This window comes from Pristiophorus japonicus, chromosome 6, assembly GCF_044704955.1.
Source record: "Pristiophorus japonicus isolate sPriJap1 chromosome 6, sPriJap1.hap1, whole genome shotgun sequence".
In the NCBI taxonomy this organism is placed as follows: Eukaryota; Metazoa; Chordata; class Chondrichthyes; family Pristiophoridae; genus Pristiophorus; species Pristiophorus japonicus.
Window position 1 is genome coordinate 253761251 of NC_091982.1, and position 60948 is coordinate 253822198.

General features: G+C 48.8%; 1 protein-coding gene across 1 annotated transcript; it reads left to right on the top strand.

Annotated features, from left to right (window-relative positions):
• The first annotated feature begins 10071 nt into the window (after positions 1–10071).
• LOC139266300 (leucine-rich repeat and IQ domain-containing protein 4-like) lies at positions 10072–55976 on the top strand. Its single transcript, XM_070884123.1, has 5 exons — positions 10072–11160; positions 25315–25488; positions 48045–48183; positions 53079–53275; positions 55415–55976. Exons 1-5 carry the CDS (start codon positions 10072–10074, stop codon positions 55523–55525), a joined length of 1710 nt encoding a protein of 569 aa, XP_070740224.1. The 3' UTR covers positions 55526–55976.
• Positions 55977–60948: the final 4972 nt, after the last annotated feature.

A 60948-nucleotide genomic window follows, 5' to 3' on the forward strand; every position in this document is an offset into this window, starting at 1 on the left:
GTTGGCATGCAGGTACAGCAGGCGGTTGTAAAGTCCTTACTCCACAGCATGAAACCACACGAGGCAAATTCTGGGAACAAGGTCACTCTCTGTGACCTTAACTCTTTATTCACAGGACTCCTAATGATGACCCTGCGTGGGACCTCCCTTTTTATACCTGTGTGTTCAGGTAAGGAGTGTCTCCCACAAGTTCACCCCTTGTGGTCAAGGTGTGCATCTAAGTTGAGTGTATACAGTAATACAGTGGTGTTACATTGAGGTTACATACATAACAGCGGTGAAGGCGGCAAACGGTATGTTGGCCTTCATAGTTTGGGGATTTGAGTATAGGAGCAAGGAGGTCTTACTGCAGTTGTAAAGGGCCTTAGTAAGGCCTCACCTGGAATATTGTTTTGGTCTCCTAATCTGAGGAAGGACGTTCTTGCTATTGAGGGAGTGCAGTGAAGGTTCATCAGACTGATTCCCGGGATGGCAGGACTGACATATGAGGAGAGACTGGATCGACTGGGCCTGTATTCACTGGAGTTTAGAAGGATGAGAGGGAATCTCATAGAAACATATAAAATTCTGACAGGAGTGGACAGGTTAGATGCAGGAAGAATGTTCCCGATGTTGGGGAAGTCCAGAACCAGGGGACATAGTCTAAGGAAAAGGGGTAAGCCATTTAGGACTGAGATGAGGAGAAACTTCTTCACTCAGAGAGTTGTTAACCTGTGGAATTCCCTGCTGCAGAGAGTTGTTGATGCCAGTTCACTGGATATATTCAAGGGGGAGTTAGATATGACCCTTACGGCTAAAGGGATCAAGGGGTATCGAGAGAAAACAGGAAAGGGGTACTGAAGTGAATGATCAGCCATGAACTCATTGAATGGTGGTGCATGCTCGAAGGGCCGAATGGCCTACTCCTGTACCTATTTTCTATGTTTCTCTCAATGCATCACCTGACATTATGTACCTTGTCTACTGACCTGTCCTTGTCTTCCTGATGTCGCTTAAAGTCCATTTCAGTTAACCACGTTTTTCGTATTTTATGCCATCTGTACATGTTAATTTGTGCCCTTGTTTATACTCGAGTCTCGATAATTTATATGTATTCAGAGCAATGGCCCCAACTCTGACCCCTGGGAGTCACCGTTGTTAACATTCCCCCACTTTGATAAACGCCCATTAACCAAGACTCTCTGGGTAACCAGCTCCTTACCCATGCTGTCACATTACCTTTAATACCATTAGCCTTCATTTTATCACCCAGCCTCCCATATGGTACTTTATCAACCACCTTTTGAAAATCCATATACACAACATCCACTGCATTTCCTTTATTAACAGTATTACTTCCTCGCAAAACTCTAATAAAGTTGTTAACATGGATTTGGAAAAAGCAAGTCATGTCTAACGGTCATTAATTAACCCAAATGTTCTAAGTTTTAGTGCTGCATCAGCTCATCTGCTGCTGAAGCCCTCATCCATGCCGAAACCCTCTTCCATACCTTTGTTACCTCTAGACTGGACTATTCCAATGCTCTCCTGGCTGGCCTCTCAACTTCCCTCTGTCAACTTGAGCTCATCCAAAACTCTGCTGCCCATATCATAACTCGTACCAAGTCCCACTCACCCATCACCCCTGTGCTCACTGACATAAGGAATAAGAACATAAGAAATAGGAGCAGGAGTCGGCCATTTACCACCTCGAATCTGCTCCGCTATTCAATAAGATCATGGCTGATCTGATCAAGGACTCAGCTCCACTTCCCTGCCTGCTCCCCATAACCCCTGACTCCCCTGTAGTTCAAAAATCTGTCTATCTCCACCTAGAATATATTCAACGACCCAGCCTCCACAGCTCTCTGGGTTAGAGAATTCCAAAGATTCATGGCCTTCTGAGAGACGAAATTCCTCCTTATCTCCATGTTAAATGGGCGACCTCCTTTTCTGAAACTATGTCCCCTAGTTCTAGATTACCCCACAAGGGCAATCCATCATTATAGGCAGTCCAACCGGAAAATGACCCATTTATCCCGACTTTCTGTTTTCTGTTAGTTGGCCAATCATCTATCTGTGCTAATCATCATCATAGGCAGTCCCTCAAAATCATGGAAGACTTGCTTCCACTCAAAGTGAGTTCTCAGGTGGCTGTACAGTCCAATATGGGAATTACAGTCTCTGTCACAGGTGGGACAGACAGTGATTGAAGGAAAGGGTGGGTGGGGAGTTTGGTTTGCCGCATGCTCCTTCCGCTGCCTGCGTTTGATTTCTGCATGCTCTCAGCGACGACTTGGGGTGCTCAGCGTCCTCCCGGATGCTCTTCCTCCACTTAGGGCGGTCTTTGGCCAGGGACTCGCAGGTATCAGTGGGGCTGTTGCACTTTATCAAGGAGGCTTTGAGAGTATCCTTGAAACGTTTCCTCTGCCCACCTGGGGATCACCTGCCATGTAGGAGTTCCGAGTACAGCGCTTGCTTTGGGAGTCTTAGAAACATAGAAACATAGAAAATAGGTGCAGGAGCAGGCCATTCAGCCCTTCTAGCCTGCACCGCCATTCAATGAGTTCATGGCTGAACATGAAACTTCAGTACCCCCTTCCTGCTTTCTCGCCATAACCCTTGATCCCCCCGAGTAGTAAGGACTTCATCTAACTCCCTTTTGAATATATTTAGTGAATTGGCCTCAACTACTTTCTGTGGTAGAGAATTCCACAGGTTCACCACTCTTTGGGTGAAGAAGTTTCTCCTCATCTCGGTCCTAAATGGCTTACCCCTTATCCTCAGACTGTGACCCCTGGTTCTGGACTTCCCCAACATTGGGAACATTCTTCCTGCATTTAACCTGTCTAAACCCGTCAGAATTTTAAACGTTTCTATGAGGTCCCCTCTCATTCTTCTGAACTCCAGTGAATACAAGCCCAGTTGATCCAGTCTTTCTTGATAGGTCAGTCCCGCCATCCCGGGAATCAGTCTGGTGAATCTTCGCTGCACTCTCTCAATAGCAAGAATGTCCTTCCTCAAGTTAGGAGACCAAAACTGTACACAATACTCCAGGTGTGGCCTCACCAAGGCCCTGTACAACTGTAGCAACACCTCCCTGCCCCTGTATTCAAATCCCCTCGCTATGAAGGCCAACATGCCATTTGCTTTCTTAACCGCCTGCTGTACCTGCATGCCAACCTTCAATGACTGATGTACCATGACACCCAGGTCTCGTTGCACCTTCCCTTTTCCTAATCTGTCACCATTCAGATAATAGTCTGTCTCTCTGTTTTTACCACCAAAGTGGATAACCTCACATTTATCCACATTATACTTCATCTGCCATGCATTTGCCCACTCACCTAACCTATCCAAGTCACTCTGCAGCCTAATAGCATCCTCCTCGCAGCTCACACTGCTACCCAACTTAGTGTCATCCGCAAATTTGGAGATACTGCATTTAATCCCCTCGTCTAAATCATTAATCTACAATGTAAACAGCTGGGGCCCCAGCACAGAACCTTGCGGCACCCCACTAGTCACTGCCTGCCATTCTGAAAAGTACCCGTTTACTCCTACTCTTTGCTTCCTGTCTGACAACCAGTTCTCAATCCACGTCAGCACACTACCCCCAATCCCATGTGCTTTTACTTTGCACATTAATCTCTTGTGTGGGACCTTGTCGAAAGCCTTCTGAAAGTCCAAATATACCACATCAACTGGTTCTCCTTTGTCCACTTTACTGGAAACATCCTCAAAAAATTCCAGAAGATTTGTCAAGCATGATTTCCCTTTCACAAATCCATGCTGACTTGGACCCATCATGTCACCATTTTCCAGATGCACTGCTATGACATCCTTAATAATTGATTCCATCATTTTACCCACTACTGAGGTCAGGCTGACCGGTCTATAATTCCCTGTTTTCTCTCTCCCTCCTTTTTTAAAAAGTGGGGTTACATTGGCTACCCTCCACTCCATAGGAACTGATCCAGAGTCAATGGAATGTTGGAAAATGACTGTCAATGCATCCGCTATTTCCAAGGCCACCTCCTTAAGTACTCTGGGATGCAGTCCATCAGGCCCTGGGGATTTATCGGCCTTCAATCCCATCAATTTCCCCAACACAATTTCCCGACTAATAAAGATTTCCCTCAGTTCCCCCTCCTTACTAGACCCTCTGACCCCTTTTATATCCGGAAGGTTGTTTGTATCCTCCTTAGTGAATACCGAACCAAAGTACTTGTTCAATTGGTCTGCCATTTCTTTGTTCCCCGTTATGACTTCCCCTGATTCTGACTGCAGGGGACCTATGTTTGTCTTTACTAACCTTTTTCTCTTTACATACCTATAGAAACTTTTGCAATCCACCTTAATGTTCCCTGCAAGCTTCTTCTCGTATTCCATTTTCCCTGCCCTAATCAAACCCTTTGTCCTCCTCTGCTGAGTTCTAAATTTCTCCCAGTCCCCAGGTTCACTGCTATTTCTGGCCAATTTGTATGCCACTTCCTTGGCTTTAATACTATCCCTGATTTCCCTAGATAGCCACGGTTGAGCCACCTTCCCTTTTTTATTTTTACGCCAGACAGGAATGTACAATTGTTGTAATTCATCCATGCGGTCTCTAAATGTCTTGTGTCAGGCATGTGGACAATGTGGCCCGCCCAACGGAGCTGGTCAAGTGCGGTCAGTATTTCAATACTGGGGATGTTGGCCTGATCGAGAACACTGACGTCGGTGTGTCTATCCTCCCAGGGGATTTGCAGGATCTTGCGGAAACATCGTTGGTGGTATTTCTCCAGTGATCATCCTCCAGGAAACATCCTCTCAGCATCAACCCTGTCAAGCCCCCTCAGAATCTTACATGTTTCAATATGATCACCTCTTATTCTTCTAAACTCCAATGAGTATCGGCCCAACCTACTCAACCTATCTTCATAAGACAACATCTTCATAAGACAACCCCTTCATCTCAGGAATCAACCTAGTGAACCTTCTCTGAACTGCCTCCAATGCAAGTATATCCCTCCTTAAATACGGACACCAAAACTGTACGCAGTACTCCAGGTATGGCCTCACCAATACCCTGTATAGTTGTCGCAAGACTTCCCTACATTTATACTCCATCCCCCTTGTAATAAAGGCCAACATTCCATTTGCATTCCTAATTACTTGCTGTGCCTGCATGCTAACTTTTTGTGTTTCATGCACAAGGATCCCCGATCCCTCCGTACCGCAGCATTTTGTAATTTCTCTCCATTTAAATAATAATTTGTTTTATTATTTTTCCTGCCAATGTGATAACCTCACATTTTCCCACATTATACTCCATCTGCCAAATGTTTGCCCACTCAAGTAACATATCAATATCCCTTTGCAGATTCTTTGTGTCCTCCTCACAACTTGCTTTCCCACCTATCTTTGTATCGTCAGCATATTTGGCTACAATATACTCTGTCCTTTCATCCAAGTCCTTAATATAGATTGTAAATAGTTGTGGCACCCCACTAGTTACAGTTTGCCAACCTGAAAATGACCCATTTATCCCAACTGTATGTTTTCTGTTAGTTAGCCAATCCTCTATCCATGCTAATATATTACCCCCAACACCATGAGCTCTTAACTTGTGCAGTAACCTTTAATGTGGCACCTTGTCAAATGCCTTCTGGAAATCCAACTACGCTACATCTACTGGTTCCCCTTTATCCACCCTGCTCGTTACATCCTCAAAGAACTCTAATACATTTGTCAAACACGATTTCCCTTTCATAAAACCGTGTTGACTCAGCTTGATTGAATTATACTTTTCTAAATGTCCTGCTACTGCTTCCTTAATAATGGACTCCAGCATTTTCCCAATGACAGATGTTAGGCTAACTGGTCTATAGTTTCCTGCTTTCTTTCTCCCTCCTTTCTTGAATAGGGACATTACATTTGCGGTGTTCCAATCCGCTGGGACCGCCCCAGAATCCAGGGAATTTTTGTAGATTGCAACCAATGCATCTACTATCTCTGCAGCCACTTCTTTTAAGACCCTAGGATGTAAGGCATCAGGTCCAGGGGACTTGTCCACCTTTAGTCCCATTAGTTTGCCTAGTACTTTTTCTTGAGTGATAGTGATTGTTTTAAATTCATCCCACCCTTTTGCCCCTTGATTATCGACTATTATTGGAATGCTTTTAGTGTCTTCTACCGTAAAGGCAGAAGCAAAATATTTGTTGAAAGTCTCTGCCATTTCCTTATTTCTCATTATTATTCCTCCTGTCACATCCTCTAAAGGACCAATGTGTACTTTAGCTACTCTCTTCCTTTTTATACAACTGTAGAAAATCTTACTGTCTGTTTTACATTTCTTGCTAGTTTATTCTCAATCTATTTTTCCCTCTTTACATTGTTTTACGGTCCGTCAATGCCTCGAATTTTAAAATTTCCATTCTGGTTTTCAAATCCCTGCATGGTCTCGCCCCTCCCCATCTCTGTAACATCCTGCAGCCCTACACCCCTCCGAGATCTTTGCACGCCTCCAATTCTGGCCTCCTGCACATCCCCAATTTTAATCGTCCACCATTGGTGGCCGTGCCTACAGCTGCCTGGGCCCTAAGCTCTTGAATTCCCTTCCTATACCTGTCCGCCTCTCTCTACTCCTTATAGACGCATCTTAAAACCTACCTCTTTGACCAAGTCTGTCCTAATATCTCCTTATGTGGCTCGGTGTCAAATGTTGTTTGCTAACACTCCTGTGAAGCCCCTTGGGATGTTTTACTACGTTAAAGGTGCTATATAAATGCAAGTTGTTGTCTTCGATATTTGGTCAGGTGCAGAAGTGCTGCTCCCTGCAGATTATGTTACATAAGAAATAGGAGCAGGAGTAGGCCATACGGCCCCTCGAGCCTGCTCCGCCATTCAATAAGATCATGGCTGATCTGATCATGGACTCAGCTCCACTTCCCCGCCCGCTCCCCATAACCCTTTATTCCCTTATCGCTCAAAAATCTGTCTATCTCCGCCTTAAATATATTCAATGACCCAGCCTCCCCAGCTCTCTGGGGCAGAGAATTCCACAGATTTACAACCCTCTGAGAGAAGAAATTCCTCCTCATCTCAGTTTTGAATGGGCGGCCCCTTATTCTGAGACTATGCCCCCTAGTTCTAGATTCCCTCACGAGGGGAAACCTCCTCTCTGCACCTACCCTGTCAAGTCCCCTCAGAATCTTATACATTTCAATAAGATCACCTCTCATTCTTCTAAACTCCAAATGATTATAGGTCCAACCTGCTGAACCTTTTTTCATAGGACAACCCCTTCATCTGAAGTGAACCTTCTCTGAAATTACTGTTGAGTTTCCTGGACTGTCCAATATCCAAATTAACAATAGTGTAAGTGGGGCCTGTAACCATATTGCAGTCTGAACTGGGTTTGCTGCGTTTCACACACACAAGCTGCAGTTGGTGGACTGAAGGCAGTCCAGGGAGAGGAGGCACAGGAAAGGCTCGGGGTTTGATTTAACAGCCATCAGTGAATGTGCAGAGTGACAGAGACGGAGTGCATCGACTTAAACTTCAAAACCCACTTGGTGAGTCAGAAGGAAGAAATGTATTGCCCCAAACATCCCCGGAACAGGGGGGGGGGGAAGCTTCCGGAGTGTCCCGGCGAGTGCTGACCCCCATCCAGGGGAGCGGAACGCCTCAATGAGACCCAGCTCCCGGTCCCTGAGACCGGCCCGGCCCCCCGCTGCTCACTCTGGTCCCGAACAGCAGCTTGGGGGAAGTTGTGGACAATGTGAAGGTGCCTTGGGTGGGGGGGGGGGGGGGAGAGGGACGGGTCAGCTGGGGTAGGGCGACCGGTCGGGGGGAGGGGGTTATTTAATCCCGGGAGGGGGAGGAAGAGGAAGGAGGTATTTATTCCCCGGGAGGGGATATTTACTCCCAAGGGGCGAATATTTAATCTGGAGGAGGGAGGGGGGGAAAGGAGGGGGGGGGGGGGAAGGAGGGAAAGGAGGGGGGGGAGGGAAAGGAGGGGGGGAGGGAAAGGAGGGGGGGGAGGGAAAGGAGGGAAAGGAGGGGGGGAGGGAAAGGAGGGAGGGGGGGGGAAAGGAGGGAGAGGGGGGGAAAGGAGGGAAAGGAGGGGGGGGAAAGGAGGGAGAGGGGGGGGAAAGGGGGGAAAGGAGGGAGGAGGAGGGGAAAGGAGGGAGGAGGGGGGGAAAGGAGGGAGGATGGGGGGGAAAGGAGGGAGGGGGGGGAGGGAAAGGAGGGGGGGAGGGAAAGGAGGGGGGGAGGGAAAGGAGGGAAAGGAGGGGGGGAGGGAAAGGAGGGAGGGGGGGGAAAGGAGGGAGAGGGGGGGGAAAGGAGGGAGAGGGGGGGGAAAGGAGGGAAAGGAGGGGGGGAAAGGAGGGAGAGGGGGGGGAAAGGAGGGAGGAGGAGGGGGGAAAGGAGGGAGGAGGGGGGGAAAGGAGGGAGGATGGGGGGAAAGGAGGGAGGAGGGGGGGGGAAAGGAGGGAGGAGGGGGGGGAAAGGAGGGAGGAGGGGGGGGGGAAAGGAGGGAGGAGGGGGGGGGGGAAAGGAGGGAGGGAGGGAGGGGGGGGGGGAAAGGAGGTTATTTAATCCGGGAGGGGGAGGAAGAGGAAGGAGGTATTTATTCCCCGGGAGGGGATATTTACTCCCAAGGGGCGAATATTTAATCTGGAGGAGGGAGGGGGGGAAAGGAGGGAAAGGAGGGGGGGGAGGGAAAGGAGGGGGGGGAAAGGAGGGAAAGGAGGGGGGGAAAGGAGGGAGAGGGGGGGGAAAGGAGGGAGAGGGGGGGGAAAGGAGGGAAAAGGGGAGGGGGGGGGAAAGGAGGGGGGGGAAAGGAGGGAGGGAGGGGGGGGAAAGGAGGGAGGGAGGGGGGGGGAAAGGAGGGAGGGAGGGGGGGGGAAAGGAGGGAGGAGGGGGGGGGAAAGGAGGGAGGGAGGGGGGGGGAGAAAGGAGGGAGGGAGGGGGGGGGGAAAGGAGGGAGGGAGGGGGGGAAAGGAGGGAGGGAGGGGGGGGGGAAAGGAGGGAGGGAGGGGGGGGGGAAAGGAAGGAGGGAGGGGGGGGGGGGAAAGGAAGGAGGGAGGGGGGGGGGGGAAAGGAGGGAGGGAGGGGGGGGGGGGGGAAAGGAGGGAGGGAGGGGGGGGAAAGGAGGGAGGGAGGGGGGGGGAAAGGAGGGAGGGAGGGGGGGGAAAGGAGGGAGGGAGGGGGGGGGAAAGGAGGGAGGGAGGGGGGGGAAAGGAGGGAGGGAGGGGGGGGGAGGGAGGGAGGGGGGGAAAGGAGGAGGGAGGGGGGGGGGAAAGGAGGGAGGGAGGGGGGGGAAAGGAGGGAGGGAGGGGGGGGGGAAAGGAGGGAGGGAGGGGGGGGGGAAAGGAGGGAGGGAGGGGGGGGGGAAAGGAGGGAGGGAGGGGGGGGGGAAAGGAGGGAGGGAGGGGGGGGAAAGGAGGGAGGGAGGGGGGGGGAAAGGAGGGAGGAGGGGGGGGAAAGGAGGAGGGAGGGGGGGGGAAAGGAGGGAGGGAGGGGGGGGGAAAGGAGGGAGGGAGGGGGGGGAAAGGAGGGAGGGAGGGGGGGGAAAGGAGGGGGGAAAGGAGGGGGGGAAGGAGGGGGGAAAGGAGGAAAGGAGGGAGGGAGGGGGGGGGAAAGGAGGGAGGGAGGGGGGGGGAAAGGAGGGAGGGAGGGGGGGGGAAAGGAGGGAGGGAAAGGAGGGAGGGAGGGAGGGAGGGGGGGAAAGGAGGGAGGGAGGGAGGGGGGGAAAGGAGGGAGGGAGGGAGGGGGGGAAAGGAGGTTATTTAATCCCGGGAGGGGGAGGAAGAGGAAGGAGGTATTTATTCCCCGGGAGGGGATATTTACTCCCAAGGGGCGGATATTTAATCTGGAGGAGGGGGGGGGAAAGGAGGTTATTTAATCCCAGGGCGTGGAGGGGGTTATTTAATCCTATGAGGGGTTTTTTAACCTCGGGAGGGGAGGTATTTAATCCCGGGGGGGTTTGTGCCGAGTCACCGCGTCTCGGGTCTCCATGGTGACCGGTCCCGGACAACGCACAATGCGGGGCGGGTCCCGGCCTCTCCCGCTGTTTGCACGTCTCTCCGCCCGCTGCTGCGGATGTTGGCGGCCGGATTGGTGCCGCCGGTTCCCGATACGGGGCCGGGGCCGCCGCCACCCCCCGCTGTCGGGGCCGCTGTGTGCGGCGCCGAGCCCGGCCCGCCGCCGCCGCTGCCGCTGCTGGTGCGGGGCCGGGTGTTGTTCAGAGACCTGGGCCGGGCGGAGCTGCGCCACTTGCCGCCCGCGATCTTCGAGCTGCGGCACCTGGAGGAGTTGCACTTGGAGCGAAACCAGCTGCGGACCATCCCGCCCGCCATCCGCTCGCTGCAGCAGCTGCGGGTCTTGTACCTGAACCGCAACCGGCTGCGGAGCGTGTGCGCCGAGCTCGGGGACCTGGCGCTCCTGCACAGCCTGGACCTGAGCGACAACCCGCTGGGCGGCGGCGGCGGCGGCCTGCCCACCCACACCCTGGGCCGCCTCCGGGCGCTGCGGGAACTCCGCCTGGCCAACACCGAGCTGGCCGAGCTGCCGGCCCAGCTCTGCAACAAGCTGCACCACCTGCGGCTGCTGTCTCTGTCCGGGAACGGCCTCACCTCCTTGCCCTGGGAGGTGAGCAGCCTCACCGAGCTGCGCCAACTCTACCTGCAAAACAACCGCTTGCGCACCTTACCGCCGCAATTCTGGCAACTGCGCCGGCTGGAGATTTTGGACCTGAGGCGGAATCTATTGGATTGCCTCCCGGATGGTATCAGCTCGCTGCAGGAGCTGAAACATCTCTACCTGACCGGGAACAACCTGACGGATATGCCCGAGTCCCTCGGCCGCTGCAGTGACCTGCGTGTGTTGGACATCAGCTCAAACCAGCTGGACCCGAGTCGTCTCCGCTCACTGCCACCGAGCCTGGCCGAACTTGCCCTCTCCGAGAATCCGCTGCAGACAGTCCCGCCTGCAGTGTGCCAGCTCGGGGCGGTCTTGCAGCTGCTCTATCTGAAAAACACACAGTTGAAGCACCTGGGCTGCTGCTTCTCCGGCTTAGCAGCGATTCGCCTGTTGGACCTCAGTCAAAACCGGCTTCGGCACTTCCCCAGGCAAATCTGCGGGCTGGGCGAGCTGGAGACACTGTCGCTGGACGACAGTAAACTGAAAGAGGTACACGTCTTTCCAGCAGAGAATGGGGATTGGGTACTGCAGACAGCCTGAAGCAGAGAGAGGAGCAGGAGGACACTCTGTGGGGGAGGAAAGTACAGTGAAAGGAAGTCTATCCCAAGCACGAACGGGGAGAAATTGGCCTGGTTTGCACCCCCCGTTAGCTCCTGCAGGAGGCGGTAACGGGGCGCTAAGGGGCTACTGACCGGATATGGCGAAATCACCGACATCTGCGAACTTCCCGAGCGCTGGCGCTAACACTTATCGCCTCGCTCTCTTGCTCCCCGAAAATCGTGACATCATCCGATGCGCAGCACCCCATTACCGCCCCGGATGTGATATTCGCTCCCGCCCCTTGGAATATCGCCGGGCATCAACAACGGCAGCTGCAGGAGGCGTGGTCGCCTCAGCCGGCCGCGCGAGGAGCGATAGTTACAGGCAGTGGCAGTGGCAGTGGCAGTGGCAGTGGCAGTGGCAGTGGCAGTGGTGGTCAGGTAGGGCAAAATGTATTTAGCTCCCATTCTGGGGCCTCCTGATTTGTTTTGCCCCTGTGATTGCTCAGCCTGCGTGCTCCGAGTGCTCGGGGCTGCTGCACGCATAGCACAGGTCCCGTGCCCACACAGACACAGCCTGAAGATTCATTCAACCCAACATTGGCCCTTCTCTTTAAATGCCTGTAAAGATGGCAGCGCTGCACGGACCATTGCTGAGCGCCCTGCCAATACCCCGCCTCACTCACTTTAGTGCGACCATTGCTCAGCGCGCTGCCAATAGCCGCTCCCCCCCCCCCCCCCCCCCACTCATTTTAGTGCTGTAAAGGAAGTGGTAGCGCTTCCTAAAAAGTTAACGCCTGGGGTGCTATGCAATTTCTAGTTCCAAAAATTTTAATGGGGGATAGAAGGAACCCAGGCTACAGATGCAAAGATCTTTAATGGTAGGAAGACAGATAGGAACGGCCATAAAGGGAGAGATGAGAAGCTGGCTTTTATACACAGGCCTCTGAATATAAAATCAAGGCATTGTGGAAAATGTGTACAAGGCATTGACTACACACAAATGGATATTGTGTGCAATTCTGGGCACTCAATTGTGGAAGGATATTAGGGTCATGGAAAAGGGGCAATGAGGATCCACCACAGGGATATCGGGGGGAAAAAAAAGACGCATTTATATAGCGCCTTTCATGACCCCCGGACGTCTCGAAGCGCTTTACAGCCAATTAAGTACTTTTGGAGTATAGACACTTTTATAATGTGGGAAACGTGGCAGCCAACTTGCACACAGCAAGCTCCCACCAACCGCAATGTGATAATGACCAGATAATGTGTTTTTGTTATGCTGATCGGGAATGAAAGGTTATAGAAGCGGAGAACGAGCAGGGAGAGTGGGGCTAATTTGATAGCTCAAAGAGCTGGCACGGGCACAATGGACAATTAGGGATGGGCAATAAATGCTGGCCTTGACAGCGATGCCCACATCCCACAAACTAATACAGCACAGGAGGAGGCAATTTTTAAAATGTATCAGTCTAGGATTGTTTTATGAAGAAAGGCTGAAATGATTGGGCTTTCACTGGAAGTAGGGAATCGAATGGAGGTTTTCAAAATGATCAATATTAACTGAAAGATTGTTTCCATAGTTTGGCAAATCTGTACTGAGGTGTATCGACTCTGGATTACCACCACAGGAATGAAGGAGACAGTTCCAAGTAATGTTTTACAGAGCATTATTAGAATATGGAATGCTTTACTAACCTTTCTCCTTAGAATAGGTCGAAAGGGGGATGAGGTTCAGCAGCCAGATTTTCGGGAGCGAGGAGAGATTAAAAAGCAAGACACCAAAGGTAGTAATCTCCAGATTACTCCCGGTGCCACGTGCTAGTGAGTACAGATGTAGGAGGATAGAGCAGATGAATGAGTGGCTGACGAGATGGTGCAGGAGGGAGGGCTTTAGTTTCCTGAGGCATTGGGACTGCTTCTGGGGAAGGTGGGACCTGTACAAGCTGGACGGGTAGCACCACAACAGGGCTGGGACCAATATCCTCGCGGGGGGGGGGGGTTGCTAGTGCTGTTGGGGAGGATTTAAGGTAGCTTGGCAGGGGGATGGGAACCAGAGAATAGATTCAGAAGGGAGAGAAGCCAAGCTGATAATTGGAAAGTAAAAAGTGAATTTGGAAGACAGAAGAAACAAGGGCTGGAAAATAGACAACAGGGGAGTTTGGCACCACTAAATGGTATATACTTCAATGCAAGGAGTATAGTGAGTAAGGCAGATGAGCTGAGAGCACAGATAGACACTTGGGAGTACGATACTATAGCTATTACTGAGACGGCTGAAAGAAGGGCAGGTTTGGCAGCTCGACATTCCTGGTTACAGGGTTTTCAGATGGGATAGAGAGGGGGGTAAAAAAGGAGGGGGGGTCGCAGTATTGACTAAAGAAATCATTACAGCTGTGAGGAGAGATGATATGTTAGAGGGCTCATCAAATGAGGCCAAATGGGTTGAATTGAAAAACAAAAAGGGGCGATCGCACTGCTGGGAGTGTTACTATAGACCCCCAAACAGTGAGAGGGAGATAGAAGAGCAAATATGTCCATCATCATCATCATCATAGGCAGTCTCTCGAAATCGAGGAAGACTTGCTTCCACTCTAAAAATGAATTCTCGTGGCTGTACAGTCCAATGTGGAATTACAGTCTCTGTCACAGGTGGGACAGACAATGGTAGAAGGAAAGGGTGGGTGGGTGGAGAGTCTGGTTTGGCACCCGCTCCTTCCGCTGCCTGCGCTTGATTTCTGCATGCTCTCGGCGACGAGACTCGAGGTGCTCAGCGCCCTCCCGGATGCTCTTCCTCCATTTTGGCCGGTCTTGGGCCAGGAACTCCCAGGTGTCGGTGGGGATATTGCACTTTATCAAGGAGGCTTTGAGGTGTCCTTGGAACGTTTCCTTTGCCCACTTGGGGCTCAATTGCCATGTAGGAGTTCCAAGTAGAGCGCTTGCTTTGGGAATCTTTTGTCAGGCATGCGGACGAAATGGCCCACCCAACGGAGCTGATCGAGTGTGGACAGTGCTTCGATGCTGGGGATGCTGGCCTGATCGAGAACATTGACGTTGGTGCGTCTGTCCTCCCAGAGGATTTGCAGGATCTTGCGGAGACATCATTGGTGGTATTTCTCCAGCAATTTGAAGAGCCTGCTGTATATAGTCCACGTCTGTGAGCCATACAGGAGGGCGGGTGTCACTACTGCCCTGTAGACCATAAGCTTGGTGCCAGATTTGAGGTCCAGGTCTTCAAACACTCTCTTCCTCAGGCGATCGAAGGCTGCGCTGGTACACTGGAGGCTCGTTGTCGATATCTGCCCTTGCTGATAGTCGGCTCCCTAGGTATGGAAAATGGTCCACGTTGTCTAAGGTCGCGCTGTGGATTTTGATGACCGGGAGGCAGTGCTATGTGGCGAGGTCAGGTTGGTGGAGGACCTTTGTCTCATGGATGTTTAGTGTAAGGTGCATGCATTCGTACACCTCGGTGAAGGTGTTGACGATGACTTGGAGTTCAGTCTCTGAGTGTGTGCAGACACAAGCATCGTCCGCGTACTGTAGTTCGACGACAGAGGATGGGATGACCTTGGATTTGGCCTGGAGGCGACGAAGGTTGAGCAGGTTTCTATTGGTTCTATAGTTTAGTTCCACTCCAGCAGGGTGCTTGTTGATAGTGAGACGGAGCATTGCAGCGAGGAAGATCGAGAAGAAGCAAATATGTAGGCACATTTCTGAAAAGTGCAAAAGACAGTAAAAGTAGGGGGTTACAGCTACCCTAATATTAACTGGGATAAAATTCATGTGAAAGGTATAGATAGTGCGGTATTCCTAAAATGCATTCATTTTTTAGGCAGTATGTAACAAGCCCAAAAAGTGTGGGGGCGGTTCTGGATTTAGTTTTCAGCAATGAAGCCGGAGAGGTGGAAGGGGTATCAGTGGGAGAGCATTTTGGTGCTAGTGACCATAATTAAGTTAGATTTATGGTAGTCATGGAAAAGGACAAAGATAGACCAGGATTAAAAGTTCTCAATTGGGGAAAAGCCAATTTTGCTGAGCTGAAAGGTGATTTAGCCATAGTGGACTGGAAACAGCTACTTGAAGGTAAATCTGTCAGAGCAGTGGGAGACATTCAAGGAGGAGATCCGGAGGGTTCAGAGCAAGTATGTTCTCTTAAAGAAAAAGGGAGGGAATAACAAATCTAGAGCCCCCTGGATGTCAAGGGACATACAGGGTAGAATAAAGAAAAAAAGGGAGGATTATGACCGATAGCGAGGGCTCAATTCTGCAGAAACTATAGATGAGTATAGAAAGTGCAGGGGTGAAATTAAAAAGGAAATTAGGAAAGCAAAGGGAGAGCATGAAAACATTTTGGCAAGTAGCAAGTAAAATCAAGGAAAACTTGAGATGTTTTATAAATACATTACGAGCAAGAAGATAACTAAAGAAAGAGTAGGGCCAATTAGAGACCATAAAGGTAATGTGTCCGGAGGCGGAAAAGGTGGTTACGGTTCTTAACAAAAGAGAGGGCGCGCAGACAGGAGGAATGTGAAATATTAGATGAAATAAACATAGTGAGAGAGCAAGTATTAAGGGGCTTAGCAGCTTTGAAAGTGGATAAAGCCCCAGGCCCGGATAAAATGCTGAGAATGACGTGAGTATCACGTGTAGCGAGTTGGTCTTACCGCAGGGAAAGGGTCCACAGCCAGATAGGGAATGGAAGACCAACAGGAAGAGCAGTGCAAGGAAGGTAGTGCAGGAGTCCCCTGTGGTCATCCCCCTGCAAAACACTGCTTTGGGTACTGTTGAGGGGGATGACTCATCAGGGGAGGGCAGCAGCAGCCAAGTTCATGGCACCATGGCTGGCTCTGCTGCACAGGAGGGCAGGAAAAAGAGTGGGAGAGCAATAGTGATTGGGGATTCAATGGTGAGGGGAATAGATAGGCGTTTCTGCGGCCGCAACCGAGACTCCAGGATGGTATGTTGCCTCCCTGGTGCAAGGGTCAAGGATGTCTCGGAGCGGGTGCAGGATATTCTAAAAAGGGAGGGAGAACAGCCAGTTGTCGTGGTGCACATTGGTACCAACGACATAGATAAAAAGAGGGATGAGGTCCTACGAAACGAATTTAAGGAGCTAGGAGCTAAATTAAAAAGTAGGACCTCAAAAGTAGTAATCTCGGGATTGCTACCAGTGCCACGTGATAGTCAGAGTAGGAATCGCAGGATAGCGCAGATGAATACGTGGCTTGAGCAGTGGTGCAACAGGGAGGGATTCAAATTCCTGGGGCATTGGAACCGGTTCTGGGGGAGGTGGGACCAGTACAAACCGGACAGTCTGCACCTGGGCAGGACCGGAACCAATGTCCTAGGGGGAGTGTTTGCTAGTGCTGTTGGGGAGGATTTAAACTGATATGGCAGGGGGATGGGAACCAATGCAGGGAGACAGAGGGAAACAAAAAGGAGGCAAAAGCAAAAGACAGAAAGGAGATGAGTAAAAGTGGAGGGCAGAGAAACCCAAGGCAAAGAACAAAAAGGGCCATTGTACAGCAAAATTCTAAAAGGACAAAGGGTGTTAAAAGAACAAGCCTGAAGGCTTTGTGTCTTAATGCAAGGAGTATCCGCAATAAAGTGGATGAATTAACTGTGCAAATAGATGTTAACAAATATGATGTGATTGGGATTACGGAGACGTGGCTCCAGGATGATCAGGGCTTGGAACTCAACATCCAGGGGTATTCAACATTCAGGAAAGATAGAATAAAAGGAAAAGGAGGTGGGGTAGCATTGCTGGTTAAGGAGCAAATTAAGGCAATAGTTCGGAAGGACATTAGCTTGGATGATGTGGAATCTATATGGGTAGAGCTGCAGAATACCAAAGGGCAAAAAACGTTAGTGGGAGTTGTGTACAGACCTCCAAACAGTAGTAGTGATGTTGGGGAGGGCATCAAACATGAAATTAGGGGTGCGTGCAATAAAGCTGCAGCAGTTATAATGGGTGACTTTAATATGCACATAGATTGGGTTAACCAAACTGGAAGCAATACGGTAGAGGAGGATTTCGTGGAGTGCATAAGGGATGGTTTTTTAGACCAATATGTCGAGGAACCAACTTGGGGGGAGGCCATCTTAGACTGGGTGTTGTGTAATGAGAGAGGATTAATTAGCAATCTCATTGTGCGAGGCCCCTTGGGGAAGAGTGACCATAATATGGTGGAATTCTGCATTAGGATGGAGAATGAAATAGTTAATTCAGAGACCATGGTCCAGAACTTAAAGAAGGGTAACTTTGAAGGTATGAGGCGTGAATTGGCTAGGATAGATTGGCGAATGATACTGAAGGGGTTGACTGTGGATGGGCAATGGCAGACATTTAGAGACCGCATGGATGAACTACAACAATTGTACATTCCTGTCTGTCGTAAAAATAAAAAAGGGAAGGTGGCTCAACCGTGGCTATCAAGGGAAATCAGGGATAGCATTAAAGCCAAGGAAGTGGCATACAAATTGGCCAGAAATAGCAGCGAACCCGGGGACTGGGAGAAATTTAGAACTCAGCAGAGGAGGACAAAGGGTTTGATTAGGGCAGGGAAAATGGAGTACGAGAAGAAACTTGCAGGGAACATTAAGACGGATTGCAAAAGTTTCTATAGATATGTAAAGAGAAAAAGGTTAGTAAAGACAAACGTAGGTCCCCTGCAGTCAGAATCAGGGGAAGTCATAACGGGGAACAAAGAAATGGCGGACCAATTGAACAAGTACTTTGGTTCGGTATTCACTGAGGAGGACACAAACAACCTTCCGGGTATAAAAGGGGTCGGAGGGTCTAGTAAGGAGGAGGAACTGAGGGAAATCCTTATTAGTCGGGAAATTGTGTTGGGGAAATTGATGGGATTGAAGGCCGATAAATCCCCAGGGCCTGATGGACTGCATTCCAGAGTACTTAAGGAGGTGGCCTTGGAAATAGTGGATGCATTGACAGTCATTTTCCAACATTCCATTGACTCTGGATCAGTTCCTATGGAGTGGAGGGTAGCCAATGTAACCCCACTTTTTAAAAAAGGACGGAGAGAGAAAACAGGGAATTACAGACCGGTCAGCCTGACATCGGTAGTGGGTAAAATGATGGAATCAATTATTAAGGATGTCATAGCAGTGCATTTGGAAAGAGGTAATATGATAGGTCCAAGTCAGCATGGATTTGTGAAAGGGAAATCATGCTTGACAAATCTTCTGGAATTTTTTGAGGATGTTTCCAGTAGAGTGGACAAGGGAGAACCAGTTGATGTGGTATATTTGGACTTTCAGAAGGCTTTCGACAAGGTCCCACACAAGAGATTAATGTGCAAAGTTAAAGCACATGGGATTGGGGGTAGTGTGCTGACATGGATTGAGAACTGGTTGTCCGACAGGAAGCAAAGAGTAGGAGTAAATGGGGACTTTTCAGAATGGCAGGCAGTGACTAGTGGGGTACCGCAAGGTTCTGTGCTGGGGCCCCAGCTGTTTACACTGTACATTAATGATTTAGACGAGGGGATTAAATGTAGTATCTCCAAATTTGCGGATGACACTAAGTTGGGTGGCAGTGTGAGCTGCAAGGAGGATTCTATGAGGCTGCAGAGCGACTTGGATAGGTTAGGTGAGTGGGCAAATGCATGGCAGATGAAGTATAATGTGGATAAATGTGAGGTTATCCACTTTGGTGGTAAAAACAGAGAGACAGACTATTATCTGAATGGTGACAGATTAGGAAAAGGGAAGGTGCAACGAGACCTGGGTGTCATGGTACATCAATCATTGAAGGTTGGCATGCAGGTACAGCAGGCGGTTAAGAAAGCAAATGGCATGTTGGCCTTCATAGCGAGGGGATTTGAGTACAGGGGCAGGGAGGTGTTGCTACAGTTGTACAGGGCCTTGGTGAGGCCACACCTGGAGTATTGTGTACAGTTTTGGTCTCCTAACCTGAGGAAGGACATTCTTGCTATTGAGGGAGTGCAGCGAAGGTTCACCAGACTGATTCCCGGGATGGCGGGACTGACCTATCAAGAAAGACTTGATCAACTGGGCTTGTATTCACTGGAGTTCAGAAGAATGAGAGGGGACCTCATAGAAACGTTTAAAATTCTGACGGGGTTAGACAGGTTAGATGCAGGAAGAATGTTCCCAATGTTGGGGAAGTCCAGAACCAGGGAACACAGTCTAAGGATAAGGGGGAAGCCATTTAGGACCGAGATGAGGAATTTCTTCACCCAGAGAGTGGTGAACCTGTGGAATTCTCTACCACAGAAAGTTGTTGAGGCCAATTCACTAAATATATTCAAAAAGGAGTTAGATGAAGTCCTTACTACTAGGGGAATCAAGGGGTATGGTGAGAAAGCAGGAATGGGGTACTGAAGTTGCATGTTCAGCCATGAACTCATTGAATGGCGGTGCAGGCTAGAAGGGCCGAATGGCCTACTCCTGCACCTATTTTCTATGTTTCTATTTATCCCAGGCTGTTAAGAGAAGCAAAAGAGGAAACGAGCACAAAATATAAAAAAAGCTAGTAAGAATTTCTACAGGTACAATGAGAAGGAAAAGAGTAGTTAAAGTAAATGTTGCTTCCCTGGAGGCTGAGACTGGTGAATTAATAATGGGGAACAGAGAAATGACAGAGACGTTGAACAAATATTTTGTATCTGTCTTCACGGTAGAAGGCACCAAAAACATCGCAATAGTGGATAATCAAGGGGCTATAGGGAGGGAGGAACTTAATACAATCACTATCATTAAAGAAGTAGTACTAGGTGAAATAATGGGACTAAAGACAGATAAATCCCCTGAACCTGATGCCTTACATCCTAGGGTCTTAAAAGAAGTGGCTGCAGAGATAGTGGATGTATTGGTTGTAATCTAACAAAATTCTCTGGATTCTGGGGCGGTCCCAGCAGATTGGAAAACTGCGAATGTAATGCCCATATTTGAAAAAGGAGGCAGAAAAAAAGCAGGAAACTATAGACCAGTTAGCCTAACATCTGTCATTGGGAAAATGCTGGAGTCCATTATTAAGGAAGCAGTAGCGGGACATTTGGAAAAGCATAATTCAATTAAGCAGCATCAGCATGGTTTTATGAAAGGGAAATCATGTTTGTCAAATTTTCTGGAGCTCTTTGAGGATGCAGGGTCGATAAGGGGGAACAAGTGGATGTGGTGTATTTGGATTTCCAGAAGCCATTCGATAAGTTGCCACATAAGAGGTTACTGTACAAGATAAAAGTTCACGGGGTTAGGGGTAATATTTTAGCAGAAAACAGAGTTGGGATAAATGGGGTTTTTCTGGTTGGCAAACAGTGACGAGTGGGTTGCCGCAGGGATCGGTGCTGGGTCCTCAACTATTTACAATCTATTATCATCATCATAGGCAGTCCTGCAAATCCACTCTTAGAATGAGTCCTTAGGTGGCTGAACAGTCCAATACGAGAACCACAGTCCCTGTCACAGGTGGGACAGATAGTTGTTGAGGGAAGGGGAGGGTGGGACTGGTTTGCCGCACGCTCTTTCTGCTGCCTGCGCTTGATTTCTGCATGCTCTCAGCGATGAGACCGAGGTGCTCAGCGCCCTTCCAGATGCACTTCCTCCACTTAGGGCGATCTTTGGCAGGGATTCCCAGGTGCCGGTGGGGATGTTGCACTGTATTAGGGAGGCTTTGAGGGTGTCCTTGTAACGGTCCCTCTGTCCACCTTTGGCTTGTTTGCCACGAAGGAGTTCCGAGTAGAGCGCTTGCTTTGGGAGTCTCGTATCTGGCATGCGGACAATGTGGTCTGCCCAGCGGAGCTGATCAAGTGGGTCAGTGCTTCAATGCTAGGCATGTTGGCCTTGGTGAGGACACTAATGTTGGTGCGTCTGTCCTCCCAGGGGATTTGTAGGATCTTGCGGAGGCATCATTGGTGGTATTTCTCCAGCGACTTGAGGTGTCTACTGTACATGTCTCTGAGCCATACAGGAGGGCAGGTATTACTACAGCCCTGTGGACCATAAGCTTGGTGGTAGTTTTGAGTACAATCTATATTAATGACCGAATGTAATGTAGCCAAGTTTGATGATGATACATTGATGGGTGGGAAAGCAAATTGTGAGGAGGACACACAAAAATCTGCAAAGGGCTATAGACAGACTAAGTGGGCAAAAATTTGGCAGATGGAGTATAATGTGGGAAAATATGAGATTATCCACTTCAACAGAAATAATAGAAAAGCAAATTATAATTTTAAATGGAGAAAAATTGCAAAGTGCTGCAGTACAGAGAGAGCAGGTGGTCCTTGTGCATGAAATAAAAACCGTTAGTATGCAGGTACAGCAAGTAATCAGGAAGGCAAATGGAATGTTGGCCTTTATTGCAAGGGGGATAGAATATAAAAGCAGAGAAGTCCTGCTCCAACTGTACGGGGTATTGGTGAGGCCACACCTGGAGTACTGCATGCAGTTTTGGTCTCCGTATTTAAAGAAGGTTATACTTCAATTGGAGACTGTTCAGAGAAAGGTCACTAGGTTGATTCTGGAGATGAGGGGGTTGACTTTTTATAGGTTGAGTAGGTTGGGCCTATAAACATTGGAGTTTAGAAGAATGAGGTGTAATCTTATTGAAACATATAAGATAATGAGGGGGCTCGATAAGGTGTATGCAGAGAGGATATTTCCAGTCATAGAGGAAACTAAAACTAGGGCTTAGAATAAGGGGCCGCCCATTTAAAAATGATATGAGGAGAAATTTCTTCTCTGAGAGGGTTGTGGATCTATGGAATTGTCTGCCCCAGAGAGCTGTGGAGGCTGGGTCATTGAATATATTTAAGGTGGAGATAGACAGATTTTTGAGCGATAAGGTAGTAAAGGGTTATGGGGAGCGGGCAGGGAAGTGGAGCTGAGTCCATGATCAGTTCAGCCATGATCTTCTTGATTGGCGGAGCAGGCTCGAGGTGCTAAATGGCCGGCTCCTGCTCCTATTTCTTATGTTATTTATGTTCTTTTGAAATAGCAGAGGCTCTGACCATCATTTTCCAATCCTCTCTGGCTATAGGTGTGGTGCCAGAGGACTGGGGGACTGCTAACGTGATACTTCTGTTTAAAAAGAGTGAAGGGGATAGACCAAATAATTACAGGCCAGTCAGTCTAACCTCAGTGGTGGGAAAATTATTGGAAAAAATTCTGAGACAGCATAAATCTTCATTTAGAAAGACACAGATTAATCAAGGACAGTCAGCATGGATTTGTTAAGGGAAGATTGTGTCTGACTAACTTAGTTAAATTTTTTAGGAGGTAACCAGGAGGATTGATGAGTGTAGTGCATTTGATGTAATGTATATGGATTTCAGCAAGGCTTTTGATAAGGTCCCACATGGCAGACTGGTCATGAAAGTAAAAGCCCATGGAATCCAGGGCAAAATTGCAAGTTGGATCCAAAATTGGCTCGGAGGCAGGCAGCAAAGGGTAATGGTTGATGGGTGTTTTTGTGACTGGAAGGCTGTTTCCAGTGGGGTTCCGCAAAGCTCAGTACTAGGTCCCTTGTTCTTTGTGGTATATATCAATGATTTAGACTTGAATGTAGAGGGTATGATAAGTTTGCAGATGATACTAAAATAGGCAGTATGGTTGATAATGAAGACAAAAGCTGCGGACTGCAGGAAGCTATCAATAAACTGGTCAGGTGGGCAGGAAATTGGCAAATGGAATTCAATCCGGATAAGTGTGAGGTAATGCATTTGGGGAGGGCTAACAAGGCAAGGGAATACACATTAAATGGTAGGACACTGAAGTGTAGAGGAACAAAGGGACCTTGAAGAGTACTTAAGGAAGTGGCCCTAGAAATAGTGGATGCATTGGTGATCATTTTCCAACAGTCTATCGACTCTGGATCAGTTCCTATGGACTGGAGGATAGCGAATGTAACACCACTTTTTAAATCGGGTAATTATAGACCGGTTAGCCTGACATCAGTAGTGGGGAAAATGTTGTAATCAATTATTAAGGATGAAATAGCAGCGCATTTGGAAAGCAGTGACTGGATCGGTCCAAGTCAGCATGGATTTATGAAAGGGAAATCATGCTTGACGAATCTTCTGGAATTTTTTGAGGATGTAACTAGTAGAGTGGACAAGGGAGAACCAGTGGATGTGGTGTATTTGGACTTTCAAAAGGCTTTTGACAAGGTCCCGCACAAGAGATTGGTGTGCAAAATCAAAGCGCATGGTATTGGGGGTAATGTATTGACATGGATAGAGAACTGGTTGGCAGACAGGAAGCAGAGAGTCTGGATAAACGGGTCCTTTTCAGAATGGCAGGCAGTGACTAGTGGAGTGCCGCAGGGCTCGGTGCTGGGACCCCAGCTCTTTACAATATACATTAACGATTTAGATGAAGGAATTGTGTAATATCTCCAAGTTTGCAAACGACACTAAGCTGGGTGGTGGTGTGAGCTGTGAGGAGGGTGCTAAGAGGCTGCAGGGTGACTTGGACAGGTTAGTTGAGTGGGCAAATGCATGGCAGATGCAGTATAATGCGGATAAATGTGAGGTTATCCATTTTGGGGGCAAAAATACGAAGGCAGAATATTATCTGAATGGCGGTAGATTAAGAAAAGGGGAGGTGCAACGAGACCTGGGTGTCATGGTTCATCAGTCATTGAAAGTTGGCATGCAGGTACAGCAGGCGGTGAAGAAGGCAAATTGTATGTTGGCCTTCATAGCTAGGGGATTTGAGTATAGGAGCAGGGAGGTCTTACTGCAGTTGTACAGGGCCTTAGTGAGGCCCCACCTGGAATATTGTGTTCAGTTTTGGTCTCCTAATCTGAGGAAAGAGGTTCTTGCTATTGAGGGAGTGCAGCGAAGGTTCACCAGACTGATTCCAGGGATGGCTGGACTGTCATATATGAGGAGAAACTGGATCAACTGGGCCTTTATTCACTGGAGTTTAGAAGGATGAGAGGGGATCTCATAGAAATGTATAAGATTCTGACGGGACTGGACAGGTTAGATGCGGGAAAAATGTTCCCGATGTTGGGGAAGTCCAGAACCAGGGGACATAGTCTTAGGATAAGGGGTAGGCCATTTAGGACTGAGATGAGGAGAAACTTCTTCACTCAGAGAGTTGTTAACCTGTGGAATTCCCTGCTGCAGAGAGTTGTTGATGCCAGTTCATTGGATATATTCAAGAGGGAGTTAGATATGGCCCTTGTGGCTAAGGAAACGAGGGGTATGGAGAGAAGGCAGGAAAGGGGTACTGAGGGAATGATCAGCCATGATCTTATTGAATGGCGGTGCAGGCTCGAAGGGCCAAATGTCCTACTCCTGCACCTATTTTCTACGTTTGAAGTGCATGTCCACAGATCCCTGAAGGGAGCAGGTCAGGTAGATAAGGTCTTAAGAAGGCATATGGAATACATGCTTTATTAGCCGAGGCATAGAATACAAGAGCAGGGAGGTTATGCTTGAACTGTATAAAACACTAGTTGGGCCACAGCTAGAGTACTGCTTGCAGTTCTGGTCACCATATTACAGGAAAGATATGATTGCACTGGAGAGGGTACCGAGGAGATTTACGAGGATGTTGCCTGGAATGGAGAATTTTTGTTATGAGGATAGATTGGATAGGCTGGGTTTATTTTCTTTGGAACAGATCAGGCTGAGGGGAGACCTGATTAAGGTGTATACAATTATGAGAGGACCAGATAGGGTGGACCTATTTCTCTCAACAGAGGGGTCAACAACCAGTGGGCATAGATTTAAAATAATTAGGGGGAGGTTTGGAAGAGATATGAGGGGAGATTTTTTCACCCAGAGGGTGGTGGGGGTCTGGAAGTCACTGCCTGAAAGGGTGGTGGAGGCAGAAATCCTCATCCCATTTAAAGAGTACTTGGATGTGCAATTAAAGGGCCGTAACTGACAGGGCAACGGCCAAGAACTGGAAGATGGGATTAGTCTGGATCGATCTTGGTCGGCCAGCGCGGACACGATGTGCCGAAATGGTCACCTTCCGTGCTGTAAATTTCTATGATTTACCACAAGAGGCTATTGAGGCAGGGACTAACATCATGTAAAAGCGAACTGAATAAACTCTCCCCAAGAAAACAACTCAAATCTAATTTTATTTCCAGGTCCCTCCAGAAATAAAGAACTTGACAAAGCTGAAGATTCTCGGTTTGACTGGGAACAGGTTTGGGGCTTTTCCCCAGGAGATTTGCTCCATCGAATCCCTGGAAAAACTGTACCTGGGACAAGATCATGGGAAAAAATTCATCCACATACCCGAGGAGATCTCCCAACTTGTGGTAAGAGAAAGAAAACAGTGAAGTGTGTATTGTCACTGACCCTGACAGGACGGGCTTTGGGTGGTCTGGGGTAGTGGACACAGCTGTTCCCTAAGGGCACTGACCAATGTCCCTGTGGGAACGGATGGGCTTTGGAATTGCAGCTGAGGCTAACTATAAGTTCATACATTTCTTGTAAGTTTCAATCTGTTGGTCTGATGGTTGAAGCTAGAATGAAATAACTCTCTATATTCCTTTACAAGTTGTTTTCCATCAATAATAGTCCGTGTCCTGTAATCTGGGCCTAGTAACAGCCAGTTTTTTTTTTAATCAGACTCTGGCGTCGCTGGGAGCACCGTTTTATTGCCCGTCCCTAATTGCCCCAAGAGAAGGTGGTGGTGTGCGGTTAGGGAGGGAGTTCCAGGACTTTGACCCAGCGACGATGAAGGAACGGCGATATGTTTCCATGTCAGGATGGTGTGTGTGACTTGGAGGGAAACTTGGAGGTGATGGTGTTCCCATGTGCCTGCTGCCCTTGTCCTTCTAGGTAGTAGAGGTCATGGGGTTTGGGAGGTGCTGCCGAAGAAGCCTTGGTGAGTTGCGGCTGTGCATCTTGTAGATGGTACACACTGCAGCCATGGTGCGCCAGTGGTGGAGGGAGTGAATGTTGAAGGTGGTGGATGGGGTGCCAATCAAGGGAGCTGCTTTGTCCTAGATGGTGTCGAGCTTCTTGAGTGTTGTTGGAGCTGCACTCATCCAGGCAAGTGGAGAGTCTTCCATCACACTCCTGACTTGTGCCTTGAAGATGGTGGAAAGATTTTGGGGAGTCAGCAGGTGAGACACTCGCACAGAATACCCAGCCTCTGACCTGCTCTTGTAGCCACAGTATTTATGTGGCTGGTCCAGTTAAGTTTCTGGTCAATGCTGACACCCAGGATGTTGATGGAGGGGGATTCGGCGATGGTAATGCCACTGAATGTCAAGGGGCAGTGGTTAGACTCTCACTTGTTGGAGATAGTCATTGCCTGGCACGAGTGTGCAAATGTTACTTGCCACTTATGAGCCCAAGCCTGAAGGTCGTCCAGATCTTGCTGCATGCGGGCATGGACTGCTTCATTATCTGAGGAGTTGTGAATGGCACTGAACACTGCAATCATCAGCGAACATCCCCACTTCTGACCATATGATGGAGGGAAGGTCATTGATGAAGCAGCTGAGGATGGTTGGGCCGAGGACACTGCCCTGAGGAACTCCTGCAGTGATGTCCTGGGGCTGCGATGATTGACCTCCAACCACCGCAACCATCTTGTGGCATTAATTAAGACCTGGCTCAACAAAGGGCAGAATTGGGTACTAAATATTTCTGGTTATAAGGTGTTCAGGAAAGATAAGGAAGGAAAGATAGGAGGTGGTGTGGCAGTATTGAGTAAAGAGAATGTCCCAGTGCTGGAAAGCGAGGATGTCCTGGAGGGGTCAAGGACAGAATCTATATGGTTAGAGTTAAGAAATAGTAGAGGTGCCATTAGATTACTAGGTGTATTCTATAGACCCCAAATAGTGGGAAGGATATGGAGGAGTAAATTTCCAGAGAAATTACACAGATGTGCAAGAACTATAGAATAGTAATAATGGGGGACTTCAAGTATCCTGGGACAGTAATAGTGTAAAGGGCAGAGAGGGGGAAGAAATTTTGAAGTATGTTCAGGCCGACTTTCTTGATCAGTGTGTTTCCGGCACGACGAGGGAGGAGGCATTGCTGGATCTGGTTCTGGGGAATGAGGTCGGGCAAGTCTCAGTTGGGGAACATTTAGGGAACAGTGATCATAGTATCATAAGGTTTAGATTAGCTAAGGAAAAGGACAGGGCGCAATCTAGAGTAAAAATGTTTAACAGGCTTGATGGTAATGGTAGCGTGAGGGATATGCCGGGCCATGAGGTTACAGATTGTGGTGGAAAATAATTCTGCTGCTGTTGATGGCTCACAGCGCCTCATGGATGCCCAGTTTTGAGCTGCTAGATGTGTTCTGAATCTGTCCCATTTATCACGGTGATAGGGTCACACAACACAATGGCGGGTCTCCTCAGTGTGAAAACGGGACTTTGTCTCCACAATGACTGTGCGGTGGTCACTGCTACCAATGCTGTCGTGGACAGGTGCATCTGCGGCAGGTAGATTGGTGAGGACGAGGTCAAGTAGGTTTTTCCCCTCGTGTTGGTTCTCTCACCACCGGCTGCAGGCCCAGTCTGGCAGCTTTGTCCTTCAGGGCTCGGTCAGTAGTGGTGCTACAGAGCCACTCTTGGTGATGGACATTGAAGCCCTCCACCTAGAGTATATTCTGTGCCCTTGCTACCCTCAGTGCCTCTTCCAAGTGGTGTTCAACATGGAGGACACTGGTTCATGAGCTGAGAGAGGGCGGTGTAAATCAGCAGGGGGTTTCCTTGCCCAAGTTTGACCTGAAGCCATGCGACTTCATGAGGTCTGGAGTCAATGTTGGGGACTCCCAGGGCCACTCCCTCCTGACTGTATACCACTGTACCCCAGCTGTGGAGGGATTTGAACCCCTGTCTCTGGGTCACGACCTTCTGACCCAGAGGCGAAAGCGCTACCCACTGAGCCACAGCTGACGCTTTAGCATGACTTCCTTGTATTTGTATTCAATGTCCCCGTTTATAAAGCGTTTTCTTAGCCAACTTATCAACTTGCCCTGCCACCTTCAAAGATTTGTGAATCTGCAGCCCAGGTCCCTCTGTTCTTGCACCTCAAAATAATACCTGTATCCAAAGGGACCACTCCCTCCGCAACACCCTGGTCCACTCCTCAATCACCCCCAGCACCCCCTCCCCTTCCCACGGCACCTGTCCGTGCAAGTGCAGGAGATGCAACACCTGCCCTTTTACCTCCTCCCTCCCCACTGTCCAGGGCCCCAAATACTCCTTCCAGATGAAACAGTGATTTACTTGTACTTCTTTCAATTTAGTATACTGTATTTGCTGTTCACGATGTGGTCTCCTCTACATTGGGGGAGACCATGTGTAGATTGGGTGACCGCTTTGCAGAACACCTCCACCTCCATTCAGTCCGCAAGTGTGACCCTAAGCTTGTGGTCACCCGTCACTTTAATTCCCCGCTCCGATCCCACTCTGACCTCTCCGTCCTCGGCCTCCTGCACTGTTCCGATGAAGCTCAATGCAAGCTCGAGGAACAGTTAACTCGTCTTTTGTTTAGGCATTTTACAACCCTCTGGACTTAACATCGAGTTCAACAATTTCAGACCATAACCTCTGCTGTTTTTTCACATTGATGATTCTGCCATTCCCATTTACATCTGTTCTAGACTCATCTTTTGCTTCTTTACTTGTTCCATTATCGTCACCATTTACCTTGCACCATCATCCCTTTTGTCATTTAATCTCTCCTGTCTTCCACCCTATCACAGACCTTCCCTTTTGTTCTTTCCTGTCCCTGGACTTGCTTAAAATCTGCTGCATCTCTAAATTTTTCTAGTTGTGACGAAAAGGCATCGACCTGAAATGTTAACTCTGTTTTCCTCTCCACAGATGCTGCCTGACCTGCTGAGTATTTTCAGCATTTTCCGTTTTTATTTCAGATTTCTAGAATCCGCAGTACTTTCCTTTTTGTATTAGCATTGAGATTAAACTGCCTCTCCATTTTGTTCCTCCCAAATTACTTCACACTTATCCACATTAAATTGCATCTGCGATGTGTCTGTTTATGTCCGCCTGACGTCTGCTACTATTCTGCTCACTATTTACTTCGTTGCCAAGTTTTGTATTACCCGCAAACTTCAAAACTATCCTCCCCATACCCAAGTCCAGGTCATTTATATATACCAAGCAAAGCAATGGTCCCAATACCGACCCCTGGGGACCTCACCTCATACTTCTCTCCAGTCAGAAAAACAGTCGTTCACCACTGCTCTCTGCCTCCTACCCCTTAGCCAATTACGTACCCACGTTATCACTGTCCCTTTAATACCATGTGCTTCTAATTTCCAAATAAGTCTGTTATGTGGTACTTTATCAAATGCCCTTTGAAAGTCTATATATCAATGCTTTCTGTTACTTCTGCAAACAAATAAATCAGACAAAAGTTGCCTTTAACAAATCCGTGCTGGCTCCCCCTTATTAACCAAGTGAGAATTAATTTATCTGTGACCATGGTCTCTAGCAGTTTTCCCACCACTGACATTAGACTGATTGGCCTGGAGTTACTCTGTTCATCCCTCTCCCTTTTTTTGAACAGGGGTGTAACATTTGCAATCCTCCAGTCCTCTGGTACCACTCTCATAGCCAAGGAGGATTGGAAGATTGTGGTCAGAGCTTCTACTATCTACACCCTAGCTTTGCTCAACAACACAGGATGCATCCCACCTCGACTGGGTGATGGTTAACTCCTGGGTGATGCCAACCTGTTTTGCGCCTCCTTTCAATAATATTTTCATCCTATGCAATATCTCTACTCCCTCCTCCTCTACTGCAACATTAACTTCATCCTCTTCTTTTGTGAAGTACCTCAGCCAGGCCCTATGCCTCAAGATTTATTTTTTTGTCCCAAATCCGCCCCCACCATTCTTTTAACTATCCTTTTAATTTTTATTTTTTTATAAAAGATTTTGGGTTCCCTTTTATGTTGCCTGCTAATCTTTTCCCATACTCTCTTTGCCCTTCTTCTATCCATTGATAATTCCCCCCCTGCACTCTCTCTATTCTGCCTGCTTTTCCATTGTATTCTGCACTTGATATTTGTCATAAAACACCTTTCTCTTATTTAAACCTCTGTTTCCTATATCATCCAGGGAGCTCCAGCTTTGGACGCCCCATCTTTCCTCCTTATGGGAATGTGCTTGATTTGTACCCGAACTATCTCTGCCTTGAAGGCCGGCCATTGACCATTGACTGGTACCCTGGCCAATGTGTGATCCCAGTCCACATGTGCTAAATCCCTTCTCTCATCAGCCAAATTGACTCTCTTCCAGTTGGATATTTTCAACTTTGATTTTTAGTTGCTCCTTTCCATAACTCCTTTAAACCTAATTATATTATGATCACTATTACCCAGATGCTCTCCCACTGAAACACACTTCACCTGCTCGACTTCATTCACCAGAACTAGATCCTACACGTTGAGCTAGAAAGATGCCGATTAACATAAGAACATAAGAAATAGGAGCAGGAGTAGGCCACATGGCTTTTTGAGTCGCTGCGCCATTCAATAAGATCATGGCTGATCTTCGACCTCAACTCCACTTTCCCGCCTAATCCCCATATCCCTTGGTTTCCCTGGACTGCAAAATTCTATCTATCTCTTTCTTGAATATACTCATCAACTGAGCATGCACAGCTCTCAGGGGCAGATAATTCCACAGATCCACAACCCTGAGTGGAAACAAATTCTCCTCATCTCAGTCCTAAATGGCCAACCCTTTATTCTGAGAGTGTGCTGCCTAGTTCTAGACTCTCCAGCCAGGGGTAGCAACCTCTCAGCATCACTCATTCTTCCAAACTCCAGTGATTTGTGCACATTTAAAAATTCTTCACCCTCCTTGTCCTTTTACTCTTTTTTTTTTTCCCCCCAGTCTATTATTCAGGTAATTAAAGTCTCCTACTATTACTGCTCTATTAGTTTTACATTACCCTGAAATTTGCCGACATATTTGCTCCTTGATCTCCCTCTCACTATTTGGAGTCTATAATAAACATCCAGCAAGGTAACAGGTGAGCGGAAATTTAAAAAGTCAAAGAATAAGGAGAAGGCAATAGAGCAGGGTAGCAGTGGGGGAAATGAAAACCAGAACATGACGGGAAGGACAGAAAGTATAAATATAAAAGTGTTTCAGAAAATGGGGTCAAAGAGGAAAAAATGGTAAAAAAGACGAACTTAAAAGGTCTGAATGCACGTAGCATTTGTAACAAAATAGATGAGTTGAAGGCACAAGTATATACAAATGGGTATGATCTGATAGCCATTACAGAAACGTGATTGCAAGGTGACCAAGTCTGGGAACCAAATATTCAGGGGTATTTGACAATTCGGAAGGACAGACGGAAAGGAAAAGGAGGTGGGATAGCTCTGTTAATAAAGGATGAGATCAGTGCGTTAGTGAGAAATCATATTGGCTCAGAAGATCAAGATGTTGAATCAGTTTGGATGGAGATAGGGATAATGGGAAAAAGTCACTGGTGGCGTAGTCTATATGCCCCCTAACAGTAGCTACACTGTTGGACAGAGTATAAATCAAGAAATAATGGAGGCTTGTAATAAAGGAATGGCAATAATCATGGGTGATTTTAACCTTCATATTGATTGGACAAATCAAATTGGCCAGGGTAGCCTTGAAGAGTTCATAGTGTAATCTGGAATAGTTGCCTTGAAAACTACGTTGCGGAACCAACCAGGGAGCAGACTATCTTAGATCTGGTACTGTGTAATGAGACAGGATTAATAAACAATCTCCTAGTAAAGGATCCTTTGTGAATGAGTTACCATAGCATGGTTGAATTTCAAATTCATTTGGATGGTGAGAAAGTTGGATCTCAAACCAGTGCCCTAAGCGTAAACAAAGGAGACTACAAAGGTATGTGGGCAGAGTTGGACTAAAGTGGACTGGGAAAATAGATTAAAGTATGGGACAGTTGATGAGCAGTGGCAGACATTTAATGAGATATTTCATAACCCTCAACAAAAATATATCCCAATGAGTAAGAGAAGGGATAACCATCCGTGGCTAACTAAGGAAATAAGGGATGGTATCAAATTGAAAACAAGGGCATACAAAGTGGCAAAGACTAGTGGAAGGCCAGGGGATTGGGCAACTTTTAAAAGCCAACAAAGAACGACTTAAAAAATAATAAAGAGGAGGAAGATAGATTATGAAAGCAAACTAGCACGAAATATAAAAACAGTAAGAGTTTCTACAGGTACATAAAAAGGAAAAAAATGGCAAAAGTAAATGTTGGTCCCTTAGAGGATGAGACTGGGGAATTAATAATGCAGAACAGGGACTTTGAACAAATATTTTGTATCGGTCTTCATGGTAGAAGACACTAAAAACATCCCAATAGTGGATAAACAAGGGGCTATAGGGAGGGAGGGACTTAATACAATCACTATCACTAAAGAGGTAGTACTTGGTAAAATAATGAGACTAAAGTCAGACAAGTTTCCTGGACCTGATAGCTTGCATCCTAGGGTCTTAAAAGAAGTGGCTGCAGAGATAGTGGATGCATTGGTTTAATCTACCGAAATTCCCTGGATTCTGGGGAGGTCCCAGCGGATTGGAAAACTGCAAATGTAACGCCCTTTTTTAAAAAAGGAGGCAGACAGAAAGCGGGAAACTATAGACCAGTTAGCCTGACATCTGTCGTTGGGAAAATGCTGGAGTCCATTATTAAGGAAGTAGTAGCGGGACATTTGGAAAAGCATAATTCAATCAAGCAGAGTCAGCATGGTTTTATGAAAATGAAATCATGTTTGACAAATTTGCTGGAGTTCTTTGAGGAAGTAACGAGCAGGGTTAACCAGTGGATGTGGTGCATTTGGATTTCCAGATGGCATTTGATAAGGTGCCACATAAAAGGTTACTGCACAAGATAAAAGTTCACTGGATTGGGGGTAGTATATTTGCATGGATAGAGGATTGGCTAAATAACAGAAAACAAAGAGTCAGGATAAATGGATCATTTTCCAGTTGGCAAACAGTGACTAGAGGGGTGCTGCAGGGATCAGTGCTGGGGCCGCAACTATTTACAATCTATATTAATGACTTGGATGAAGGAACCGAGTGTAATGTAGCCAAGTTTGCTGATGATACAAAAATGGGTGGGAAAGCATGTTGTAAGGAGGACACAAGAAATCTGCAAAGGGATATAGACTAGCTAAGTGAATGGACAAAAAATTGGCAGATGGAGTATAATATGGAAAAATGTGAAGTTATCCACTTTGACAGAAAAAATAGAGAAGCAAATTATAATTTAAAGTCAGAAAAATTGCAGAGTTCTGCAGTACAGAGAGTCCTGGGAGTCCTTGTACATGAAACACAAAAAGTTAGTACGCAGGTACAGCAGGTAATCAGGAAGGCAAATGGAATGTTGGCCTTTATTGCAAGGGGAATGGAGTATAAAAGCAGAGAAGTCCTGCTACAACTGTACAGAATATTGGTGAGGCCACACCTAGAGTACTGCATACAGTTTTGGTCTCCATATTTAAGAAGGATATACTTGCATTGGAGGCTGTTCAGAGAAGGTTCACTAGGTTGATTTCGGAGATGAAGAGGTTGATTTGTGAAGATAGTTTGAGCAGGTTGGGCCTATACACATTGGAGTTCAGAAGAATGAGAGGTGATCTTATCGAAACATATAAGATAATGAGGGGGTCGACAAGGTGGATGCAGAGAGGATATTTCCACTCATAGGGGAAACTAAAACTAGGGGGCATAGTCTCAGAATAAGGGGCTAGCCATTTAAAACTGAGATGAGGAGGAATTTCTTCTCTCAGAAGGTTGTAAATCTATGGAATTCTCTACCCCAGAGAGCTGTGGAGGCTGGATCATTGAATATATTTAGGTGGAGATAGACAGATTTTTGAGCGATAATGGAATACAGGGTTATGGGGAGTGGGCAGGGAAGTGGAGCTGAGTCCATGATCAGATCAGCCATGATCTTATTGAATGGTGGAACAGGCTCAAGGGGTCAAATAGCCTACTCCTGCTCCTATTTCTTATGTTCTTGTGTTAAGTTCCTTTTCTGTTCCTTCATCATCATAGGCTGTCCCTTGAAATCGAGGAATGCTTCCACTCTAAAAGTGAGTTTGCAGGTGACTGAACAGTCCAATACGGGAATTACAGTCTCTGTCACAGGCGGGGCAGACAGTCGTTGAAGGAAAGGGTGGGTGGGGAGTCTGGTTTGCCGGACGCTCCTTCCGCTGCCTGCGCTTGTTTTCTGCATACTCTCGGCGACGAGACTCGAGGTGCTCAGTGTCCTCCCGGAGGCTCTGCTCTAAGGAGAACAACCCCAGCTTCTCCAGTCCACGTAACTGAAGTCCCTCATCCCTGGAACCATTCTTGTAAACCTTTTCTGCACCCCCTCTCGAAGGCCTTCACATTCTTCCTAAAGTGTGGTGCCCAGAACTGGACACAATACTCCAGTTGGGGACGTACCGTGTTCATTACTCTTTTGTATTTTTATAAACGACCTAGTCTCCGGTGTAGGGAGCAGAAATATAAATTTTGCAGATGATACGAAACTTGCCAACGTAGTCAATAGTGATGAGGATAATTACAGGCTTCAGGATGGCGGACAGGACGATGAAATGGGCAGAAGTGTGGCAGATGCAGTTTACTGTGGAGAAGTGTGAAGTATGAACTTTGGGAGGATTAATATGGAAAGTCAGGATACTGGAAATGACACAATTGTAAAGTGTAGATGAGCAGAGAGACCTTGGTGTCCTTAAAGGTGGCCGGGCAAGTTGATAAGGTGCTTAAAGCAGCTTATGGGTTACTTGTGTTTATAAATAGAGGAATAGAATATAAAAGCAAAGAGATCATGCTGGAACGTTATAAATTACAGGTCAAATGGCCGCCTTCAGTGCTGGGATTTTCTATCATTCTATGATTATTAAACTTTTCTAGTCACTGACCAAGAATATCGTTAAAACATCCAACTGGTGGCTGGCTGGGAATCGAAAGTACGAACAATGACAGACAGGTAAAGATCACCTGGTCCATCCAGCCTGTCCCACACAATTGCGATACCCCCATGTATCACAACATACACACTCCACCCCTCCCGAAACCGTGTGATCTTCTGGGAGAGGTAAAAAAAACAGATAGAAAAGCCAAACCAATTTGGGGAAAAAAAATCTGGGAAATTCCTCTCTGACCCATCTACGAGAATTACAGTCTCTGTCACAGGTGGGCCAGACAGTGGTTGAAGAAAAAGGTGGGTGGGGAGTCTGGTTTCCTTATGTTGATTGAGGGATAAATATTGGCCCAGGACACCGGAGATAACTCCCCTGCTCTTCTTCGAAATAGAGCTATGGGATCTTTTACGTCCACCTGAGAGGGCAGACGAGGCCTCGGTTTAACGTCTCATCCGAAAGACGGCACCTCTGACAGTGCAGCGCTCCCTCAGCACTGCACTGGAGTGTCAGCCTAGATTTATGTGCTCAAGTCCCTGGAGTGGGACATGAACCCACAACCTTCTGACTCAGAGGTGAGTGTGCTGCCCACAGACACAGCTGAAACAGGTCTCGCCACCACCGAGGAAGGTTAGCCAATTTACCTGTTCCAAGTCATCTGCTATTTTGGAGAAGTTTGCCCTTCTGAAATCCGGTACGAGTTGCAGGTTGTCAGTACCTTTAGTTCTATGAGCCAATTGGAACCGTATCATGTTGCGATCACTGTTGCCCAGATGTTCCTAAATGGAGGCCTGATACGAGGTCAGGCTCGTGACTAAACACCAGATCCAATATATGATTATCCCTAGTTACTTCATTAACATGTTGCATCAGGAAACAGTCTTTCAGTCAATCAATTTTCCAGATGCATTTCCCACCACAACAGCAGGTAAACCATCGTGCCGCTGAATGCCAGGAAAATTAACTTCCATTTAGCTCAGAATGGATAGCTAGCTGGTTTCAAGACAGAAAGCAGAGAGTAGGGGTAAAGGGTAATAATTCACAGTGGCAGAAGGTGGGTAGTGGTGTTCCACAAGGATCAGTGCTGGGACCACTGTTGTTCACAATTTACATTAACAATTTAGACTTTGGAATCAAAACCACAATATCTAAATTTGTGGATGACACGAAATTTGGGCGGGCGGGGGGGACGGGGGGGTGGTGGTGGGGTGGTGGTGGGATAGTCAATGCTGAGGAGGACGGCAACAAATTCACTAGGGATGAGGAGGAATTTCTTCTGAGGGTTGTAAATCTGTGGAACTCTCTGCCCCAGAGAGCTGTGGAGGCTGGGTCATTGAATATATTTAAGGCGGAGAAAGACAGATTTTTGAGCGATAAGGGAGTAAAGGGTTATGGGGAGTGGGCGGTGAAGTGGAGCTGAGTCCATGATCAGATCAGCCATGATCGTGTTGAATGGGGGAGGAGGCTTGAGGGGCCAAATGGCCGACTCCTGCTTTTATTTCTTATGTTCTTAAATTACAAGAAGACCTCAATAAACTTGCATATAATTGGCAAATGAAATTCAACATCGATAAATATGAGGTACTACATTTTGGTTAGAAAAATGGAGAGGTCACTTATTACTTTTCGAATCATAGAAATTTACAGCACCGAAGGAGGCCATTTCGGCCCGTCATGTCCGTGCCGGCCAACCAAGAGCTCTCCAGCCTAATCCCACTTTTGGTCCGTAGCCCTGTAGGTTACGGCACTTCAGGTGCACATCCAAGTATTTTTAAAATGTGGTGAGGGTTTCTGCCTCTACCACCCTTTCAGGCAGTGAGTTCCAGACCCCCACCACCCTCTGGGTGAAAAGTTTTCCCCTCAAATCCCCTCTAAACCTCCAACAAATTACTTTAAATCTACGCCTCTAATTGTTGACCCCTTTGCTAAGGGAAATAGGTCCCTCTTATCCACTCTATCTAGGCTGCTCATAATTTATACACCTCAATAAGATCTCCCCTCAGCCTCCTCTGTTACAAAGAAAACAAACACAGCATCTCCAATCTTTCCTCATAGCTAAAATTCTCCAGTCCAGGCAACATTCTCGTAAATCTCCTCTGTACTTTCTCCAGTGAAATCACGTCCTTCCTGTAATGTGGTGATCAGAACTGTACGCAGTACTCTAGCTGTGGCCTAACCAGTGTTTTATTCAGTTCAAGCATAATCTCCCCGCTCTTGCCTTTATTAGCTGAGGCATAGAATACAAGTATTCCTTATGCCTTCTTAACCACCTTAACCACCTGGCCTGCTACCTTCAGGGACCTGCAGACCTGCATCTCAAGATCTCGTCCCTCTACACTTCTCAGCGACCTACCATTTAATGTGTATTCCCTTGCCTTGTTAGCCCTCCCCAAATGCATTACCTCACACTTATAAAATAGAAAATAGGTGCAGGAGTAGGCCATTCGGCCCTTCGAGCCTGCACCACCATTCAGTAAGATCATGGCTGATCATTCATCTCAGTACCCCTTTCCTGCTTTCTCTCCATACCCCTTGACCCCTTTAGCCGTAAGGGCCATATCTAACTCCCTCTTGAATATATCCAATGAACTGGCCTCAACACTCTGCGGTAGGGAATTCCACAGGTTAACAACTCTGAGTGAAGAAGTTTCTCCTCATCTCAGTCCTAAATGGCTCACCTCTTAAACTTAGACTGTGTCCACTGGTTCTGGACTTCAACATCGGGAACATTCTTCCTGCATCTAACCTGTCCAGTCCTGTCAGAATTTTACATGTTTCTATGAGATCCCCTCTCTTCCTTTTAAACTCCAGTGAATACAGGCCCAGTCGATCCAGTCTCTCCTCATATGTCAGTCCTGCCATCCCGGGAATCAGTCTGGTGAACCTTCACTGTACTCCCTCAATAGCAAGAATGACCTCCTTCAGATTACGAGACCAAAACTGAACACAATATTCCAGGTGAGGCCTCACCAAGGCCCTGTACAACTGCAGTAAGACCTCCCTGCTCTTATACTCAAATCTCCTAGCTATAAAGGCCAATATACCATTTTCCACCTTCACCGCTTGCTGCACCTGCATGCCAGCTTTCAATGACTGATGAACCATGACACCCAGGTCTCGTTGCACCTCCCCTTTTCCTAATCTGCCGCCATTCAGATAATATTCTGCCTTCGTGTTTTTGCCCCTAAAGTGGATAACCTCACATTTATCCACATTATACTGCATCTGCCATGCATTTGCCCACTCACCTAACCTGTCCAAGTCACCCTGAAGCCTCTTAGCATCCTCCTCACAGCTCACACCGCCACCCAGCTTAGTGTCATCTGCAAACTTGGAGATATTAGACTCAATTCCTTCATCTACATCATTAATGTATATTGTAAATAGCTGGGGTCCCAGCACTGAGCCCTGCGGCACCCCACTAGTCACTGCCTGCCATTCTGAAAAGGACCCGTTTATCCTGACTCTCTGCCTCCTGTCTGCCAACCAATTCTCTATCCACATCAGTACATTACCCTCAATACCATGTGCTTTAATTTTGCACACAAATCTCTTGTGTGGGACCTTGTCAAAAGCCCTTTGAAAGTCCAAATACACCATATCCACTGGTTCTCCCTTGTCCACTCTACTAGTTACATCCTCAAAAAATTCTAGAAGATTTGTCAAGCATGATTTCCCTTTCATAAATCCATGCTGACTTGGACCGATCCTGTCACTGCTTTCCAAATGTGCTGCTATTTCACCTTTTAATAATTGATTACAACATTTTCCCCACTACGGATGTCAGGCTAACCGGTCTATAATTCCATGTTTTCTCTCTTCCTCCTTATTTAAAAAGTGGTGTTACATTAGCCACCCTCCAGTCCATAGGAACTGATGCATAGTCGATAGACTGTTGGAAAATGATCACCAATGCATCCACTATTTCTAGGGTCACTTCCTTAAATACTCTGGGATGCAGACTATTGGGCCCCTGGGATTTATCGGCCTTCAATCCCATCAATCTCCCTAACACAATTTCCCGTCTAATAAGGATTCCCTTCAATTCCTCCTTCTCACTAGACCCTCAGTCCCCTAGTATTTCCGGAAGGTTATTTGTGTCTTCCTTTGTGAAGACAGAACCAAAGTATTTGTTCAACTGGTCTGCCATTTCTTTGTTCCCCACTATAAATTCACCTGAATCTGACTGCAAGGGACCTACTTTTGTCTTCACTAATCTTTTTAATTTTCACATATCTATAGAAGCTTTTGCAGTCAGTTGTTATATTCCCAGCAAGCTTCCTCTCATACTCAATTTCCCCCCTCCTAATTAAACCCTTTGTCCTCCTCTGCTGAATTCTAAATTTCTCCCAGTTCTCAGGTTTGATGCTTTTTCTGGCCAATTTATATGCCTCTTCCTTGGACTTAACACGATCCTTAATTTTCCTTGTTGGCCATTGTTGAGCCACCTTCCCCGTTTTATTTTTTTTCTAGACAGGGATGTACAATTGTTGAAGTTCATCCATGTGATCTTTAAATGTTTGCCTATCCACCGTCAACCCTTTAAGTATCATTTGCCAGTCTATGCTAGCCAATTCACATCTCATACCATCAAAGTTACCTTTCCTTAAGTTCAGGACCCTAGTTTCTGAATTAACTGTGTCACTCTCTATATTAATAAAGAATTCTATCATATTATGGTCACTCTTCCCCAAGGGGCCTCGCAGAACAAGATTGCTAATTAGTCCTTTCTCATTACACATCACCCAGTCTAGGATGGCCAGCCCTCTAGTTGGTTCCTCAACATATTGGTCTAGAAAACCATCCCTAATACACTCCAGGAAATCCTCCTCCACCGCATTGCTACCAGTTTGGTTAGCTCAATCTATGGGCCCAAGTTTTGGGCCGCGCCTAGAACGGCGCAGCCCGGATCTGGACTCCCGTTTTTCGCGCCACAAAGTGCGCCTAAAAAAAACTCTCCTATTCTCCGGCTCCCTGCTGGTCCTCTGGAGCCGGGCACGGCGCAGCACGAGCTGTAGGGGGCGGAGCCAGGTCCCTGCGCTAAAAACAGTGCTGGGACCTCTGCACATGCGCGCTACAGTGGCCGCGCATGTGCAGAAGCTCCAGGCGCCCAAAACTGTGTTGGAGGGGCCCGAAGCAGGCAGCCCCTAGCCCTGGCTGAATGGCCTCACTGGGACTCCATGGATAAGGCTGACTCCCACGCCCAGCTCCTGCTTCCTCCCGACCGGACCTGAACTGACTTGCCTCCCGCTCCCCCGCCCCCGGACCGGACCCGATCCGCGCTCCCCCCCACACACACCTAAACTGACCTCTTCCCGCCACCAACCCGACCCGCGCTTCCCCCCGCCCCCCCCACTCACACCTGAACTTACCTCCCCCCGCCCCCCGACACGACCCGCGCTCCCGCCCCCACCCGGACCGGACCCGACCCAACCTGACCTCCCTCCCCCCGCCCCCGACACGAACCGACCCGGCCACCCTCTCCCCCGCCCCCCCCGAACCGAACCTCCCTCCCACCACCACCACCCCGACCGACCCGACCTGACCTCCCGCTTCTCCCCCCCCCCCAACACCGACCCGACCCAACCTGTGCTCCCGACACCGACCCCGACCCGCGCTCCCGCCCCCCGCCCCCACCCGGACCGGACCCGAACCAACCTGACCTTCCTCCCCCCGCCCCCGACCCGAACCGAACCGACCTCCCTCCCACCACCACCCCGACCGACCCGACCTGACCGCCCTCTTTCCCCCCCGCCCCCCGACCCGAACCGAACCGACCTCCCTCCCACCACCGCCGCCCAGACCGACCCGACCCACCTGTGCTCCCGACACCGACCCCGACCCGCGCTCCCCCTGACTGGACCGAAGCTCGCAACCCCGGACCCCGGACCCGATCTGACCCGACGCCACCTACCTGTAAATCCGGTGCTGGGGACGGGCCCCGCCTGAAGTCTTGGGCCCGGCCTTGCCTGGCCCATTCAGCCCCCCCCCACTCTTCTCCTCCCCCCCCCCCCTTCTCCTCTCTTCCCCCCCCCCCCCTTCTCCTCTCCCCCCCCCCCTTCTCCTCTCCTCCCCCCCCTTCTCTTCTCCTCCTCCCCCCCTTCTCCTCTCCTCCCCCCCCTTCTCCTCTCCTCCCCCCCCTTCTCCTCTCCTCCCCCCCCTTCTCCTCTCCTCCCCCCCCTTCTCCTCTCCTCCCCCCCCTTCTCCTCTCCTCCCCCCCCTTCTCCTCTCCTCCCCCCCCTTCTCCTCTCCTCCCCCCCCTTCTCCTCTCCTCCCCCCCCTTCTCCTCTCCTCCCCCCCCTTCTCCTCTCCTCCCCCCCCTTCTCCTCTCCTCCCCCCCCTTCTCCTCCCCCCCCCTTCTCCTCTCCTCCCCCCCCTTCTCCTCTCCTCCCCCCCCTTCTCCTCTCCTCCCCCCCCTTCTCCTCTCCTCCCCCCCTTCTCCTCTCCTCCCCCCCCTCTCCTCTCCTCCCCCCCTTCTCCTCTCCTCCCCCCCCTTCTCCTCTCCTCCCCCCCTTCTCCTCTCCTCCCCCCCCTTCTCCTCTCCTCCCCCCCCCTTCTCCTCTCCTCCCCCCCCTTCTCCTCTCCTCCCCCCCCTTCTCCTCTCCTCCCCCCCCTTCTCCTCTCCTCCCCCCCCTTCTCCTCTCCTCCCCCCCCTTCTCCTCTCCACACACAACCCCCCCTTCTCCTCTCCTCCCCCCCCTTCTCCTCTCCTCCCCCCCCTTCTCCTCTCCTCCCCCCCCCCTTCTCCTCTCCTCCCCCCCCCTTCTCCTCTCCTCCCCCCCCTTCTCCTCTCCTCCCCCCCCCTTCTCCTCCCTCCTCCCCCCCTTCTCCTCTCCTCCCCCCCCCTTCTCCTCTCCTCCCCCCCCCTTCTCACCTCTCCCCCCCCCTTCTCCTCTCCTCCCCCCCCCTTCTCCTCTCCTCCCCCCCCTTCTCCTCTCCTCCCCCCCCCTTCTCCTCTCCTCCCCCCCTTCTCCTCTCCTCCCCCCCCTTCTCCTCTCCTCCCCCCCCCTTCTCCTCTCCTCCCCCCCCTTCTCCTCTCCTCCCCCCCCTTCTCCTCTCCTCCCCCCCCTTCTCCTCTCCTCCCCCCCCTTCTCCTCTCCTCCCCCCCCTTCTCCTCTCCTCCCCCCCCTTCTCCTCTCCTCCCCCCCTTCTCCTCTCCTCCCCCCCCTTCTCCTCTCCTCCCCCCCCTTCTCCTCTCCTCCCCCCCTTCTCCTCTCCTCCCCCCCCTTCTCCTCTCCTCCCCCCCCTTCTCCTCTCCTCCCCCCCCTTCTCCTCTCCTCCCCCCCCTTCTCCTCTCCTCCCCCCCCTTCTCCTCTCCTCCCCCCCCTTCTCCTCTCCTCCCCCCCCTTCTCCTCTCCTCCCCCCCCTTCTCCTCTCCTCCCCCCCCTTCTCCTCTCCTCCCCCCCCTTCTCCTCTCCTCCCCCCCCTCCTCTCCTCCCCCCCCTTCTCCTCTCCTCCCCCCCCTTCTCCTCTCCTCCCCCCCCTTCTCCTCTCCTCCCCCCCTTCTCCTCTCCTCCCCCCCCTTCTCCTCTCCTCCCCCCCCTTCTCCTCTCCTCCCCCCCTTCTCCTCTCCTCCCCCCCCTTCTCCTCTCCTCCCCCCCCTTCTCCTCTCCTCCCCCCCCTTCTCCTCTCCTCCCCCCCTTCTCCTCTCCTCCCCCCCCTTCTCCTCTCCTCCCCCCCCTTCTCCTCTCCTCCCCCCCCTTCTCCTCTCCTCCCCCCCCTTCTCCTCTCCTCCCCCCCCTTCTCCTCTCCTCCCCCCCCTTCTCCTCTCCTCCCCCCCCTTCTCTCCCCCTCTCCTCCCCCCCCCTTCTCCTCTCCTCCCCCCCCCTTCTCCTCTCCTCCCCCCCCCTTCTCCTCTCCTCCCCCCCCCTTCTCCTCTCCTCCCCCCCCCTTCTCCTCTCCTCCCCCCCCCTTCTCCTCTCCTCCCCCCCTTCTCCTCTCCTCCCCCCCCCTTCTCCTCTCCTCCCCCCCCTTCTCCTCTCCTCCCCCCCCTTCTCCTCTCCTCCCCCCCCTTCTCCTCTCCTCCCCCCCCTTCTCCTCTCCTCCCCCCCCTTCTCCTCTCCTCCCCCCCTTCTCCTCTCCTCCCCCCCCTTCTCCTCTCCTCCCCCCCCTTCTCCTCTCCTCCCCCCCCTTCTCCTCTCCTCCCCCCCCTTCTCCTCTCCTCCCCCCCCTTCTCCTCTCCTCCCCCCCCTTCTCCTCTCCTCCCCCCCCTTCTCCTCTCCTCCCCCCCCCTTCTCCTCTCCTCCCCCCCCCTTCTCCTCTCCTCCCCCCCCCTTCTCCTCTCCTCCCCCCCCCTTCTCCTCTCCTCCCCCCCCCTTCTCCTCTCCTCCCCCCCCCTTCTCCTCTCCTCCCCCCCCTTCTCCTCTCCTCCCCCCCCCTTCTCCTCTCCTCCCCCCCCCTTCTCCTCTCCTCCCCCCCCCTTCTCCTCTCCTCCCCCCCCCTTCTCCTCTCCTCCCCCCCCCTTCTCCTCTCCTCCCCCCCCCTTCTCCTCTCCTCCCCCCCCCTTCTCCTCTCCTCCCCCCCCCTTCTCCTCTCCTCCCCCCCCCTTCTCCTCTCCTCCCCCCCCCTTCTCCTCTCCTCCCCCCCCCTTCTCCTCTCCTCCCCCCCCCTTCTCCTCTCCTCCCCCCCCCTTCTCCTCTCCTCCCCCCCCCTTCTCCTCTCCTCCCCCCCCCTTCTCCTCTCCTCCCCCCCCCCTTCTCCTCTCCTCCCCCCCCCTTCCTCTCCGCCCCCTCCTCCATAGAGAGTGTTTCTCCCGGTGCTGCAGTCGGTAAGTAGAAAATGTTTTATTTCTTGATTTTTAAATTTTTTTCCCTTTATTATGAAGTGTCTAATGTTTGTAAACCTCCCTTAAACCCCCCCCCCCCACCCACCCCATTCCCTACGCCTGATTTTCTAAGTGTAGACAAGGTTTTTCTGAGTGTACAAAAATCTACACTTACTCCATTCTAAGTTAGTTTGGAGTAAGTTTTCACTGCCTAAACTTTCAAAATGGGCGTAAGTGGCCGGTCCCGCCCCCTTTTTGGAAAAAAAATCTGTTCCAAACTGAAACTGTTCTAACTGACTAGAACTGGAGCAAACTAAATGCCGAGAATTGCAATTTCTAACATACTCCATTCTAAACCAGTTGCTCCAAAAAAACAGGAGCAACTCGGGCCAAAACTTGGCCCCCATATGTGGATTAAAGTCGCCCATGATAACTGCTGTATCTTTATTGCACGCATCCCTAATTTCTTGTTTGATGCGGTCCCCAACCTCACTACTACTGTTTGGTAGTCTGTACACAACTCCAACTAGCGTTTTCTGCCCTTTGGTATTCCGCAGTTCCACCCATACAGATTCCACATCATCCAAGCTAATGTCCTTCCTTACTATTGCGTTAATTTCCTCTTTAACCAGCAACGCTACCCCACCTCCTTTTCCTTTCTGTCTATCCTTCCTGAATGTTGAATACCCCTGGACAGTGAGTTCCCCGTCTTGGTCACCCTGGAGCCATGTCTCCATGATGCCAATTAGATCATATTCATTAATTGCTGCCTATGCAGTTAATTCATCCACCTTATTACGAATACTCCTCGCATTGAGGAACAGAGCCTTCAGGCTTGTCTTTTTAACACACTTTGCCCCTTTAGAATTTTGCTGTAATGTGGCCCTTTTTGATTTTTGCCTTGGGTTTCTCTGCCCTCCACGTTTACTTTTCTTCTTTCTATCTTTTGCTTCTGCCCTCATTCTACTTCCCTCTGTCTCCCTGCGTATATTCCCATCCCCCTGCCATATTAGTTTAACCTCTCCCCAACAGCACTAGCAAACACTCCCCCTAGGACATCAGTTCCGGTCCTGCCCAGGTGCAGACCGTTTGGTTTGTACTGGTCCCAGCTCCCCCAGAACTGGTCCCAGGAATTTGAATCCCTCCCTTCTGCACCACTCCTCAAGCCACGTATTCATCTGAGCTATCCTGCGAAAACTTCTCTGACTAGCACGTGGCACTGGTAGCAATCCTGAGATTACTACCTTTTGAGTTCCTACTTTTTAATTTAATCCTAGCTCCCTAAATTCACCTTGTAGGACCTCATCTTGTTTTTTTACCTATATGCACCACGACAACTGGCTGTTCATCCTCCCCCTCCAAAATGTCCTGCAACCGCTCCGAGACATCCTTGACCCTTGCACCAGGGAGGCAACGTACCATCCTAGAGTCTCGATTGCGGCCGCAGAAACGTCTGTCTATTCCCCTTACAATAGAATCCCCTACCACTATAGCTCTCCCACTCTTTTTCCTGCCCTCCTGTGCAGCAGAGCCACCCATGGTGCTGCTGCCCTCCCCTGATGAGTCAACCCCCCCCTCCCCCCAGCAGTACCCAAAACTGATTGAATTCCATTTGCCACTGTTCTACCCATCTGACCAGTTCATTGATATCTTCCTGCAGTCTACAGCTTTCTTCTTCATTATCAACCACACAGACAATGCATCATCTGCAAACTTCTTAATCATACCCCTACATTCAAGTCTAAATCATTGATATGTACCACAAAAAGCAACAGACCTAGTACTGAGCCCTGCGGAACCCCACTGGAAACATCCTTCCAGTCACAAAAACACCCATCAACCATTGCCCTTTGCTTCCTGACTCTGAGCCAATTTTTAATCCAACTTGGCACTTTGCCCTTGGATCCCATGGGCTTTTACTTTTGTGACCAGTCTGCCATGTGGGACCTTATCAAAAGCCTTGCTAAAATCCACATACACTACATCAAACGCACTACTCTCATCGACCCTCCTGGTTATCTCCTCAAAAAATTCAATCAAGTTAGTCAGACATGACATTCCCATAACAAATTTATGCTGACTGTCCTTGATTGATCCATATCTTTCTAAATGAAAATTTTTCCTGCCCTCAGAATTTTTTCCAATAATTATCCCACCACCGAGGTTAGGCTGACTGGCCTGTAATTACTCGGTCTATCCCTGTCTCCCTTTTTAAACAAAGGTACAGCATTAGCAGTCCTCCAGTCCCCCGGCACCACACTTGCAACCAGAGAGGATTGGAAAATGATGGTCAGAGCCTCTGCTATTTCTCCTCTTGCTTCTCTTAATAGCCTGGGATACATTTCATCCAGGCCTGGGGATTTATCCACTTTCAAAGCTGCTAAACCCCTTAATACTTTCTCTCTCACTGTTAATTTCATTTAATATTTCACACTCCTCCCTGATAGCAATATCTGCATTGCCCCTCTTTTTTGTGAAAACAGATACAAAGTATTCATCAAGAACCATACCCACGTCTTCCGCCTCCACACACAGATTATCATTATGGTCACTAATAGGCCCTACTCTTTCTCTAGTTATCCTCTTGCTTTTAATGTATTTATAAAACATCTTTGGATTTTCCTTGATTTTACTTGCCAAAATGTTTTCATGCTCTCTCTTTGCTTTCCTATTTATTAATTTCACCCCTGGACTTTCTACACTCCTCTAGAGATTCTGCAATATTGACCCCTCGGTATCTATCAGAAGCCTCCATATTTTTCTTTATCCTACCCTGTATGCCCCTCGACATCCAGGGGGCTCTAGATTTGTTAGTCTCGCCCTTTTTTTTTAAAGGGAACATACTTGCTGTGAACCCTCCGGATCTCCTCCTTGAATGCCTCCCACTGCTCTGACACTGATTTACCTTCAGTACTGGTTGAACCTCTCTGGTCCGGGACTCTCTAGTCCGGAACCATCCGTGGTTCGGCGTTAGTTTGTGGAGCTGCTGTTGCTTCCCTGGGCCTGGGCTCGGAGTTCATTGTAATGCTTAGCGACTCACGTTGCTCCCTCATTGTGCGATTGTGGGACTTGACGGCGCAGTGAAAGGGCATCAGACCCGAGGCGGACAGACAGACAGAGAAATGACCAATCACCAAACTTCCCTGCCTCAGCGATCACCAGCACCGACCTCCCGCGGTTCGGAAAATTCTCTCTTCTGGCACCGGTCATGTCTCGACGGTGACGGACCAGAGAGGTCCAACTTCTAGCAGTTTCCAGTCCACTTTGGCCAAATCACCTCTAAGGTTAGCAAAATTGGCTTTCCCCCAATTGAGAACTTTTATTTGGAAAATTCCTGGAAAATAAGAATCTAAATGAGGCAGAGGAGCAAAGGGATTTCTGAGCACAACTCACTAAACGTAGTGTCACAGGTTAGTAAGGCCATAAAAAAGCAAACCAAGCACTAGGGTTTATTTCTAGAGGTATAGAATTGAAAATTTATGCTAAACGTGTATCGAACCTTGGTTAGACCATACTTGGAGTTCTGCGTACAGTTCTGGTCACCATATTATAAAAAGGATATAGAGACACTGGAGAGGGTGCAGAGAAGATTTACAAGGATGATGCCAGAAATGCAAGGGTATACCTATCAGGAAAGGATGAACAGGTTGGGTGAGGGATGACCTAATAAAGGTCTTTAAAATCATGAAATCCTTTGGTAGAATGGATACAGAATGTTTCCACTTGTGGGGAAGAGCAAAACTAGAGGCCATCAATATAAGATAGTCACCAAGAAATCCAATAGGGAATTCAGAAGAAACTGCTTTATCCCGAGAGTGGTGAGAATGTGGAATTCGCTACCACAGGGAGTGATTGCAGTGAATAGTATAGATGTATTTAAGGGGAGGCTAGACAAGCATATGAGGGCGAAGGGAATGGAGGGTGATACTAGATTTAGATGAGGAAAGATGGGAGGAGGCTCGAGTGGAGCATAAATGCTGGCACAGCCTGGATGGGCCGAATGGCCTGGTTGGGCCGAATGGCCTGTTTCTGTGCCGTTTATCCTGTGTAATACATTGGACTCACATTGCAGAATAGGTCAGGGAGCAGCAGTAAGGCCCACTGTTCCACTGGCCAGTCAGTCTTACTACAATCTGAACACCCTGTTTATATTTTCAGAACCTGAAGGAATTGTACCTGGAAAACAACGAGATTGAGTTTTTGCCATCAACAATTGGGTTGCTGCAGAACTTGACTGTGCTTGACTGCCATGAAAACCGTCTGTTGGAATTACCTGGATCCATTGCGGACATCCAAGGTACTCAACTCTGTCTGTCAGCCTGTCTCCACCTCGTCCCATGTGGACACAGGCATACAACCGCAACAAGATGCCAGCTTCAATCGCTAGTCTGTGCTGAGTCATCTGGTCCCACGATGCTTCAAATCCTCACCTAGAAAAAAACAATATTTTTGGAACAGTTCAGCATTGAGCATTGATTGGTGCGGGGGCCTCAACTATTTACAATCTATATTAATGACTTGGATGAAGGCACCAAGTGTAATGTAGCCAAGTTTGCTGACGATACAAAGATGGGTGGGAAAGCAAATTGTGAGGAGGACACACATAATCTGCTAAGGGACATAGACAGGCTAAGTGAGTGGGCAAAAATTTGGCAGATAGAGTATAATGTGGGAAAATGTGAGATTATCCACTTTGGCAGGAAAAAAAAAAATTATTTAAATGGAGAGAGATTACAAAATGCTGCAGTACAGAGGGACCTGGGGGTCCTTGTGCGTGAAACACAAAGTTAGTATGCAGGTACAGCAAGTAATCAGGAAGCCAAATGGAATGTTGGCCTTTATTGCAAGGGGGATGGAGTATAAAAGCAGAGAAGTCCTGCTACAACTGTACAGGGTATTGGTGGGACCACATCTAGAGTACTGCATACAGTTTTCGTCTCCGTATTTAAGGAAGGATATACTTGCATTGGAGGCTGTTCAGAGAAGGTTCACTAGGTTGATTCCGGAGATGAGGGAGTTGACTTATGAAGAAAGGTTGAGTAGGTTGGGCCTGTACTCATTGAAGTTTCGAAAAATGAGAGGTGATCTTATTGAAACATGTAAGATAATGAAGGGGCTCGACAAGTTGGATGCAGAGAGGATATTTCTACTCGTGGGGGAATCTAGAGTTAGGGGGCGTAGAATTGAGAACTGAGATGAGGAGTAATTTCTTCTCAGAGAGTCATGAATCTGTGGAATTCTGTACCCCAGAGAGCTGTGGAGGCTGGGTCATTGAATATATTTAAGGTGGAGATAGACAGATTTTTGAACGATAAGGGAGTCGAGGGTTATGGGGAGCGGGAGGGAAGTGGAGCTGAGTCCAGGATCAGATCAGCCATGATCTTGTTGAATGGCAGAGCAGGCTCGAGAGGCCAATGACCTACTCCTGCTTCAATTTCTTATGTTTATTGCTGGCTAGACAGTGGAGTTATGAGAATATAGACATTTCCTTCATGACCTGCCCTCCAGACAGTCCCACCTCCTCCATGGACCATAGTTCCACGGTCACTGCTCTCGATTTGTACCCTAACCAATTGGCCATTGTTGATGCGAGTATGGACAGGGCTACAGGCTGTCCTCCCCGCATAGTGGTGGAGCAAGAACCTCAGGAGACTAAGTGGGTGGACAGCGCCAATTAAATAGTTCTGACGAAAGGTCATCAACCTGAAATGTTAACTCTGTTTCTCTATGAACTTGCCTGACCCACTGAGTATTTCCAACATTTTCTGTTTTTAATTTCAATTAAATGGTTGATTGTGTTTAGCCTGAGGAAGGAATAGATCACGGACAATAAACCCTTTCCCCATTTTAAATTTTTAGTTTGCATTCATATAATGAAAATTAAAGCTATCGGGACACAATCAACCAATCAACATTCAGATATTCCTTAATCGACAGGTGATTTTAAAAAAAAGAGATTTAGAAAAATGGTGAGAATCAGAATCATAGAAAATACGACCAATGACGGACTGGTAAAGCCCATCTGGTCCATCGAGCCTGTCCCACACAATTGCGATACCCCGCGTATCACAACATATACACCCCACCCCTCCCGAAACCGTGTGATCTCCTGGGAGAGGTAAAAAAAAAAGATTAAAAAACCCAGGCCAATTTGGGGGAAAAAAATCTGGGAAATTCTTCTCCGACCCATCTAGATGATTGAAACTAGTCCAGGAGATCACTCTGGCCATTAAATTCCCTGCAGCACTGACCTTCTGTAAGAGTTAATCTCCGTCGCAGCCAGAAACAAATTCAGCTTTTGCTTGAAGGAGTTCAATCAATCTGCATCCACTACATGAGAGGGCAGCTTGTTCCAGAGGCTGACTGTTCTCTGTGAAAAGATCCACCTCCTGACATCTAACCTCGATCTAGCCTTATATAACTTAAATTTGTGCCCCCTGGTCCTGTCTAACCTATTTAATTGAAATAAACGTTTAACTGGAACACTGTCTATTCCCTTCATTATCTTATAAACCTCAATCATATCCCCCCCCCCACCCCCCTCAAGTCTATGCAGCTCTAAGGTAAAGAGTCCCAACTCTTTTAACCTATCTTGATAACTAAGATGCTTTAGACTTGGAATTAGCCTCAATATCACCCACCATGTGAGGAGACCAAAACTGGACACAGTATTCCAAGTGCGGCCTGACTAAGGCCTTGTACAAGGACAAAACAGTACACCTCGTCTTATACTCAATTGTCCTATGGATGCACCCCAACACCCTATTTGCTCTTGCTATCGCTGCACGGCATTGCTCGTGTACCTTTAAGGATGTGTGCACTGGAATGTCCAAATCTCTTTCTATCTTCACCATCTTTAATGCCTTTCCCTGGAAGGTGTATGAATGTTGAGCATTTGCCCTGCCCACATGCATACACTGCACTTATCTAAGTTATACATCATTTTCCAGTCATGAGCCCAGTCTCCCAACACGTTATGATCTGCCTGAATCAGACGAGCCTCTCCTACACTTCTAGCACTCGCACAGATCTTGGTAACATCGGCAAATTGTGCCGCCAACTCCTGAATCCAGATCATTAATAAAAATAGTGAAAAGCAACGGTCCCAACACTGATCTCTGGGGGACACCACTGGTGACCAGTCTCCAAACAGATCCAAATCCATCTATAACTACTCTTTGCCTGCGTCCTGCCAGCCAGTTCTGTATCCAGCTCAACATATTATCACTAATATTCCAGAGGCTCCGATCTTATAGAGAAGCCTCTTGTGCAGTACCTTGTCAAAAGCTTTTTGGAAATTTCAGTAGATAATGTCTACTGGGCTTCCCTCATCCACCAACTTTGTAACTTCTTCAAAAAATACAATTAGATTTGTGAGAAATGACTTTTTTTTTATGAAGCCATGTTGAGTGTCCCTAATATATCCCTCCCTATCCACATGATATATTGCATCCCTTATGATTCTTTCAAGCAACTTCCCTATTACTGATGTTAAACTGATGGGCCTACAGTTAGCCGGATCTGCCTTGTCACATTAGCCTCCTTCCAATCTGTAGGAACCATTCCAAAGCGCAGTGAGGTATTAAACATACAGGCCAGGGGCTCGTACAGCACATGTCCCATGTCCCATCTTCCGGAGGACCCTCGAGTGGATATCGTCCGGCCCTGCTGCTCTATTTATTTTAAATTCTTAATTCTTTTTAAAACAATATGCTTATCTATGTAATGTTACTGATAAAACTAATATTATTAAATTCTAATATTTGAGCATGATGTTAAAGGGTGAATATTGATGCAAAGTACTCATTTAATATTTCCGCTATACTCAGTGAGTCCTTTGTAACCTATCCTCGAACACCCTTCAGTGGCCCAAAACAGTCTTTGATAGTTCTCTGACTCTTCACATAACTAAAAAAGCTCTTCACAATCCTTTTTTCCATTAGCCTTTTTGCTGATCGAAGAGCAGCCATCGTTTGCTTTAGTTGTTCCTTGTATTCAACCCTATTCATTTGAGTGTTAAATGTCTTTAATTTATAGCAACATTTTTGTTTCGAAATTATTTGTCTTTGTACAGAGCCAGTCAGCCATCTCGGCTTTTCCTTATCACATTTCCTTCTTTTGATTTTGGGTACATGTTTGTTTTCCACATTTTTAATCTTATTCTTAAAAACTTTCCATTTATATTCAACATCGGTCACATCACTACTGCGGAGGGTTAGCCAATTTACCTGTTCCAAATCATCTGCCATTTTGGAGAAGTTTGCCCTTCTGAAATCCGGCACGAGTTTTCGGTTCTCAGTACCGTTAGTTCTACTAGCCAATTGGGACTGTATAATGTGATCACTGTTGCCCAGATGTTCCCCCACATGGAGGCCTGATAAGAGGTCAGGCTCACTACGAAACACCAGATCCAATATATGACTTGGATGGTTACAGCACAAAAAGGAGGCCATTCATGCCGCCTCTCTGCAAGAGCACCTCAGCTAGTTCCACTCCCCCGCCTTTTCCCCGTAGCCCTGCAAATTCTTTCCTTCAGATACTTATCCATTTCCCTTTTGAAAGCTGTGATATGAGTCTGCCTCCACCACCCTCTCAGTGCATTCCAAATCCTAACCACTTGCTGCATAAAAACGTTTTTTCTTATGTCGCCTTTGTTTTTTTGCCAATCACCTTAAATCTGAGTCCTCTGGTTCTTGACCTTTGTGCCAGTGGGAACAGCTTCTCTCTATCTACTCTGTCTAGCCCCCTCATGATTTTGAACCTCTATCAAAGTAGCGGAAAAGCCCATTAGGCAGCGAGAACCCGCCGACTCGTCTGCTTAAAGCTCACAAGCTTCTCTACAAACCACCTAACTAGCTCTTTATACTTTCAGGCCCAAGCTGTTCCCTAGTAACTCTATTACCCTTCCCGCCAAGTTCCCCATCATTTGCCGTCTTACTCTAAACGCCTGATCTTTAGCGTGTGCCCCCACAGATTTGGATTGATCATTGGAGACAAAATCTTGCCTGGATAAGTTTTGTCGAATATTGAAATATCATCTCCAATCAACAAGTGTAGAGGGCTGGGTGCTGGGAACAGGATAATCGACAAAGGACCAATTGTGTGCAATGGAAGAATTTGAAAATAAGCTTTAAGTAGCTTTAGCTTTTTAGAAAGAAAAGTACTCTTACTAAACTTAGTGCATTCCCACAGGCTTGCAGATGCTTCTAGTGAACTGTAATCGAATATCTAATCTCCCAGCGAACTTGGACCAACTGCAGAAACTGGAAGTCCTGTCCCTGGAAAGAAACCCATTGGAAAAGGATTTAGGTGAAATTTGCCAGCAGGGAATTTCTGCCATATTCCAATACTTACAGATAAAGAGGATCCAACATCTCAAGGCAACCAAGGTACTCTCTGACTGAGATTTAAAGGCTAGGTCAAAAAAATGGCCTGGGTTTTAGGCTACACCTTTGTTTTGGCAGAATTGAAATAAAGAGAGGGGAAATCAGCCAGGGTTCCTGCTCCTGATCACTGTCCAGTGACCCCTGGGTTGGAGAGAGAGGGAAATCAGCCAGGGTTCCTGTTCCTGATCACTGTCCAGTGACCCCTGGGTTAGAGAGAGGGAAAATCAGCCAGGGTTCCTGCTCCTGATCACTGTCCAGTGACCCCTGGGTTAGAGAGAAGGGAAATCAGCCCAGGTTCCTGTTCCTGATCACTGTCCAGTGATCCCTGGGTTGGAGAGAGAGGGAAATCAGCCAGGGTTCCTGCTCCTGATCATTGTCCAGTGACCCCTGGGTTAGAGAGAAGGGAAATCAGCCAGGGTTCCTGCTCCTGATCATTGTCCAGTGACCCCTGGGTTAGAGAAAGCGGAAATCAGCCAGGGTTCCTGTTCCTGATCACTGTCCAGTGACCCCTGGGTTAGAGAGAGGGGGAAATCAGCCAGGGTTCCTACTCCTGATCACTGCCCAGTGACCTCTGGATTAGAGAGAGAGGGGGAATCAGCCAGGGTTCCTGTTCCTGATCACTGTCCAGTGACCCCTGGGTTAGAGAGAGGGAGAATCAGCCAGAGTTCCTGCTCCTGATCACTGTCCAGTGACCCCTGGGTTAGAGAGAGGGAAAATCAGCCAGGGTTCCTGTTCCTGATCACTGCCCAGTGACCCCTGGATTAGAGAGAGAGGGGGAATCAGCCAGGGTTCCTGCTCCTGATCACTGCTCAGTGTCCCCTGGATTAGAGAGAGAGGGGGAATCAGCCAGGGTTCCTGCTCCTGATCACTGCCCAGTCAATGCATGTCGTGTGAGGGCAGGATTGGTGTGTGCTGCTCCGGCTGACCAGCTGAACAGCCCAGTGACCCTCACACACTGATGAGGGGCAGGATACAGGGGAGGCGGGTAACGGAGAATCACAGAGCAGGGAGGGGAGGGTAAACTGATTGAATGAAGGGGAGAAAGAGCGGGCGGTGAAGTAATTCCGCGGTGAAACCAGAGGTGGGAGGAACTTTGAATCCACCAGTACCAAATGATAACTCACTGAAATTGCACCAATAACTAATAGTAATGGTGGTAACACTCAGGTTCTCCTCATAACTAACAGTACTGCAATAACTTGCTGATAGTCCAAATATAACTGGTAGTGATGGATGCCCGATATCCTACTTGTAATTAGTAGTGCTGCAATGACCCACTGATAGTCATCCGGAAACCGCAGCCCGACTGCCCCGCACTGCACAAGGTCGGTCAGGCACAGTCGTGCTCCTGATCTCCTTGAACTCTGGTTTGGGCCCGGTTCTGGTTGCGGTTGTGTGTGAGGGCGTCGACTCTGAGCTGGGAGCCTCAGTCCGAGCTATCTGTACTCTGACTTCACACGTCTCAGACCGGGGCCTCCCAGACCGGGGCCCGAAAAGCCGCTTAGCACCAACATTTCTAAAACTCTCCATGAGCACCAACTCAAAAAAGGAGAGTTTTCATAGAATGATAGAAATTACAGCATAGGAGGAGGCCGTTCAGCCCCCAATGTGCTGATGCACTTTCCTGTAACCCCACTCCCCAAAGATCTTTTTATATTCCCACTATTCAAATATTTATCCAATTTCCTTTTAAATGATCTTGTCTCTGCCCCAATAACCACTTGTGGTGAAGCATCCCTCGGTCTAATAGCCCTCAATTTAAGAACCTTCCTCCTCCATTCCCACTCAGCTCTTCCAGTGTGAATCCTCGTTTTCCATTCTCGTTCCCCATTCCACCAGTGGAAATAATCTTTAACTATTTATGCACAGTAAGATCCCCAGGTTTCACTCGCCCCTTTACTGGCTGCTCCCACTCATCATGTTGCTGCTTCCCGGGCTCTGCATGAAATGCTGGGCCCCATTGCCCCCCTGTACCAGTCTGCTGACCTCTGCTCTCTGTTCAAGCCAGGGCCACATCTCTCACCACGCCATCTCTCTATTCCCTCCCTCGCTCCCCCTGGCTGCTTCTCCACCAGCCTGTCACCCACAAGCAGAGAGCTACAGACCGATTCCTCATTCAGTGTTTATTCCTCCATCGGATAGGTCCAAGCGTGGTGGCGTGGAATGATGGTGCGGAAGGAACTGGGACCATTCAAAAACTTGTTTCCAAAGAAGGACAAGAAAGGGAAGAAAGTCAAAGGGAAGAACAAGTAATCAAACACTTGCAACTGTGAAATCAGATGAGAGAAATGTGAATGTATAAACGCTGGAAGTGCTGACAATCAGGCTTCAGAAAACGGGCTCATTTATTGAGCTCAATGGACATGAGGACAAAAGACTTGTTTCCACAAGAGCCAGTACACTTTCTTCGAATCCAACTACAGGCCACCCTCAATAGAATTGGTGGAATGTGAAAATTGTGCATAGAATTATAGATACCACAGGGATGTGCCAAAACCGCCAACAGCGAATCACAGCCTGATTAAACCAGCTGCTGATTTGCTATCGCGGAAGACTAGTTTCACCTCCTCTAGCAAGTTCAAAGGTCATTCTCTGAATTGTCTGCTTGTTGGTAGTTAAAGCACAATCTGTTGATAGGTATGTTCAGTGATGGAGTGAGTGACAGAACATGCTAGATGCTCAGTCTCCAGTGTCTGACATAAACCTCCTGGCACCTCTGTTCAGTGATTTGTACTTTAAAACACTTTAAAACCGACACTTTGCCTTTAACTAATTTTACATTGACAACAACCTTCCTTCACACAGCACTTGCAACAAAAATCTACTTTTTAATGTTTACCTTGTATTGTCAGAAATAGCATGTAAGGAGTTAAATCCAGAGGGGTCACAGGATGTTTTCAGTGACTTGGACTGTGTGATGTTAGGCAGAGTCAACATGGATTTATGAAGGGGAAGTCCTGTTTGACAAATTTTCTGGAATTCTTTGAGGATGTAATGAACAGGGTGGATAAAGCGGAACCAGTGGATGTGGTGTATTTGGACTTCCAGAAGGCATTTGACAAGGTGCCACATAAAAGGTTACTGCACAAGATAAAAGTTTACGGGGTTGGGGGTAATATATTAGCATGGATAGAGGATTGGCTAACTAACAGAAAACAGAGAGTCGGGATAAATGGTTCATTCTCTGGTTGGCAACCAGTAACTAGTGGGGTGCCACAGGGATCAGTGCTGGGACCCCAACTATTTACAATCTATATTAACGACTTGGAGGAAGGGACTGAGTGTAACATAGCCAAGTTTGCTGACGATACAAAGATGGGAGGAAAAGCAATGTGTGAGGAGGACACAAAAAATCCGCGAAAGGACATAGACAGGCTAAGTGAGTGGGCAGAAATTTGGCAGATGGAGTATAATGTGGGAAAGTGTGAGGTCATGCACTTTGGCAGAAAAAAATCAAAGAGCAAGTTATTATTCAAATGGAGAAAGATTGAAAAGTGCTGCAGTACAGCGGGACCTGGGGGTACTTGGGCATGAAACGCAAAAGATTAGTATGCAGGTACAGCAAGTGATCAGGAAGGCCAATGGAATCTTGGCTTTTATTGCAAAGGGGATGGAGTATAAAAGCAGGGAAGTCTTGCTACAGTTATATAGGGTATTGGTGAGGCCACACCTGGAATACTGCATGCAGTTTTGGTTTCCATATTTACGAAAGGATATACTTGCTTTGGAGGCAGTTCAGAGAAGGTTCACTAGCTTGATTCCGGAGATGAGGGGGTTGACATATGAGGAAAGGTTGAGTAGGTTGGCATCTACTCATTGGAATTCAGAAGAATGAGAGGCGATCTTATCGAAACGTATAAGATTATGAGGGGGCTTGACGAGGTGGATGCAGAGAGGATGTTTCCACTGATGGGGGAGACTAGAACTAGAGGGCATAATCTTAGAATAAGGGGCCGCCCATTTAAAACAGAGATGAGAAATTTCTTCTCCCAGAGGGTTGTAAATCTGTGGAATTCGCTGCCTCAGAGAGCTGTGGAATCTGGGACATTGAATAAATTTAAGATAGAAATAGACAGTTTCTTAAACGATAAGGGGTTATGGGGAGCGGGCAGGAAATGGAGCTGAGACCATGATCAGATCAGCCATGATCTTATCGAATGGCGGAGCAGGCTCGAGGGGCCGTATGGCCTACTCCTGCTCCTATTTATTACAATCTTATGTTACTCTGGTCTCCAGTTAAATAAAGCACAATGGGATGTCTCGCTGTTAATTGCTGGAACCACTGGAATCATATTCAATCAACCAGGTTACATTCTTTGAAGTAAGAGAAAGAGTAGCCAAGGGTAATGCAGTGCATGGAATATACATGGGCTTTGAAAAGCCTTTAATAATGTACTACATAGTAGGCTCATGTTGTAATTTCAAATACAAAACAGAAAGCAGAGAGAAGGGATGAAGGGTGGTTACTCAGATTGGCGAGGGTGGGAAGCAGTGTTGTACACAATCGGCGCTGGGACCTGTGTTGTTGTACACAATCGGCGCTGGGACCTGTGTTGTTGTACACGATCGGCGCTGGGACCTGTGTTGTTGTACACGATCGGCGCTGGGACCTGTGTTGTTGTACACGATCGGCGCTGGGACCTGTGTTGTGGCACACGATCGGCGCTGGGACCTGTGTTGTTGCACACGATCGGCGCTGGGACCTGTGTTGTTGCACACGATCGGCGCTGGGACCTGTGTTGTGGCACACGATCGGCGCTGGGACCTGTGTTGTGGCACACGATCGGCGCTGGGACCTGTGTTGTTGTACACGATTGGCGCTGGAACCTCTCTGTTGTGGCACACGATTGGCGCTGGAACCTCTCTGTTGTGGCACACGATCGGCGCTGGAACCTCTCTGTTGTGGCACACGATCGATGCTGGGACCTGTGTTGTTGCACACGATCGGCGCTGGGACCTGTGTTGTGGCACACGATCGGCGCTGGGACCTCTCTGTTGTGGCACACGATCGGTGCTGGGACCTGTGTTGTTGCACACGATCGGCGCTGGGACCTGTGTTGTGGCACACGATCGACGCTGGGACCTCTCTGTTGTGGCACACGATCGGTGCTGGGACCTGTGTTGTTGCACACGATCGGCGCTGGGACCTGTGTTGTTGCACACGATCGGCGCTGGGACCTGTGTTGTGGCACACGATCGGCGCTGGGACCTGTGTTGTGGCACACGATCAGCGCTGGGACCTGTGTTGTGGCACACGATCGGTGCTGGGACCTGTGTTGTTGCACACGATCGGCGCTGGGACCTGTGTTGTTGCACACGATCGGCGCTGGGACCTGTGTTGTTGTACACGATCGGCGCTGGGACCTGTGTTGTTGCACACGATCGGCGCTGGGACCTGTGTTGTTGCACACGATCGGCGCTGGGACCTGTGTTGTTGCACACGATCGGCGCTGGGACCTGTGTTGTGGCACACGATCGGCGCTGGGACCTGTGTTGTGGCACACGATCGGCGCTGGGACCTCTCTGTTGTTGCACACGATCGGTGCTGGGACCTGTGTTGTTGCACACGATCGGCGCTGGGACCTGTGTTGTTGCACACGATCGGCGCTGGGACATGTGTTGTTGCACACGATCGGCGCTGGGACATGTGTTGTTGTACACGATCGGCGCTGGGACCTGTGTTGTTGCACACGATCGGCGCTGGGACCTGTGTTGTTGCACACGATCGGCGCTGGGACCTGTGTTGTGGCACACGATCGGCGCTGGGACCTGTGTTGTTGCACACGATCGGCGCTGGGACCTGTGTTGTGGCACACGATCGGCGCTGGGACCTGTGTTGTGGCACACGATCGGCGCTGGGACCTGTGTTGTGGCACACGATCGGCGCTGGGACCTGTGTTGTTGCACACGATCGGCGCTGGGACCTGTGTTGTTGCACACGATCGGCGCTGGGACCTGTGTTGTTGCACACGATCGGTGCTGGGACCTGTGTTGTTGTACACGATCGGCGCTGGAACCTCTCTGTTGTGGCACACGATCGGCGCTGGGACCTCTGTTGTGGCACACGATCGGCGCTGGGACCTCTCTGTTGTGGCACACGATCGGCGCTGGGACCTGTGTTGTGGCACACGATCGGCGCTGGGACCTGTGTTGCACACGATCGGTGCTGGGACCTGTGTTGTGGCACACGATCGGTGCTGGGACCTGTGTTGTTGCACACGATCGGCGCTGGGACCTGTGTTGTTGCACACGATCAGCGCTGGGAAATGTGTTGTTGTACACGATCGGCGCTGGGACCTGTGTTGTGGCACACGATCGGTGCTGGGACCTCTTGTTGCACACGATCGGTGCTGGGAAATGTGTTGTACACGATCGGCGCTGAGAAATGTGTTGTTGTACACGATCGGCGCTGGGACCTGTGTTGTTGCACACGATCGGCGCTGGGACCTGTGTTGTTGTACACGATCGGCGCTGGGAAATGTGTTGTTGTACACGATCGGTGCTGGGACCTGTGTTGTGGCACACGATCGGTGCTGGGACCTCTTGTTGCACACGATCGGTGCTGGGACCTGTGTTGTTGTACACGATCAGCGCTGGGAAATGTGTTGTTGTACACGATCGGTGCTGGGACCTCTGCTGTTCACCGTTTATATAAAATGATTTGGACTTGAGAATCAGAAGTGCAATTTCAACATTTGCGGATGACACCAAATTGGGGAGTGCAGTTAACACAGAGGAGGACTGTGGCAAAATACAGAAAGATAAACTTGCAGAGTGGGCGTGTAATTGGCAAATGAATTTGAATATCGAGGCTTGTGAGGGAAGAGCAATAAGGTCACATACTTGGCCCAGAAATTGGGTCATTTGCGCCTCCCGTTAGCACCCCTGCTAAATTCGGCTCGGAGTTTAGCAGCGGCAGTACCGCTAGCACCCCGGACTCATTGGGCACCGCTCCCTGCGCTGGGCGATGACACCGAGAGCTTCAGGGAATGCGTACCCGACGACCGGACGCTCACGGGGCGGAAATTAAAGGGGAGGTGTGCTGCAGTAAAAAAAAAAATCCTCTGGTTTTTCTTCGGCACCCCGTTGGTGCTCCGTGCCGTGACGTGTCAGTCCGGCGCTCTGCTCGAGCGCCAGGCTGTTGGCATAGCAATCTCACTGCCCCTTTCCCCACTGCAGAATTTGCAGCTTGTTGGTGAGAGGGGAGCGACCTATCAAAAGCCCAGCGGGAGATCGAGAGCCAGCGTATCGGTGCAGCTACAGCGGGAGAGAAAGCAAAATAGAAGTAGAAAGTAATCAAAAAGTGACGTCACAGCCAATGAGGTAAGTGATTGGCTGGTGATTGGTGAGTAGCTTTTCTTTTCTTTTTTATATCAGTAAGTGAACTGCAACATTGTTATTACCAATTTAAGTGTATCTAAGGTTAAGGCATGGCAGGAGAGCTCGGTCACGTGATATGCTCCTCCTGTACCATGTGGGAACTCGGGGACACTTCCGGTGTCCCTGGGCGCTACGTGCGTGGGAAGTGTATCCGCCTCGAGCTCTTGACGGTCCGCGTTGCGGAATTGGAGCTGAGGGTGGATTCACTCTGGAGCATCCACGATGCTGAGAATGACGTGAGTATCACGTGTAGTGAGTTGGTCTTACCGCAGGAGAAGGGTCCACAGCCAGATAGG

Bases quoted from the DNA above. Each gene is read 5' to 3' on its own strand.
- LOC139266300 (XM_070884123.1), top strand. From the start codon at position 10,072: ATGTTGGCGGCCGGATTGGTGCCGCCGGTTCCCGATACGGGGCCGGGG. The intron at 11,161-25,314 runs GTACACGTCTTT...TTTTATTTCCAG, and splicing joins ACGACAGTAAACTGAAAGAG to GTCCCTCCAGAAATAAAGAA. The intron at 53,276-55,414 runs GTACTCTCTGAC...TCCATCGGATAG, and splicing joins AACATCTCAAGGCAACCAAG to GTCCAAGCGTGGTGGCGTGG.